At 36.2% G+C, this 72,089-nt stretch overlaps 2 protein-coding genes across 2 annotated transcripts; one reads left to right on the plus strand and one right to left on the minus strand.

Annotated features, from left to right (window-relative positions):
- Positions 1-34,255: 34,255 nt before the first annotated feature.
- Positions 34,256-37,054, plus strand: LOC147644869 (uncharacterized). Its single transcript, XM_086839580.1, has 2 exons — positions 34,256-36,566; positions 36,639-37,054. The coding sequence occupies exons 1-2, from the start codon at positions 34,256-34,258 to the stop codon at positions 37,052-37,054; spliced, it is 2,727 nt and encodes a 908-aa protein (XP_086695706.1).
- Positions 37,055-48,575: 11,521 nt separating this feature from the next.
- Positions 48,576-59,955, minus strand: LOC147644870 (uncharacterized). The gene is made up of 4 exons (XM_086839594.1): positions 59,763-59,955; positions 58,611-58,679; positions 48,641-48,726; positions 48,576-48,587 (listed from the first exon to the last, which is right to left on the minus strand). The coding sequence occupies exons 1-4, from the start codon at positions 59,953-59,955 to the stop codon at positions 48,576-48,578; spliced, it is 360 nt and encodes a 119-aa protein (XP_086695720.1).
- Between the last annotated feature and the right edge of the window lie 12,134 nt (positions 59,956-72,089).

Consider the following 72,089-nt stretch of genomic DNA (forward strand, 5'->3'; position numbering starts at 1 on the left):
TAAAAACAAATCATATAATTATTGTGAATTGAATTTTAACAAGTACTTTTAGTTATATTTTTCTGCCAGTGTATAAGATTAATACATTGTCGATAAGGGAGCCATGGTCGGTGCTTGCAGTCGGCCATTTTGCAAGGCACAGAGGAATGATGAACGTACTGGCAGTGAAAACGGCCCCTGTATATTGTTTTTGTTTACTGTGATCCACTGCACTATGGGGCGAATGACCTTTTTTCAGCCCAATACTATGTATTTTATTTTGTAATTCTAATATTACAATTTTTTTACCAGAATCAAATCAATCAAATAACATCAATTTGTAATGTTACGTTCAAGAAACTTTAACAGCTGTTAAGTCTTCTGTTGCACCCGCGTTACTTCGATCACGGGTTAATCGTTTAAATATATGAAAGCTTACAGTGACAAAAAGTTAAATAAAATATTAATTTGTGGAATTTATTTAACAGTAAATCCATATTCTGAGGTTTTTAAAATATGTTGGTGATCGTGGATTGTAGAAAGTAACTGTGGTGTCCCAAAAAACTGTTTTATTAAAAACAAATCATATAATTATTGTAAATTGAATTCTAACAAGTACTTTTAGTTATATTTTTCTGCCAGTGTATAAGATTAATACATTGTCGATAAGGGAGCCATGGTCGATGCTTGCAGTCGGCCATTTTGCAAGGCACAGAGGAATGATGAACGTACTGGCAGTGAAAACGGCCCCTGTATATTGTTTTTGTTTACTGTGATCCGCTGCACTATGGGGCGAACAACCTTTTTACAGCCCAATACTAATTTATTTTGTAATTCTAAAATTACAATTTTTTTAACCGGAATCAAATCAATCAAATAACAAATATCTATCAAATAACATCAATTTGTAATGTTACGTTCAAGAAACTTTAACAGCTGTTAAGTCTTCTGTTGCGCCCGCGTTACTTCAATCACGGGTTAATCGTTTAAATATATGAAAGCTTACAGTGACAACAAGTTAAATAAAAAATTAATATGTGTAATTTATTTAACAGTCAATCCATATTCTAAGGTTTTTAAAATATGTTGGTGATTGTGAATTGTATAAAGTAACTGTGGTGTCCCAAAAAACTGTTTTATTAAAAACAAATCATATAATTATTGTAAATTGAATTCTAACAAGTACTTTTAGTTTTAGTTTTCTGCCAGTGTATAAGATTAATACATTGTCGATAAGGGGCCCATGGTCGGTGCTTGCAGTCGGCCATTTTGCAAGGCACAGAGGAATGATGAACGTACTGGCAGTGAAAACGGCCCCTGTATATTGGTTTTGTTTACTGTGATCCACTGCACTATGGGGCGAACGACCTTTTTTCAGCCCAATACTAGTTTATTTTGTAATTCTAAAATTACAATTTTTTTAACCGGAATCAAATCAATCAAATAACAAATATCTATCAAATAACATCAATTTGTAATGTTACGTTCAAGAAACTTTAACAGCTGTTAAGTCTTCTGTTGCGCCCGCGTTACTTCAATCACGGGTTAATCGTTTAAATATATGAAAGCTTACAGTGACAAAAAGTTAAATAAAAAATTAATATGTGTAATTCATTTAACAGTCAAACCATTTTCTAAGGTTTTTAAAATATGTTGGTGATCGTGGATTGTAGAAAGTAACTGTGGTGTCCCAAAAAACTGTTTTATTAAAAACAAATCATATAATTATTGTAAATTGAATTCTAACAGTACTTTAAGTTTATTTTCTGCCAGTGTATAAGATTAATACATTGTCGATAAGGGAGCCATGGTCGATGCTTGCAGTCGGCCATTTTGCACGGCACAGAGGAATGATGAACGTACTGGCAGTGAAAATGGCCCCTGTATATTGGTTTTGTTTACTGTGATCCACTGCACTATGGGGCGAATGACCTTTTCACAGCCCAATACTAGTTTATTTTGAAATTCTAAAATTACAATTTTTTTAACCGGAATCAAATCAATCAAATAACAAATATCTATCAAATAACATCAATATGTAATGTTACGTTCAAGAAACTTTAACAGCTGTTAAGTCTTCTGTTTCGCCCGCGTTACTTCAATCACGGGTTAATCGTTTAAATATATGAAAGCTTACAGTGACAAAAAGTTAAATAAAAAATTAATATGTGTAATTTATTTAACAGTAAATCCATATTCTGAGGTTTTTAAAATATGTTGGTGATCGTGGATTGTAGAAAGTAACTGTGGTGTCCCAAAAAACTGTTTTATTAAAAACAAATCATATAATTATTGTAAATTGAATTCTAACAAGTACTTTTAGTTTTATTTTTCTGCCAGTGTATAAGATTAATACATTGTCGATAAGGGAGCCATGGTCGATGCTTGCAGTCGGCCATTTTGCAAGGCACAGAGGAATGATGAACGTACTGGCAGTGAAAACGGCCCCTGTATATTGTTTTTGTTTACTGTGATCCACTGCACTATGGGGCGAATGACCTTTTTTCAGTCCAATACTAATTTATTTTGTAATTCTAAAATTACAATTTTTTTAACCGGAATCAAATCAATCAAATAACAAATATCTATCAAATAACATCAATATGTAATGTTACGTTCAAGAAACTTTAACAGCTGTTAAGTCTTCTGTTTCGCCCGCGTTACTTCGATCACGGGTTAATCGTTTAAATATATGAAAGCTTACAGTGACAAGTTAAATAAAAAATTAATATGTGTAATTTATTTAACAGTCAAATCCATATTCTGAGGTTTTTAAAATATGTTGGTGATCGTGGATTGTAGAAAGTAACTGTGGTGTCCCAAAAAACTGTTTTATTAAAAACAAATCATATAATTATTGTAAATTGAATTCTAACAAGTACTTTTAGTTATATTTTTCTGCCAGTGTATAAGATTAATACATTGTCGATAAGGGAGCCATGGTCGGTGCTTGCAGTCGGCCATTTTGCAAGGCACAGAGGAATGATGAACGTACTGGCAGTGAAAACGGCCCCTGTATATTGGTTTTGTTTACTGTGATCCACTGCACTATGGGGCGAACGACCTTTTTACAGCCCAATACTAGTTTATTTTGAAATTCTAAAATTACAATTTTTTTTACCGGAATCAAATCAATCAAATAACAAATATCTATCAAATAACATCAATACGTAATGTTACGTTCAAGAAACTTTAACAGCTGTTAAGTCTTCTGTTTCGCCCGCGTTACTTCGATCACGGGTTAATCGTTTAAATATATGAAAGCTTACTGTGACAAAAAGTTAAATAAAAAATTAATATGTGTAATTTATTTAACAGTAAATCCATATTCTGAGGTTTTTAAAATATGTTGGTGATCGTGGATTGTAGAAAGTAACTGTGGTGTCCCAAAAAACTGTGTTATTAAAAACAAATCATATAATTATTGTAAATTGAATTCTAACAAGTACTTTTAGTTTTAGTTTTCTGCCAGTGTATAAGATTAATACATTGTCGATAAGGGGGCCATGGTCAATGCTTGCAGTCGACCATTTTGCAAGGCACAGAGGAATGATGAACGTACTGGCAGTGAAAACGGCCCCTGTATATTGTTTTTGTTTACTGTGATCCACTGCACTATGGGGCGAACGACCTTTTTTCAGCCCAATAGTAGTTTATCTTGTAATTCTAAAATTACAATTTTTTTTACCGGAATCAAATCAATCAAATAACAAATATCTATCAAATAACATCAATTTGTAATGTTACGTTCAAGAAACTTTAACAGCTGTTAAGTCTTCTGTTTCGCCCGCGTTACTTCGATCACGGGTTAATCGTTTAAATATATGAAAGCTTACAGTGACAAAAAGTTAAATAAAAAATTAATATGTGTAATTTATTTAACAGTAAATCCATATTCTGAGGTTTTTAAAATATGTTGGTGATCGTGGATTGTAGAAAGTAACTGTGGTGTCCCAAAAAACTGTTTTATTAAAAACAAATCATATAATTATTGTAAATTGAATTCTAACAAGTACTTTTAGTTTTATTTTTCTGCCAGTGTATAAGATTAATACATTGTCGATAAGGGGGCCATGGTCGGTGCTTGCAGTCGGCCATTTTGCAAGGCACAGAGGAATGATGAACGTACTGGCAGTGAAAACGGCCCCTGTATATTGTTTTTGTTTACTGTGATCCACTGCACTATGGGGCGAACGACCTTTTTTCAGCCCAATACTAATTTATTTTGTAATTCTAAAATTACAATTTTTTTAACCGGAATCAAATCAATCAACTAACAAATATCTATCAAATAACATCAATATGTAATGTTACGTTCAAGAAACTTTAACAGCTGTTAAGCCTTCTGTTGCGCCCGCGTTACTTCAATCACGGGTTAATCGTTTAAATATATGAAAGCTTACTGTGACAAAAAGTTAAATAAAAAATTAATATGTGTAATTTATTTAACAGTAAATCCATATTCTGAGGTTTTTAAAATATGTTGGTGATCGTGGATTGTAGAAAGTAACTGTGGTGTCCCAAAAAACTGTTTTATTAAAAACAAATCATATAATTATTGTAAATTGAATTCTAACAAGTACTTTTAGTTATATTTTTCTGCCAGTGTATAAGATTAATACATTGTCGATAAGGGGGCCATGGTCGATGCTTGCAGTCGACCATTTTGCAAGGCACAGAGGAATGATGAACGTACTGGCAGTGAAAACGGCCCCTGTATATTGTTTTTGTTTACTGTGATCCACTGCACTATGGGGCGAACGACCTTTTTTCAGCCCAATAGTAGTTTATCTTGTAATTCTAAAATTACAATTTTTTTAACCAGAATCAAATCAATCAAATAACAAATATCTATCAAATAACATCAATTTGTAATGTTACGTTCAAGAAACTTTAACAGCTGTTAAGTCTTCTGTTTCGCCCGCGTTACTTCAATCACGGGTTATCGTTTAAATATATGAAAGCTTACAGTGACAAAAAGTTAAATAAAAAATTAATATGTGTAATTCATTTAACAGTAAATCCATATTCTGAGGTTTTTAAAATATGTTGGTGATCGTGGATTGTAGAAAGTAACTGTGGTGTCCCAAAAAACTGTTTTATTAAAACAAATCATATAATTATTGTAAATTGAATTCTAACAAGTACTTTTAGTTTTAGTTTTCTGCCAGTGTATAAGATTAATACATTGTCGATAAGGGGGCCATGGTCGTTGCTTGCAGTCGGCCATTTTGCAAGGCACAGAGGAATGATGAACGTACTGGCGGTGAAAACGGCCCCTGTATATTGTTTTTGTTTACTGTGATCCACTGCACTATGGGGCGAACGACCTTTTTACAGCCCAATACCAACTTATTTTGTAATTCTAAAATTACAATTTTTTTAACCGGAATCAAATCAATCAAATAACAAATATCTATCACATAACATCAATTTGTAATGTTACGTTCAAGAAACTTTAACAGCTGTTAAGCCTTCTGTTGCGCCCGCATTACTTCAATCACGGGATAATCGTTTAAATATATGAAAGCTTACAGTGACAAAAAGTTAAATAAAAAATTAATATGTGGAATTTATTTAACAGTCAAACCATTTTCTAAGGTTTTTAAAATATGTTGGTGATCGTGGATTGTAGAAAGTAACTGTGGTGTCCCAAAAAACTGTTTTATTAAAAACAAATCATATAATTATTGTAAATTGAATTCTAACAAGTACTTTTAGTTTTAGTTTTCTGCCAGTGTATAAGATTAATACATTGTCGATAAGGGGCCCATGGTCGATGCTTGCAGTCGGCCATTTTGCAAGGCACAGAGGAATGATGAACGTACTGGCAGTGAAAACTGCCCCTGTATATTGGTTTTGTTTACTGTGATCTACTGCACTATGGGGCGAACGACCTTTTCTCAGTCCAAAACCTGTTTATTTTGTAATTCTAAAATTACAATTTTTTTAACCGGAATCAAATCAATAAGATAACAAATATCTATCACATAACATCAATATGTAATGAACGTTCAAGAAACTTTAACAGCTGTTAAGTCTTCTGTTTCGCCCGCGTTACTTCAATCACGGGATAATCGTTTAAATATATGAAAGCTTACAGTGACAGAAAGTTAAATAAAAAATTAATATGTGTAATTCATTTAACAGTCAAACCATTTTCTAAGGTTTTTAAAATAAGTTGGTGATCGTGGATTGTAGAAGGTAACTGTGGTGTCCCAAAAAACTGTTTTATTAAAAACAAATAATATAATTATTGTAAATTTAGTTTCATTTTCTGCCAGTGTATAAGATTAATACATTGTCGATAAGGGAGCCATGGTCGATGCTTGCAGTCGGCCATTTTGAAAAGCACAGAGGAATGATGAACGTACTGGCAGTGAAAATGGCCCCTGTATATTGGTTTTGTTTACTGTGATCCACTGCACTATGGGGCGAATGACCTTTTCACAGCCCAATACTAGTTTATTTTGAAATTCTAAAATTACAATTTTTTTACCGGAATCAAATCAATCAAATAACAAATATCTATCAAATAACATCAATATGTAATGTTACGTTCAAGAAACTTTAACAGCTGTTAAGTCTTCTGTTTCGCCCGCGTTACTTCAATCACGGGTTAATCGTTTAAATATATGAAAGCTTACAGTGACAAAAAGTTAAATAAAAAATTAATATGTGTAATTTATTTAACAGTAAATCCATATTCTGAGGTTTTTAAAATATGTTGGTGATCGTGGATTGTAGAAAGTAACTGTGGTGTCCCAAAAAACTGTTTTATTAAAAACAAATCATATAATTATTGTAAATTGAATTCTAACAAGTACTTTTAGTTTTAGTTTTCTGCCAGTGTATAAGATTAATACATTGTCGATAAGGGGGCCATGGTCGATGCTTGCAGTCGGCCATTTTGAAAGGCACAGAGGAATGATGAACGTACTGGCAGTGAAAACGGCCCCTGTATATTGTTTTTGTTTACTGTGATCCACTGCACTATGGGGCGAACGACCTTTTTACAGCCCAATACTAGTTTATTTTGAAATTCTAAAATTACAATTTTTTTAACCGGAATCAAATCAATCAAATAACAAATATCTATCAAATAACATCAATTTGTAATGTTACGTTCAAGAAACTTTAACAGCTGTTAAGTCTTCTGTTTCGCCCGCGTTACTTCAATCACGGGTTAATCGTTTAAATATATGAAAGCTTACAGTGACAAAAAGTTAAATAAAAAATTAATATGTGTAATTTATTTAACAGTCAAACCATTTTCTAAGGTTTTTAAAATATGTTGGTGATCGTGGATTGTAGAAAGTAACTGTGGTGTCCCAAAAAACTGTTTTATTAAAAACAAATCATATAATTATTGTAAATTGAATTCTAACAAGTACTTTTAGTTTTAGTTTTCTGCCAGTGTATAAGATTAATACATTGTCGATAAGGGGGCCATGGTCGATGCTTGCAGTCGGCCATTTTGAATGGCACAGAGGAATGATGAACGTACTGGCAGTGAAAACGGCCCCTGTATATTGTTTTTGTTTACTGTGATCCACTGCACTATTGGGCGAACGACCTTTTTACAGCCCAATACTAATTTATTTTGTAATTCTAAAATTACAATTTTTTTAACCGGAATCAAATCAATCAAATAACAAATATCTATCAAATAACATCAATTTGTAATGTTACGTTCAAGAAACTTTAACAGCTGTTAAGTCTTCTGTTTCGCCCGCGTTACTTCAATCACGGGTTAATCGTTTAAATATATGAAAGCTTACAGTGACAAGTTAAATAAAAAATTAATATGTGTAATTTATTTAACAGTCAAACCATTTTCTAAGGTTTTTAAAATATGTTGGTGATCGTGGATTGTAGAAAGTAACTGTGGTGTCCCAAAAAACTGTTTTATTAAAAACAAATCATATAATCATTGTAAATTGAATTTTAACACGTACTTTAAGTTATATTTTTCTGCCAGTGTATAAGATTAATACATTGTCGGTAAGGGGCCCATGGTCGATGCTTGCAGTCGGCCATTTTGAAAGGCACAGAGGAATGATGAACGTACTGGCAGTGAAAATGGCCCCTGTATATTGGTTTTGTTTACTGTGATCCACTGCACTATGGGGCGAATGACCTTTTCACAGCCCAATACTAGTTTATTTTGAAATTCTAAAATTACAATTTTTTTAACCGGAATCAAATCAATCAAATAACAAATATCTATCAAATAACATCAATTTGTAATGTTACGTTCAAGAAACTTTAACAGCTGTTAAGTCTTCTGTTTCGCCCGCGTTACTTCAATCACGGGTTATCGTTTAAATATATGAAAGCTTACAGTGACAAGTTAAATAAAAAATTAATATGTGTAATTTATTTAACAGTCAATCCATTTTCTAAGGTTTTTAAAATATGTTGGTGATCGTGGATTGTAGAAAGTAACTGTGGTGTCCCAAAAAACTGTTTTATTAAAAACAAATCATATAATCATTGTAAATTGAATTTTAACACGTACTTTTAGTTATATTTTTCTGCCAGTGTATAAGATTAATACATTGTCGATAAGGGAGCCATGGTCGATGCTTGCAGTCGGCCATTTTGAATGGCACAGAGGAATGATGAACGTACTGGCAGTGAAAACGGCCCCTGTATATTGGTTTTGTTTACTGTGATCCACTGCACTATGGGGCGAACGACCTTTTCTCAGTCCAACACCTGTTTATTTTGTAATTCTAAAATTACAATTTTTTTAACCGGAATCAAATCAATCAAATAACAAATATCTATCAAATAACATCAATATGTAATGTTACGTTCAAGAAACTTTAACAGCTGTTAAGTCTTCTGTTTCGCCCGCGTTACTTCGATCACGGGTTAATCGTTTAAATATATGAAAGCTTACAGTGACAAAAAGTTAAATAAAAAATTAATATGTGTAATTTATTTAACAGTCAATCCATTTTCTAAGGTTTTTAAAATATGTTGGTGATCGTGGATTGTAGAAAGTAACTGTGGTGTCCCAAAAAACTGTTTTATTAAAAACAAATCATATAATTATAGTAAATTGAATTCTAACAAGTACTTTTAGTTATATTTTTCTGCCAGTGTATAAGATTAATACATTGTCGATAAGGGAGCCATGGTCGATGCTTGCAGTCGGCCATTTTGCAATGGCACAGAGGAATGATGAACGTACTGGCAGTAAGAAAAGGCCCCTGTATATAGTTTTTGTTTACTGTGATCCGCTGCACTATGGGGCGAACGACCTTTTTGCAGCCCAATACCAAGTAATTTATTTTGTAATTCTAAAATTACAATTTTTTTAACCGGAATCAAATCAATCAAATAACAAATATTTATCAAATAACATCAATATGTAATGTTACGTTCAAGAAACTTTAACAGCTGTTAAGCCTTCTGTTGCGCCCGCGTTACTTCGATCACGGGTTAATCGTTTAAATATATGAAAGCTTACTGTGACAAAAAGTTAAATAAAAAATTAATATGTGGAATTTATTTAAAAGTAAATCCATATTCTGAGGTTTTTAAAATATGTTGGTGATCGTGGATTGTAGAAAGTAACTGTGGTGTCCCAAAAAACTGTTTTATTAAAACAAATCATATAATTATAGTAAATTGAATTCTAACAAGTACTTTTAGTTATATTTTTCTGCCAGTGTATAAGATTAATACATTGTCGATAAGGGAGCCATGGTCGTTGCTTGCAGTCGGCCATTTTGCAAGGCACAGAGGAATGATGAACGTACTGGCGGTGAAAACGGCCCCTGTATATAGTTTTTGTTTACTGTGATCCGCTGCACTATGGGGCGAACGACCTTTTTACAGCCCAATACCAATTTATTTTGTAATTCTAAAATTACAATTTTTTTAACCGGAATCAAATCAATCAAATAACAAATATCTATCAAATAACATCAATTTGTAATGTTACGTTCAAGAAACTTTAACAGCTGTTAAGCCTTCTGTTGCGCCCGCGTTACTTCGATCACGGGTTAATCGTTTAAATATATGAAAGCTTACAGTGACAAAAAGTTAAATAAAAAATTAATATGTGGAATTTATTTAACAGTAAATCCATATTCTGAGGTTTTTAAAATATGTTGGTGATCGTGGATTGTAGAAAGTAACTGTGGTGTCCCAAAAAACTGTTTTATTAAAAACAAATCATATAATTATTGTAAATTGAATTCTAACAAGTACTTTTAGTTATATTTTTCTGCCAGTGTATAAGATTAATACATTGTCGATAAGGGAGCCATGGTCGATGCTTGCAGTCGGCCATTTTGAATGGCACAGAGGAATGATGAACGTACTGGCAGTAGAAAACGGCCCCTGTATATTGTTTTTGTTTACTGTGATCCACTGCACTATGGGGCGAACGACCTTTTTGCAGCCCAATACCAAGTAATTTATTTTGTAATTCTAAAATTACAATTTTTTTAACCGGAATCAAATCAATCAAATAACAAATATTTATCAAATAACATCAATATGTAATGTTACGTTCAAGAAACTTTAACAGCTGTTAAGCCTTCTGTTGCGCCCGCGTTACTTCGATCACGGGTTAATCGTTTAAATATATGAAAGCTTACAGTGACAAAAAGTTAAATAAAAAATTAATATGTGTAATTTATTTAACAGTCAAACCATTTTCTAAGGTTTTTAAAATATGTTGGTGATCGTGGATTGTAGAAAGTAACTGTGGTGTCCCAAAAAACTGTTTTATTAAAAACAAATCATATAATTATTGTAAATTGAATTCTAACAAGTACTTTTAGTTATATTTTTCTGCCAGTGTATAAGATTAATACATTGTCGATAAGGGAGCCATGGTCGTTGCTTGCAGTCGGCCATTTTGCAAGGCACAGAGGAATGATGAACGTACTGGCAGTGAAAACGGCCCCTGTATATTGTTTTTGTTTACTGTGATCCACTGCACTATGGGGCGAACGACCTTTTTACAGCCCAATACTAATTTATTTTGTAATTCTAAAATTACAATTTTTTTAACCGGAATCAAATCAATCAAATAACAAATATCTATCACATAACATCAATTTGTAATGTTACGTTCAAGAAACTTTAACAGCTGTTAAGCCTTCTGTTGCACCCGCGTTACTTCGATCACGGGTTAATCGTTTAAATATATGAAAGCTTACAGTGACAAAAAGTTAAATAAAATATTAATTTGTGGAATTTATTTAACAGTAAATCCATATTCTGAGGTTTTTAAAATATGTTGGTGATCGTGGATTGTAGAAAGTAACTGTGGTGTCCCAAAAAACTGTTTTATTAAAACAAATCATATAATTATAGTAAATTGAATTCTAACAAGTACTTTTAGTTATATTTTTCTGCCAGTGTATAAGATTAATACATTGTCGATAAGGGAGCCATGGTCGTTGCTTGCAGTCGGCCATTTTGCAAGGCACAGAGGAATGATGAACGTACTGGCGGTGAAAACGGCCCCTGTATATAGTTTTTGTTTACTGTGATCCGCTGCACTATGGGGCGAACGACCTTTTTACAGCCCAATACCAACTTATTTTGTAATTCTAAAATTACAATTTTTTTAACCGGAATCAAATCAATCAAATAACAAATATCTATCACATAACATCAATATGTAATGTTACGTTCAAGAAACGTTAACAGCTGTTAAGTCTACTGTCGCGCCGGCGTTACTTCAATCACGGGTTAATCGTTTTAATATATGAAAGCTTACTGTGACAAAAAGTTAAATAAAAAATTAATATGTGGAATTTATTTAAAAGTAAATCCATATTCTGAGGTTTTTAAAATATGTTGGTGATCGTGGATTGTAGAAAGTAACTGTGGTGTCCCAAAAAACTGTTTTATTAAAAACAAATCATATAATTATTGTAAATTGAATTCTAACAAGTACTTTTAGTTATATTTTTCTGCCAGTGTATAAGATTAATACATTGTCGATAAGGGAGCCATGGTCGATGCTTGCAGTCGGCCATTTTGAATGGCACAGAGGAATGATGAACGTACTGGCAGTGAAAACGGCCCCTGTATATTGATTTTGTTTACTGTGATCCACTGCACTATGGGGCGAACGACCTTTTTTCAGCCCAATACTAGTTTATTTTGTAATTCTAAAATTACAATTTTTTTACCGGAATCAAATCAATCAAATAACAAATATCTATCACATAACATCAATTTGTAATGTTACGTTCAAGAAACTTTAACAGCTGTTAAGCCTTCTGTTGCGCCCGCATTACTTCAATCACGGGTTAATCGTTTAAATATATGAAAGCTTACAGTGACAAAAAGTTAAATAAAAAATTAATATGTGGAATTTATTTAACAGTCAATCCATTTTCTAAGGTTTTTAAAATATGTTGGTGATCGTGGATTGTAGAAAGTAACTGTGGTGTCCCAAAAAACTGTTTTATTAAAAACAAATCATATAATTATTGTAAATTGAATTCTAACAAGTACTTTTAGTTTTAGTTTTCTGCCAGTGTATAAGATTAATACATTGTTGGTAAGGGGCCCATGGTCGATGCTTGCAGTCGGCCATTTTGCAAGGCACAGAGGAATGATGAACGTACTGGCAGTGAAAACTGCCCCTGTATATTGGTTTTGTTTACTGTGATCTACTGCACTATGGGGCGAACGACCTTTTTACAGCCCAATACCAACTTATTTTGTAATTCTAAAATTACAATTTTTTTAACCGGAATCAAATCAATAAGATAACAAATATCTATCACATAACATCAATATGTAATGAACGTTCAAGAAACTTTAACAGCTGTTAAGTCTTCTGTTGCGCCCGCATTACTTCAATCACGGGATAATCGTTTAAATATATGAAAGCTTACAGTGACAGAAAGTTAAATAAAAAATTAATATGTGTAATTCATTTAACAGTCAAACCATTTTCTAAGGTTTTTAAAATAAGTTGGTGATCGTGGATTGTAGAAGGTAACTGTGGTGTCCCAAAAAACTGTTTTATTAAAAACAAATCATATAATTATTGTAAATTTAGTTTCATTTTCTGCCAGTGTATAAGATTAATACATTGTCGATAAGGGAGCCATGGTCGATGCTTGCAGTCGGCCATTTTGAAAAGCACAGAGGAATGATGAACGTACTGGCAGTGAAAACGGCCCCTGTATATTGGTTTTGTTTACTGTGATCCACTGCACTATGGGGCGAATGACCTTTTCACAGCCCAATACTAGTTTATTTTGAAATTCTAAAATTACAATTTTTTTAACCGGAATCAAATCAATCAAATAACAAATATCTATCACATAACATCAATATGTAATGTTACGTTCAAGAAACTTTAACAGCTGTTAAGTCTTCTGTTTCGCCCGCGTTACTTCAATCACGGGTTAATCGTTTAAATATATGAAAGCTTACAGTGACAAAAAGTTAAATAAAAAATTAATATGTGTAATTTATTTAACAGTAAATCCATATTCTGAGGTTTTTAAAATATGTTGGTGATCGTGGATTGTAGAAAGTAACTGTGGTGTCCCAAAAAACTGTTTTATTAAAAACAAATCATATAATTATTGTAAATTGAATTCTAACAAGTACTTTTAGTTTTATTCTTCTGCCAGTGTATAAGATTAATACATTGTCGATAAGGGGGCCATGGTCGATGCTTGCAGTCGGCCATTTTGAATGGCACAGAGGAATGATGAACGTACTGGCAGTGAAAACGGCCCCTGTATATTGTTTTTGTTTACTGTGATCCACTGCACTATGGGGCGAACGACCTTTTTACAGCCCAATACTAACTTATTTTGTAATTCTAAAATTACAATTTTTTTTAACCGGAATCAAATCAATCAAATAACAAATATCTATCAAATAACATCAATTTGTAATGTTACGTTCAAGAAACTTTAACAGCTGTTAAGTCTTCTGTTTCGCCCGCGTTACTTCGATCACGGGTTAATCGTTTAAATATATGAAAGCTTACTGTGACAAAAAGTTAAATAAAAAATTAATATGTGTAATTTATTTAACAGTAAATCCATATTCTGAGGTTTTTAAAATATGTTGGTGATCGTGGATTGTAGAAAGTAACTGTGGTGTCCCAAAAAACTGTGTTATTAAAAACAAATCATATAATTATTGTAAATTGAATTCTAACAAGTACTTTTAGTTATATTTTTCTGCCAGTGTATAAGATTAATACATTGTCGATAAGGGAGCCATGGTCGTTGCTTGCAGTCGGCCATTTTGCAAGGCACAGAGGAATGATGAACGTACTGGCGGTGAAAACGGCCCCTGTATATAGTTTTTGTTTACTGTGATCCACTGCACTATGGGGCGAACGACCTTTTTTCAGCCCAATAGTAGTTTATCTTGTAATTCTAAAACTACAATTTTTTTTAACCGGAATCAAATCAATCAAATAACAAATATCTATCAAATAACATCAATTTGTAATGTTACGTTCAAGAAACGTTAACAGCTGTTAAGTCTTCTGTTTCGCCCGCGTTACTTCAATCACGGGTTAATCGTTTAAATATATGAAAGCTTACAGTGACAAAAAGTTAAATAAAAAATTAATATGTGTAATTTATTTAACAGTAAATCCATATTCTGAGGTTTTTAAAATATGTTGGTGATCGTGGATTGTAGAAAGTAACTGTGGTGTCCCAAAAAACTGTTTTATTAAAAACAAATCATATAATTATTGTAAATTGAATTCTAACAAGTACTTTTAGTTTTATTCTTCTGCCAGTGTATAAGATTAATACATTGTCGATAAGGGGGCCATGGTCGATGCTTGCAGTCGGCCATTTTGCAAGGCACAGAGGAATGATGAACATACTGGCAGTGAATACGGCCCCTGTATATAGTTTTTGTTTACTGTGATCCACTGCACTATGGGGCGAACGACCTTTTTACAGCCCAATACCAATTTATTTTGTAATTCTAAAATTACAATTTTTTTAACCGGAATCAAATCAATCAAATAACAAATAATCTATCAAATAACATCAATATGTAATGTTACGTTCAAGAAACTTTAACAGCTGTTAAGCCTTCTGTTGCGCCCGCGTTACTTCGATCACGGGTTAATCGTTTAAATATATGAAAGCTTACAGTGACAAAAAGTTAAATAAAAAATTAATATGTGGAATTTATTTAAAAGTAAATCCATATTCTGAGGTTTTTAAAATATGTTGGTGATCGTGGATTGTAGAAAGTAACTGTGGTGTCCCAAAAAACTGTTTTATTAAAACAAATCATATAATTATTGTAAATTGAATTCTAACAAGTACTTTTAGTTTTAGTTTTCTGCCAGTGTATAAGATTAATACATTGTCGATAAGGGGGCCATGGTCGATGCTTGCAGTCGGCCATTTTGAATGGCACAGAGGAATGATGAACGTACTGGCAGTGAAAACGGCCCCTGTATATTGTTTTTGTTTACTGTGATCCACTGCACTATGGGGCGAACGACCTTTTTTCAGCCCAATAGTAGTTTATCTTGTAATTCTAAAATTACAATTTTTTTAACCGGAATCAAATCAATCAAATAACAAATATCTATCAAATAACATCAATTTGTAATGTTACGTTCAAGAAACGTTAACAGCTGTTAAGTCTTCTGTTTCGCCCGCGTTACTTCAATCACGGGTTATCGTTTAAATATATGAAAGCTTACAGTGACAAAAAGTTAAATAAAAAATTAATATGTGTAATTTATTTAACAGTAAATCCATATTCTGAGGTTTTTAAAATATGTTGGTGATCGTGGATTGTAGAAAGTAACTGTGGTGTCCCAAAAAACTGTTTTATTAAAAACAAATCATATAATTATTGTAAATTGAATTCTAACAAGTACTTTTAGTTTTAGTTTTCTGCCAGTGTATAAGATTAATACATTGTCGATAAGGGGCCCATGGTCGATGCTTGCAGTCGGCCATTTTGCAAGGCACAGAGGAATGATGAACGTACTGGCAGTGAAAACTGCCCCTGTATATTGGTTTTGTTTACTGTGATCTACTGCACTATGGGGCGAACGACCTTTTCTCAGTCCAAAACCTGTTTATTTTGTAATTCTAAAATTACAATTTTTTTAACCGGAATCAAATCAATAAGATAACAAATATCTATCACATAACATCAATATGTAATGAACGTTCAAGAAACTTTAACAGCTGTTAAGTCTTCTGTTGCGCCCGCATTACTTCAATCACGGGATAATCGTTTAAATATATGAAAGCTTACAGTGACAGAAAGTTAAATAAAAAATTAATATGTGTAATTCATTTAACAGTCAAACCATTTTCTAAGGTTTTTAAAATAAGTTGGTGATCGTGGATTGTAGAAGGTAACTGTGGTGTCCCAAAAAACTGTTTTATTAAAAACAAATCATATAATTATTGTAAATTTAGTTTCATTTTCTGCCAGTGTATAAGATTAATACATTGTCGATAAGGGGGCCATGGTCGATGCTTGCAGTCGGCCATTTTGAAAGGCACAGAGGAATGATGAACGTACTGGCAGTGAAAATGGCCCCTGTATATTGGTTTTGTTTACTGTGATCCACTGCACTATGGGGCGAATGACCTTTTCACAGCCCAATACTAGTTTATTTTGAAATTCTAAAATTACAATTTTTTTACCAGAATCAAATCAATCAAATAACAAATATCTATCACATAACATCAATATGTAATGTTACGTTCAAGAAACGTTAACAGCTGTTAAGTCTTCTGTTTCGCCCGCGTTACTTCAATCACGGGTTAATCGTTTAAATATATGAAAGCTTACAGTGACAAAAAGTTAAATAAAAAATTAATATGTGTAATTTATTTAACAGTAAATCCATATTCTGAGGTTTTTAAAATATGTTGGTGATCGTGGATTGTAGAAAGTAACTGTGGTGTCCCAAAAAACTGTTTTATTAAAAACAAATCATATAATTATTGTAAATTGAATTCTAACAAGTACTTTTAGTTATATTTTTCTGCCAGTGTATAAGATTAATACATTGTCGATAAGGGGGCCATGGTCGATGCTTGCAGTCGGCCATTTTGAATGGCACAGAGGAATGATGAACGTACTGGCAGTGAAAACGGCCCCTGTATATTGATTTTGTTTACTGTGATCCACTGCACTATGGGGCGAATGACCTTTTCACAGCCCAATACTAGTTTATTTTGAAATTCTAAAATTACAATTTTTTTACCGGAATCAAATCAATCAAATAACAAATATCTATCAAATAACATCAATTTGTAATGTTACGTTCAAGAAACTTTAACAGCTGTTAAGTCTTCTGTTTCGCCCGCGTTACTTCAATCACGGGTTATCGTTTAAATATATGAAAGCTTACAGTGACAAGTTAAATAAAAAATTAATATGTGTAATTTATTTAACAGTCAAACCATTTTCTAAGGTTTTTAAAATATGTTGGTGATCGTGGATTGTAGAAAGTAACTGTGGTGTCCCAAAAAACTGTTTTATTAAAAACAAATCATATAATTATTGTAAATTGAATTCTAACAAGTACTTTTAGTTTTATTCTTCTGCCAGTGTATAAGATTAATACATTGTCGATAAGGGGGCCATGGTCGATGCTTGCAGTCGGCCATTTTGAATGGCACAGAGGAATGATGAACGTACTGGCAGTGAAAACGGCCCCTGTATATTGTTTTTGTTTACTGTGATCCACTGCACTATTGGGCGAACGACCTTTTTACAGCCCAATACCAACTTATTTTGTAATTCTAAAATTACAATTTTTTTAACCGGAATCAAATCAATCAAATAACAAATATCTATCAAATAACATCAATTTGTAATGTTACGTTCAAGAAACTTTAACAGCTGTTAAGTCTTCTGTTTCGCCCGCGTTACTTCGATCACGGGTTAATCGTTTAAATATATGAAAGCTTACAGTGACAAAAAGTTAAATAAAAAATTAATATGTGTAATTTATTTAACAGTCAAACCATTTTCTAAGGTTTTTAAAATATGTTGGTGATCGTGGATTGTAGAAAGTAACTGTGGTGTCCCAAAAAACTGTTTTATTAAAACAAATCATATAATTATTGTAAATTGAATTCTAACAAGTACTTTTAGGTATATTTTTCTGCCAGTGTATAAGATTAATACATTGTCGATAAGGGAGCCATGGTCGATGCTTGCAGTCGGCCATTTTGAATGGCACAGAGGAATGATGAACGTACTGGCAGTAAAAAAAGGCCCCTGTATATAGTTTTTGTTTACTGTGATCCGCTGCACTATGGGGCGAACGACCTTTTTTCAGCCCAATACCAAGTAATTTATTTTGTAATTCTAAAATTACAATTTTTTTAACCGGAATCAAATCAATCAAATAACAAATATTTATCAAATAACATCAATATGTAATGTTACGTTCAAGAAACTTTAACAGCTGTTAAGCCTTCTGTTGCGCCCGCGTTACTTCGATCACGGGTTAATCGTTTAAATATATGAAAGCTTACAGTGACAAAAAGTTAAATAAAAAATTAATATGTGGAATTTATTTAAAAGTAAATCCATATTCTGAGGTTTTTAAAATATGTTGGTGATCGTGGATTGTAGAAAGTAACTGTGGTGTCCCAAAAAACTGTTTTATTAAAACAAATCATATAATTATAGTAAATTGAATTCTAACAAGTACTTTTAGTTATATTTTTCTGCCAGTGTATAAGATTAATACATTGTCGATAAGGGAGCCATGGTCGTTGCTTGCAGTCGGCCATTTTGCAAGGCACAGAGGAATGATGAACGTACTGGCGGTGAAAACGGCCCCTGTATATAGTTTTTGTTTACTGTGATCCGCTGCACTATGGGGCGAACGACCTTTTTACAGCCCAATACCAACTTATTTTGTAATTCTAAAATTACAATTTTTTTAACCGGAATCAAATCAATCAAATAACAAATATCTATCACATAACATCAATTTGTAATGTTACGTTCAAGAAACTTTAACAGCTGTTAAGCCTTCTGTTGCGCCCGCGTTACTTCGATCACGGGTTAATCGTTTAAATATATGAAAGCTTACAGTGACAAAAAGTTAAATAAAAAATTAATATGTGGAATTTATTTAACAGTAAATCCATATTCTGAGGTTTTTAAAATATGTTGGTGATCGTGGATTGTAGAAAGTAACTGTGGTGTCCCAAAAAACTGTTTTATTAAAACAAATCATATAATTATAGTAAATTGAATTCTAACAAGTACTTTTAGTTATATTTTTCTGCCAGTGTATAAGATTAATACATTGTCGATAAGGGAGCCATGGTCGTTGCTTGCAGTCGGCCATTTTGCAAGGCACAGAGGAATGATGAACGTACTGGCAGTGAAAACGGCCCCTGTATATTGTTTTTGTTTACTGTGATCCGCTGCACTATGGGGCGAACGACCTTTTTACAGCCCAATACCAACTTATTTTGTAATTCTAAAATTACAATTTTTTTAACCGGAATCAAATCAATCAAATAACAAATATTTATCAAATAACATCAATATGTAATGTTACGTTCAAGAAACTTTAACAGCTGTTAAGTCTTCTGTTGCGCCCGCGTTACTTCGATCACGGGTTAATCGTTTAAATATATGAAAGCTTACAGTGACAAAAAGTTAAATAAAAAATTAATATGTGTAATTTATTTAACAGTCAAACCATTTTCTAAGGTTTTTAAAATATGTTGGTGATCGTGGATTGTAGAAAGTAACTGTGGTGTCCCAAAAAACTGTTTTATTAAAACAAATCATATAATTATAGTAAATTGAATTCTAACAAGTACTTTTAGTTATATTTTTCTGCCAGTGTATAAGATTAATACATTGTCGATAAGGGAGCCATGGTCGTTGCTTGCAGTCGGCCATTTTGCAAGGCACAGAGGAATGATGAACGTACTGGCGGTGAAAACGGCCCCTGTATATAGTTTTTGTTTACTGTGATCCGCTGCACTATGGGGCGAACGACCTTTTTACAGCCCAATACCAATTTATTTTGTAATTCTAAAATTACAATTTTTTTAACCGGAATCAAATCAATCAAATAACAAATATCTATCACATAACATCAATTTGTAATGTTACGTTCAAGAAACTTTAACAGCTGTTAAGCCTTCTGTTGCGCCCGCGTTACTTCGATCACGGGTTAATCGTTTAAATATATGAAAGCTTACAGTGACAAAAAGTTAAATAAAAAATTAATATGTGGAATTTATTTAACAGTAAATCCATATTCTGAGGTTTTTAAAATATGTTGGTGATCGTGGATTGTAGAAAGTAACTGTGGTGTCCCAAAAAACTGTTTTATTAAAAACAAATCATATAATTATTGTAAATTGAATTCTAACAAGTACTTTTAGTTATAGTTTTCTGCCAGTGTATAAGATTAATACATTGTCGATAAGGGGGCCATGGTCAATGCTTGCAGTCGGCCATTTTGAAGGCACAGAGGAATGATGAACGTACTGGCAGTGAAAACGGCCCCTGTATATTGTTTTTGTTTACTGTGATCCACTGCACTATGGGGCGAACGACCTTTTTTCAGCCCAATACCAGTAATTTATTTTGTAATTCTAAAATTACAATTTTTTTAACCGGAATCAAATCAATCAAATAACAAATATTTATCAAATAACATCAATATGTAATGTTACGTTCAAGAAACTTTAACAGCTGTTAAGCCTTCTGTTGCACCCGCGTTACTTCAATCACGGGTTAATCGTTTAAATATATGAAAGCTTACAGTGACAAAAAGTTAAATAAAAAATTAATATGTGTAATTTATTTAACAGTAAATCCATATTCTGAGGTTTTTAAAATATGTTGGTGATCGTGGATTGTAGAAAGTAACTGTGGTGTCCCAAAAAACTGTTTTATTAAAACAAATCATATAATTATAGTAAATTGAATTCTAACAAGTACTTTTAGTTATATTTTTCTGCCAGTGTATAAGATTGATACATTGTCGATAAGGGAGCCATGGTCGATGCTTGCAGTCGGCCATTTTGAATGGCACAGAGGAATGATGAACGTACTGGCAGTAAAAAAAGGCCCCTGTATATAGTTTTTGTTTACTGTGATCCGCTGCACTATGGGGCGAACGACCTTTTTTCAGCCCAATACCAAGTAATTTATTTTGTAATTCTAAAATTACAATTTTTTTAACCGGAATCAAATCAATCAAATAACAAATATTTATCAAATAACATCAATATGTAATGTTACGTTCAAGAAACTTTAACAGCTGTTAAGCCTTCTGTTGCGCCCGCGTTACTTCGATCACGGGTTAATCGTTTAAATATATGAAAGCTTACAGTGACAAAAAGTTAAATAAAAAATTAATATGTGGAATTTATTTAACAGTAAATCCATATTCTGAGGTTTTTAAAATATGTTGGTGATCGTGGATTGTAGAAAGTAACTGTGGTGTCCCAAAAAACTGTTTTATTAAAACAAATCATATAATTATTGTAAATTGAATTCTAACAAGTACTTTTAGTTATATTTTTCTGCCAGTGTATAAGATTAATACATTGTCGTTGCTTGCAGTCGGCCATTTTGCAAGGCACAGAGGAATGATGAACGTACTGGCGGTGAAAACGGCCCCTGTATATAGTTTTTGTTTACTGTGATCCGCTGCACTATGGGGCGAACGACCTTTTTACAGCCCAATACCAACTTATTTTGTAATTCTAAAATTAAAATTTTTTTAACCGGAATCAAATCAATCAAATAACAAATATCTATCAAATAACATCAATTTGTAATGTTACGTTCAAGAAACTTTAACAGCTGTTAAGTCTTCTGTTGCGCCCGCGTTACTTCGATCACGGGTTAATCGTTTAAATATATGAAAGCTTACAGTGACAAAAAGTTAAATAAAAAATTAATATGTGGAATTTATTTAACAGTAAATCCATATTCTAAGTTTTTAAAATATGTTGGTGATCGTGGATTGTAGAAAGTAACTGTGGTGTCCCAAAAAACTGTTTTATTAAAACAAATCATATAATTATAGTAAATTGAATTCTAACAAGTACTTTTAGTTATATTTTTCTGCCAGTGTATAAGATTAATACATTGTCGATAAGGGAGCCATGGTCGGTGCTTGCAGTCGGCCATTTTGAATGGCACAGAGGAATGATGAACGTACTGGCAGTAAAAAAAGGCCCCTGTATATAGTTTTTGTTTACTGTGATCCGCTGCACTATGGGGCGAACGACCTTTTTTCAGCCCAATACCAAGTAATTTATTTTGTAATTCTAAAATTACAATTTTTTTAACCGGAATCAAATCAATCAAATAACAAATATTTATCAAATAACATCAATATGTAATGTTACGTTCAAGAAACTTTAACAGCTGTTAAGCCTTCTGTTGCGCCCGCGTTACTTCGATCACGGGTTAATCGTTTAAATATATGAAAGCTTACAGTGACAAAAAGTTAAATAAAAAATTAATATGTGGAATTTATTTAAAAGTAAATCCATATTCTGAGGTTTTTAAAATATGTTGGTGATCGTGGATTGTAGAAAGTAACTGTGGTGTCCCAAAAAACTGTTTTATTAAAACAAATCATATAATTATAGTAAATTGAATTCTAACAAGTACTTTTAGTTATATTTTTCTGCCAGTGTATAAGATTAATACATTGTCGATAAGGGAGCCATGGTCGTTGCTTGCAGTCGGCCATTTTGCAAGGCACAGAGGAATGATGAACGTACTGGCGGTGAAAACGGCCCCTGTATATAGTTTTTGTTTACTGTGATCCGCTGCACTATGGGGCGAACGACCTTTTTGCAGCCCAATACCATGTAATTTATTTTGTAATTCTAATATTACAATTTTTTTACCAGAATCAAATCAATCAAATAACAAATATCTATCAAATAACATGTAACGTACACACTCCTTGAGCGTTGTGCACCTCAATACCTCTGTCTACTCTTTGACCGGCAGGCTCAGGGAAAATGGGCGTGGGTTTTGTATTGAGGTGTACAAGAGTATACAGAACTAAATAATGTAGACAGAGATGACATAAAGCGGCAAAAAAGGATAACACATTGGTTAAGGAAGCGGACAGAAAAAAAACATATCTATTGAAGACGAGGTCCGGATGTTATTGGCCTCAGTCTTTACCCACCCTACCTGTGAAGTCCCATCGGGCTTCACCCAAATACAACCGTTGCTTCACATTTTCTCAGGTGCCCACCAAAAAAACATTTAATCCATTTCTATCTCCAAATAATTAGCGATAATGTGATACATTTTCCGAAATCTAACCTTAAACTAGGTAAAGAATTGAATTGTGAAGGTCTGCTTATACGCTAATTTTGTTTTGTTCTTACTTTAGATACGAAAAACTAATTACTAAAGAATGTAAAGATTGGGGAATTTAAATTACATTTGCTTGCCTTTTAACGTTAAATTAAATTTTCAGAGATTAAGCAATATTTTATCTTTTAAATAACTAAGTATTCTTTTGGTAAGTTTTGGTACTTTGTGGACTATCTGGTAAAGATATATATATTTCCTCAGTTGTTTTTAACGGCTATGCCGTACTTACGCAGTATCCCTCGATGTCAGCAGGCCTGATGACGATGAGGTGTTGCTGTAGATAAACTTTATTTGGAGAAGATGTTGTATATATATCTTTTAAGATCGCCGCCGAAAAATAAGCTAAATTAGGAATGTAATGTAAGTAATTATAAGTAGAGTTGCTTAAGGTATGAAAATTAAATCTATTTCAAATATACTAAACGGATGGTTGCTCCATGCAACCGGTGCGGCCAAGTATGCAGCAGTTTGTCAGCGCGATAGGGACCGATGACCAGCTGACCAGGGAATCACGCCCAATAAGTGAAGGCGAGATCGGACGATGCTAAAGCGATGACCACGTGTTATTTCAGTGAGAGTGGCTCCTCGATCGCAGTAATAAATGCAGAAGGGGACACCACTTCATGGGGCCTGGCGATTGCTTTCGATTCGCAACCAGAAATGGAACGTCGGGCTTCCTGATACACGCGGTGACTACTTTGGTTGTGATCGAACAATTGTTATTCTGATCTTGCAGTCCGACACACGTGGCAGGGTTGGCGGCCAAGATTAATGCCCAGCCTTCGCTGTGCACCCAATAGGAAATGCCCTCTTCACTTTCCGGCGAGCAGCGTGCTATTTTTGGAAATACGCTTTGTTACACTTTATCACATTTACGATTGATCGCGCTTGAAAGCTTACCAGCAGTAGGGAATATATACGAAAAAGAAGTGTTTGGCAGTAGTTACTGCAAATAATTCGAAGTATATCCTTACGATGCCTGCGGATTTAAAATTTGGTTGTGCCAAAAATTGACTGCACTCGATCACCCCACGTTGAAAAGAAAGAGACCGGAAACTCGCAGAGTGACCATAGATTTCGAAGTCGAATTTGCCATAAATTAGCGACAATTTATGTGAATGGCATTTTGTTAAACTGGTTCGATATCAAATGAATCGAGGGTGCTCGCATTTAGAACTGCCAACTCGGGCCTGACTCCCACAACCACAGCTTTGATTTTTAGTCCCTGCGACTAACAATAAAAACTGAAAAAGGAGTCAATAGAACTACCAAATGTCCTTAGCATGAAATTTTCCGAGTTCCTTGCCATTCATGTCTTCCAAAAGATAAATTGTTTGACCTATCTTTTCTTTAACTCGAGCTTTGATACCTACAGGAGCTAGTTTCGCGTTGTAGTCCTTTGCTGCGTTACTGAGGGTAAAATTCCTTTTGACAACTTCCTGGCCAACCTCAAAAGAACGTGGTCTTGCTCGGAGATTATAATACTTTTGGTTTGCTTCATAAGCTTTACTCAGATGCTTGCCAATGTTGGATCGAATTCTTTGAAACTCATCTGTCCTTGATAAATTTACGTCACCTTCGGTAAGTAAGCCAAGCTTACGAAGTAGTTTATAGTCATGGCCGTGAGATATCATATGATGACCGAAAACAACATGATAAGGCGATATACCTATGGATTGGTGAATCGAGTTACGGAGAGAGCAATTGATGCTACTGAGGAATACGTCCCATTCGCGTTGGTCTGAACGAATGTTAGCTCTAAGAGCAGCGTTGATCGAACGGTTGACTCTCTCAGCTCCGTTGGATTGTGGAGCATAGGCACCAGTAAATATATGACGAACGCCATACTTTGATAGAAAGTCAGAGAAATCACGGCTTTTAAATTGAGTTCCGTTATCGCTCACGACTGTTTCGGGTACACCAAAGCATGAAAAAATTTCGTCGCGCAATATATTGATGACTACTTTAGCATTAAACTTTTTCACAGCTTTCAGAAAGGTAAATTTGGAAAAATTATCAAGAATAATCAATATTCCTATATTGCCGGATTTAGAGCGCGGAAATGGGCCGATAAAATCGAGATATAATCTTTGGAATATCCTGTCACTTTTTACTTGAGCTCCCATTAGTGGTTTTAACGAATGGTTAGGATGTTTAGTGGTCTGGCACGTTTCACAATTTCGTATGTAATCACGAACGTTGATAACCATGTTTGGCCAATAGAGACGTCGTCTGATACGCTCTAAGCATTTAGCCATCCCACAATGAGCAGATGTTGGTTGATCATGAGCCGAGCTTATTACCTTCTGACGCAACGACTCCGGTACAAACAATTTCCAGCAATCGTCTGGTGAATTGTCATCAGAGTTAGGGAATGTAGCACGATGATAAATGAACTCGTCTACAACTCGAATGTCAGGTAATTTTAAAGACGAAAATTTGTCTCTTAGAGCAGAATATTCTTCTGAATGGAATGCGTTTGATGAGAGATCAATTTCAGGAAGGATTTCGAGGTCTATCGCAGCAATGTCACAAGTCTCCTTAAATGATCGAGACAAGGCGTCTGCAACCAAATTTTCAGTTCCTTTACGATGCTCTATTTCGAAAGTATAACTCTGAAGTTTAATAGCCCACCTTGCTAATCTACCGCTTAGATCGGATTGATTCATTAGCCATTTAAGACTTGAGTGATCGGTAACTACTTTGAAACTATGTCCCTCAATGTACATCCTGAATTTTTTAATTGCCAAGACTACAGCCATGCATTCGAGTTCAGTAACTGTATAGTTACGTTGGGCTTTATTGAGCTTTTTAGACATGAAAGCTATTGGGCGTTCACAACCGGAATCATCACATTGGGCTAGAATTGCACCCACACCATGTAGTGAAGCATCGCACTGCAGGATAAAAGGTTTGTCATAGTTAGGGTGAACGAGACAAGGTGCAGAGCATAACTTGGCTTTAATATTATCGAAGGCCTCTTGAGCCTGGTCATTCCAAATTAGGGATTTGCCACGCAATAATTCTGTCAGATGAAAAATGACTGTGGAATAATTAGATATGAATCGCTGGTACCAACCGGTCATACCTAGGAATCTTCTCAACTGTTTTTGGGTCTTAGGAACAGGAAACTCACTCACAGCATTAACTTTGTTTGGGTTTACTTGAAGTGTGCCCTCTCCAACTAGATAACCTAGATAGTCTACCGTTTTCAGACAAAACTGACTCTTCTGAACATTAATTTGTCAGTCCAGCTTTGCGCAATTGGGTGGCTACCTCGGACAGATGCAAAAGGTGTTCATCGAAATTATTCGACAAAACAAGCAAATCGTCGAGGTACACTAACACGTGAGATTTTAATTGATATGGTATAACAAGGTCCATCAAGCGGCACATTGTTTGTGGAGCGTTTGTCAATCCAAATGGCATTCTTTTAAATTGATAAAGAGGCCGATTTGGAACGGTAAATGCTGTCTTGGCACGGGATTCTTGATCTAAACAGATCTGCCAGAAGGCATCTTTGAGATCAATTTTGGAAATGCAATGCACGGGTGGAAGGCGACTTAGCAGTCCATCCATTATAGGAATGGGATAGGCGTCCTTTACAGTGACTGCATTCAGTTTTCTTGCGTCCAGACAAAATCGTACCTTGCCAGGTTTGACGTGCAAGGTAACTGGAGACGACCATGGCGACGAAAGAGCCTCTTCTATGACATCCAACTCAATCATCCGATCGATTTCCAAGCACAAAAGTTTTTCTTTAGCTGGGGAAAGTGGATAAAATCTTTGTTTAATTGGTTTCGCATTGGAGGTGTCGATATTGTGTTCTATCAATTTGGTCAATCCTAAACCCTCACTCTCAAATGATGGAAAAAAGTCGATTACTTTTTGCAATTTAGACTTCTGTACATCAGACAATCGGAAGTGTCTTCTTCCGATTCAGAATTGATTTCGTTGATTGTTGGTGATTGGTTAATAGAGATTCCAAATGTATGCCAGAAGTCCATTCCGCATATTACACTTTGCTTAATGGAAGGAACTATTAGAAATTCAAAATTGTTATCGATTGAGTTGTAAGTCAGGTGAATTTTAATCACGCCAGTCACAGATTGTATTTGGCCATCAGCAGTTCGTACTACCGATTTAAATTTATCAAATGGCTGCGATGATGCTATTTGTTGCGCTAACTCGCCACCAATAATGCTTTTGTTGGCGCCGCTGTCTAGAAGAGCTAAATACGAATGGCCAAATATGTCAAGATTTGTGAAAGGTCGAATGTCATTCTTTTTGTTAACGAGCGATGACACAGTAAAACGGTTGGAGGATCTTTTTCGAATCCAAAATTGACGAATTCGACGTGAAAGATCGTTTTTTGCGACAAACAATAGAATTGGGCTGGAATATTTGAGATTTACGTTTCGCATAGTCCAGCACTCGCAAATGATATGGTTTAAATGATTCGATTGTTGATATATCCGGTTGAGTGTTGGGCAAGGTTGATTGGGAATCACTTGCCAAAGAATCTGGTTCTACATCTATTTTTGAGGCTAACGGCGGACATCCGCTTTCTTCAGACAACGAATTTCCTGTTTTAGGTTTTTTAAGGCCGGTTTACATTTTGCACAGTTGGGCTTATACACCTCCGGTGTGCCGCAACCATAACAGAAAATACGGCGGGATTTAAGGCAATCATGGTATCTGTGGCCTGTCTCGTCACAGTTCCAGCACTTAATTTCCTCTGAAGTTCTAACAGCATAGATTTCGTCCTCAACGTCAGGTTCTTCCTCAGACTGAACTTCGGAATCTTCCTCCTGAAGAATTGCGTTAACAAAACGTTTGCTAGGGTACGGACGTTGAATTGGCTTTGTCCGAGTGCTACGAAAGAATTCTTCGTGGCGGTGACATTCCCTACGCAAGGTTGCTAAGTTTGGTGTGTCTATGTGCAATAATTCGTGTTTAATTTCTGGTTTGAGGTTATGGCGAACTTCAATCGCAATGTCACTATCCTGCATTGGTTCACGAAGAGAATCTGCAATGGAAAGCATGGCATCGAGAAAGTCGTCAAAACTTTCGGTGCTACCCTGTTTACGGCGACGCACGACGCTTTTTATTTCTCGGTCTGATCTCTGATCTTGATATCTCTCCTTCAAACGATTGCATAATACATTCCAATTCATGTTGTCTACAGATCTGTGAACACGCCAATAAAAGGCTAAGGCAGGACCTGCAAACAGTAAATTTGCAAAATGGGAGAGAAATTCAAAATTGCCGTTCAGGCATTGTGAAGTCAGACAATTTACACGGTAAATGAAATCCTCTATGGCAATGTCGTTGGCTGAACCGCTAAATTTAATACGCCAATTTGATATTATATTGGAGATTCTATCAGGTCTATCCAAAGTAAGATCACTTCGATCACTACTCAAATCTGGGGAATTCCTAACACGTTGAGTATTATTTCGTTCTGAATTGTTCTCGAAACCGTCTCTACTGAAATTAGTTTGCACATCTCGCTGCAGCTCACTCTGTCTGTTATTTGCAAATGTGGATCTATTCAACTGAGTGAACGCCATGGTTATTTGTTCTGTCACTGATTGAAGCATGTTTGCTTGAAAAGCCTGCATTGAATTTTGAATTAATTGTTCAACACGGTCTTCTGTTATGGCCCTAGAATCTGAGTTATTCTCGCTGCGAATCTCTTGCAAAAAGTTTTGATTAGGCCCTCCGCTTTGCTTTGCTGCGTTTCGAGAAGCTGAACGGGTTACTATCTTGCTTCCCTGAAATCTAGTGGGAAGAGCCGAATGAGATCCCAAGTCAGATTGAGAGCATGTTTGGCCACAGATAGGGCATTTGTCATTATTTTTGAGATAATTGTCAAGGCAAAGTTTATGAAAAGAATGTTTGCAACGGGCTTCAACTAAATCCAGATTACTTACTGGTCCGTTGCAGATGTTGCATATTAAAGACTAATCAGTCTGTAAACCAACTAAGTTTTCATTACTACGTGTCATCATTTTCGATGCTTTTCAAAAATAGAAATTTAACGAAATTTTGAAATAAAACGGGAACGATAAGATCAAACGAGAAGTATGCGATATGTGTTAAACGATAAGCGGGAATGTAGGTCTTACCCTGAGTAGTAAAGCAATAGGTTATATAGTTCAATAGGTACATAAACGTGAACGGAATGTGAATGCGGGGTAAAAATATAAATGTATGATGCTGTCTTACCACTTAAAAGAGTAACTAACCGAATCTTTCCAGATAGAAAAAATCTCCATTTTAAATGGTAAGAAGGTAATGTTTGAATAGTGAAATCCTGGTATAGAACCGATTTTGGCTCAGAACTATAATTCCTTGGACTCAATTACTCAAATTTGAATGTATTTTAACTATAATGTTCGATTATTACCGAACTGATAGAAAATAACATGTAAAAGTATGACATTTCTTCCGGTATGGCTCCGAATCTATTCAGAGACCATCAATTCCAGGACGGAAAATGAAATACCTAACTGAAACTAAGAGTGGATGGATTGTATATTATCGGGAAGCTCGGCTGTCAAACGACAGATGCCCAATCAGGCATCGGGCTGGCCTTAATGTTGGGCGCCATTTAGACGACGTCTCTATTGGCCAAACATGGTTATCAACGTTCGTGATTACATACGAAATTGTGAAACGTGCCAGACCACTAAACATCCTAACCATTCGTTAAAACCACTAATGGGAGCTCAAGTACAAAGTGACAGGATATTCCAAAGATTATATCTCGATTTTATCGGCCCATTTCCGCGCTCTAAATCCGGCAATATAGGAATATTGATTATTCTTGATAATTTTTCCAAATTTACCTTTCTGAAAGCTGTGAAAAAGTTTAATGCTAAAGTAGTCATCAATATATTGCGCGACGAAATTTTTTCATGCTTTGGTGTACCCGAAACAGTCGTGAGCGATAACGGAACTCAATTTAAAAGCCGTGATTTTTCTGACTTTCTATCAAAGTATGGCGTTCGTCATATATTTACTGGTGCCTATGCTCCACAATCCAACGGAGCTGAGAGAGTCAACCGTTCGATCAACGCTGCTCTTAGAGCTAACATTCGTTCAGACCAACGCGAATGGGACGTATTCCTCAGTAGCATCAATTGCTCTCTCCGTAACTCGATTCACCAATCCATAGGTATATCGCCTTATCATGTTGTTTTCGGTCATCATATGATATCTCACGGCCATGACTATAAACTACTTCGTAAGCTTGGCTTACTTACCGAAGGTGACGTAAATTTATCAAGGACAGATGAGTTTCAAAGAATTCGATCCAACATTGGCAAGCATCTGAGTAAAGCTTATGAAGCAAACCAAAAGTATTATAATCTTCGAGCAAGACCACGTTCTTTTGAGGTTGGCCAGGAAGTTGTCAAAAGGAATTTTACCCTCAGTAACGCAGCAAAGGACTACAACGCGAAACTAGCTCCTGTAGGTATCAAAGCTCAAGTTAAAGAAAAGATAGGTCAAACAATTTATCTTTTGGAAGACATGAATGGCAAGGAACTCGGAAAATTTCATGCTAAGGACATTTGGTAGTTCTATTGACTCCTTTTTCAGTTTTTATTGTTAGTCGCAGGGACTAAAAATCAAAGCTGTGGTTGTGGGAGTCAGGCCCGAGTTGGCAGTTCTAAATGCGAGCGCCCTCGATTCATTTGATATCGAACCAGTTTAACAAAATGCCATTCACATAAATTGTCGCTAATTTATGGCAAATTCGACTTCGAAATCTATGGTCACTCTGCGAGTTTCCGGTCTCTTTCTTTTCAACGTGGGGTGATCGAGTGCAGTCAATTTTTGGAACAACCAAATTTTAAATCCGCAGGCATCGTAAGGATATACTTCGAATTATTTGCAGTAACTACTGCCAAACACTTATTTTTCGTATATATTCCCTACTGCTGGTAAGCTTTCAAGCGCGAACAATCGTAAATGTGATAAAGTGTAACAAAGCGTATTTCCAAAAATAGCACGCTGCTCGCCGGAAAGTGAAGAGGGCATTTCCTATTGGGTGCACAGCGAAGGCTGGGCATTAATCTTGGCCGCCAACCCTGCCACGTGTGTCGGACTGCAAGATCAGAATAACAATTGTTCGATCACAACCAAAGTAGTCACCGCGTGTATCAGGAAGCCCGACGTTCCATTTCTGGTTGCGAATCGAAAGCAATCGCCAGGCCCCATGAAGTGGTGTCCCCTTCTGCATTTATTACTGCGATCGAGGAGCCACTCTCACTGAAATAACACGTGGTCATCGCTTTAGCATCGTCCGATCTCGCCTTCACTTATTGGGCGTGATTCCCTGGTCAGCTGGTCATCGGTCCCTATCGCGCTGACAAACTGCTGCATACTTGGCCGCACCGGTTGCATGGAGCAACCATCCGTTTAGTATATTTGAAATAGATTTAATTTTCATACCTTAAGCAACTCTACTTATAATTACTTACATTACGTTCCTAATTTAGCTTATTTTTGGGCGGCGATCTTAAAAGATATATATACAACATCTTCTCCAAATAAAGTTTATCTACAGCAACACCTCATCGTCATCAGGCCTGCTGACATCGAGGGATACTCCGTAAGTACGGCATAGCCGTTAAAAACAACTGAGGAAATATATATATCTTTACCAGATAGTCCACAAAGTACCAAAGGTTACCAAAAGAATACTTAGTTATTTAAAAGATAAAATATTGCTTAATCTCTGAAAATTTAATTTAACGTTAAAAGGCAAGCAAATGTAATTTAAATTCCCCAATCTTTACATTCTTTAGTAATTAGTTTTTTTTCGTATCTAAAGTAAGAACAAAACAAAATTAGCGTATAAGCAGACCTTCACAATTCAATTCTTTACCTAGTTTAAGGTTAGATTTCGGAAAATGTATCACATTATCGCTTTTACGATTGATCGCGCTTGAAAGCTTAAAGTTTAAATATATGAAAGCAGTAACTACTGCCAAACACTTATTTTTCGTATATATTCCCTACTATATACGAAAAATAAGTGTTTGGCAGTAGTTACTGCAAATAATTCGAAGTATATCCTTACGATGCCTGCGGATTTAAAATTTGGTTGTGCCAAAAATTAACTGCACTCGATCACCCCACGTTGAAAAGAAAGAGACCGGAAACTCGCAGAGTGACCATAGATTTCGAAGTCGAATTTGCCATAAATTAGCGACAATTTAAGTGAATGGCATTTTGTTAAACTGGTTCGATATCAAATGAATCGAGGGTGCTCGCATTTAGAACTGCCAACTCGGGTCTGACTCCCACAAACATCAATATGTAATGTTACGTTCAAGAAACTTTAACAGTTGTTAAGCCTTCTGTAGCTCCCGCGTTACTTCGATCACGGGTTAATCGTTTAAATATATGAAAGCTTACTGTAACAAAAAGTTAAATAAAAAATTAATATGTGTAATTTATTTAACAGTAAATCCATATTCTGAGGTTTTTAAAATATGTTGGTGTTCGTGGATTGTAGAAAGTAACTGTGGTGTCCCAAAAAACTGTTTTATTAAAAAAAAATAATATAATTATTGTAAATTTAGTTTCACTTTCTGCCAGTGTATAAGATTAATACATTGTCGATAAGGGGGCCATGGTCGGTGCTTCCAGTCGGCCATTTTGCACGGCACAGAGGAATGATGAACGTACTGGCAGTGAAAACGGCCCCTGTATATTGGTTTTGTTTACTGTGATCCACTGCACTATGGGGCGAACGACCTTTTTTCAGCCCAATAGTAGTTTATCTTGAAATTCTAAAATTAAAATTTTTTTACCAGAATCAAATCAATCAAATAACAAATATCTATCAAATAACATCAATTTGTAATGTTACGTTCAAGAAACTTTAACAGCTGTTAAGTCTTCTGTTTCGCCCGCGTTACTTCGATCACGGGTTAATCGTTTAAATATATGAAAGCTTACTGTGACAAAAAGTAAAATAAAAAATTAATATGTGTAATTTATTTAACAGTAAATCCATATTCTGAGGTTTTTAAAATATGTTGGTGATCGTGGATTGTAGAAAGTAACTGTGGTGTCCCAAAAAACTGTTTTATTAAAAACAAATAATATAATTATTGTAAATTTAGTTTCACTTTCTGCCAGTGTATAAGATTAATACATTGTCGATAAGGGGGCCATGGTCGGTGCTTGCAGTCGGCCATTTTGCACGGCACAGAGGAATGATGAAAGTACTGGCAGTGAAAACGGCCCCTGTATATTGGTTTTGTTTACTGTGATCCACTGCACTATGGGGCGAATGACCTTCTTTCAGCCCAATACTATGTAGTTTATTTTGTAATTCCAATATTACAATTGTTTTACCAGAATCAAATCAATCAACTAACAAATATCTATCAAATAACATCAATATGTAATGTTACGTTCAAGAGACTTTAACAGTTGTTAAGCCTTCTGTAGGGGGAGAATGGGGGGGGGGGGTATATAAGGTAAAGTGTCTGATTGCATTCAACTTGGTGAATGCCAGCATGATCCTTATCACTGCTCTCCCCAAGCCGACGCACTACCTCCACGTGGTTCTCCCTGGATTGTCACTCAACACCCGTTGTTTGACAAACTAAAGCGCGCGACGAGAGTCCTAGCTCTTCAAACTAGGTTGTGGCGTAGGACTTGAAATCCACCCACGGAAAACAAATCTTCAGTGAAGGAAGCAGATGAAGCCTCGGAACGGAACCGATCTAAAGTTGACGACCATGGCACACGTAAAAAGGACAATGATTTGAGAGTATGCACTTGGAATGTACGCACATTGTACAGACCAGGTGCTGCTCAACAACTAGCAGATACCCTCAATAAATGTAGGGCTGACATCACTGCTATCCAGGAAATGCGATGGATAGGACAAGGTTGCCTTAAGAAGAAGAACTGCGACATTTACTACAGCTGCCATCCAGAACGGCATGAATTTGGCTGTGGCTTCGTTGTAGGCGCCAGACTGCGGCGCCGGGTCTCTCACTTTCTGCCAATAAACGAGAGACTTGCAACGATCCGAATTACTGCCAAATTCTTCAACATCAGCCTGATATGCGCGCATGCCCCAACCGAAGAAAAGGACGATGTCACCAAGGATGCTTTCTATGCGGAGCTCGACCGGGCTTATGGCCGCTGTCCTTCCCATGACATTAAGATCCTCCTTGGGGATTTTAATGCCAAGGTAGGGCGAGAAGACATCTTTGGTGCCACCGTCGGGCAATTTAGTCTACACGAGACCACCTCGAGCAATGGTCTCAGATTAATAGGCTTTGCTGCAGCGCATAATATGGTAGTTCGTAGTACTGGGTTTCGTCATTTGGACATACACAAGGCATCATGGCTCTCTCCTGATCGACTGACCAGAAATCAGATCGATCATGTTGTGATCGATGCAAGGCATGCATCTAACGTACTCGACGTGCGATCCTGTCGGGGTCCCAACATCGACTCCGACCATTATCTTGTTGCAGCTAAGATTCGCACACGGCTATGTGTTGCGAAGGTTGCACGTCGAGGACTGTTGAGAAAGCTGGACATCGGGAAGCTGCAATCACAACGGACAAGGGATGCATTCTCCACTCAAGTCTCAGGCCTGCTGAGCCGAGCAACTCCAACACCTGAAGACATCAGCAATATGTGGGCACTCATATCCCACTCCCTGCGAACTTCTGCAGAAGAGGTCATCGGATTCCAACGTGCCCCAACGAGGAATCCATGGTACGACCAGGAGTGTCGCGACGCAACAGCTGCAAAAGACGCCGCCTACAGAAGAACACTGCAAGCTGGGGCCACAAGGGCTGTTGTCGAGGTCTACAGGTCAAGGAGGAGAGATGAGAAACGCCTCTTCAGACGCAAGAAGAGAGAACAGGAGAGGCGTGAGTGTGAGAGCATTGAGAGCAGCAGATGCCGGAATGAAGCTCGTAACTTCTACCAGAGGGTTAAGCGTCTGACCCAAGGTTTTAAGACTGGAGGAGTTGCGTGCAAGGACGATGACGGAAACCTAGTCACTGATGCAGAGATTGTGCTGAGGTTATGGAGGGAGCACTTCTCAAGTCTATTAGCTGGCTCTGGCTATGATGACTATGGAGAGTATGATCCACAAACCCCAATCTATGGTACTGATGTGGACGTACCGACCCCAAGCCATGCCGAAGTCAAGGTTGCAATCCAACGACTTAAAAACAATAAATCCGCAGGTGCTGACGGCCTGCCGGCTGAATTGTTTAAGGCTGCTGGTGATATGTTGGTAGGGAGCATGCACCAACTAATCAGCAAGATATGGCTAACGGAGAGCATGCCCGACGATTGGAACCACAGCATGATCTGTCCTATCCTGAAGAAGGGTGATGCCACATTGCGCACCAATTACCGTGGCATTAGTCTTCTTCCAGTCGCATACAAGGTCCTTACGAGCGTACTATGTGAAAACCTGAAACCCCATGCTGAAGCACTGATTGGACCTTATCAGTGCGGGTTCAGGCCTGGCAAATCCACTATGGACCAGATTTTCACCTTGCGCCAAATCCTGGAGAAGTCCTACGAAAATCAGATCGACACATATCACCTCTTCGTCGATTACAAGGCTGCATTCGATAGTCCCCGGCGAGATCGCCTGTATGCCGCCATGTCTGAGCTTGGTATACCAGCAAAGCTAATACGGCTTTGCATGATGACATTGAGCAACACCATCAGCTCTGTCAGGGTAGGAAATGACCAATCCGAAACCTTTTATACCAAGTGTGGTCTCAGACAAGGCGACTCGCTGTCTTGTATGCTCTTCAACATTCTAATGGAGAGTATTATAAGGAAGGCTGGAGTGCATCGGACGGGCACTATTCTAACAAACAGATGTGTCCAACTCCTTGGCTACGCTGATGATATTGATATCATTGGCCGAACCAAGCGTGATGTTACAGCAGCCTTCGGGGCTATTGAAAAAGAGTCAGCTAAAGTAGGACTGGCAGTTAACATGGATAAGACAAAGTTTATGGTGTGCTCTAGCAGGGAATCGCGGCGTCTTGATTCCCAGCTATCTGCAGGAAGCCATAGCTTTGAGTTCGTGAAGGAATTCATTTACCTTGGATCTGCAATAAGTGGCACAAATGATGTCAGCCTGGAGATTAAGCGGAGAATCACACTTGCCAACAGGTGCTACTTTGGGCTCAGTAGGCACTTTAACAGTAGAGCTCTCTCTCGACCGACAAAAATAACACTCTACAGGACGCTCATTCTTCCAGTACTCTTATATGGTGCGGAGTGCTGGACAGTGGTGCAATCCGATGCAGCTGCTCTTGGAGTGTTCGAGAGAAAGATTCTCCGCAAAATCTTTGGTCCAATCTGCGTTGGCGATGCTTATCGCATCAGATGGAACCACGAGCTGTATGAGCTGTACGGGGATGTTGATATAGTAAGCCGAGTCAAAATTCAAAGACTCCGCTGGCTGGGTCACATCGCCCGCATGGAAGAAGACGCTCCGGCTCGTAAGGTATTTGATGCGGTAATCGTCGGAAAACGGAGGAGAGGACGACCCCGGATACGTTGGCAGGACCAGGTGATGGAAGCCCTGTCTACATCTGGTGTTACCAACTGGCGAGCGCGGGCCCAGGACAGGGAAGCGTGGAGGCAGATTGTGCAACAGGCTGTGACCCGATAGGGTTGTGATGGCCATTAATAATAATAACAAAAATTGTTTTATCCATTGCCAATACTTGCAATGTTCCATGGTTTGAAAATGTTATGTTAATTGGAGCTTACGAAGGTTACAGCAAACCGAAACACTGAGACAATATTTTTTGCAGTTTACCAATGAGATGAACCCAGTTATCATTTATAAACTAAAAATCAGGTGCTTCATAATGCATCAGCACGATCATTTGCATTAGAAATTAAAGGACACAACGTGTTTTTATTTCGTGCACGAGATGTACACACAATGGAGAAATGCTTTAAAACCGCCTTGTTTTTCCCAGTGCTGCAAAGAACCGATGAATCATTTAGAAGTCGACATCAGCGTCAGCATCATAATCAAGTCTCAGAAACTTCCATTGAAAAGATTTTTATTAATCTACTCAAAGAAGTGGGATTAGATTATTAGCACATTGTATGCCTTGCTGTTACCAGAACTTTACTGAAGGCCTGGGTAAGAAGTATTTGTGACAATATTGAAAAATATTTTAACGAATTACATATATGTGTTAATTTTATGAAATTGTTTCTGGCTGTTCGAATTTTATTTTACAAACGCCAAAATAATATTTTTGATAACTTTGCAAAATACCTATTTTTTGTACAATAAATGCCTAAATTTTACGATAAGTCGTATCTTACTACCAATTTTCATTACTTATTGCACCTCCAGGAAGACGCATCAATGTACAACAGCTTGAAGACAATGAAGTGCATTTAACAACTAACTTTAAAAATGAAAAAAAAAGAAAACCAAACTTTGTTGCTGCTTAAGTTTTTAAAAGAATATCCACAGAAAAATCCATCAAATCCAAAAAACGAAATAATTTTGTTGAAGATTAAACCGAGCGTTTTAATTCGTACTTTTTTATTTCACTCATCACAACCGAATGTTCACTTCTCCCGTTTCACATGATTTTTAATTCCTTAACATAGGCTTAACATACATAGGCTTAACATACATACGCTTAACATAGATAAGCTTAACATATATGGCTCTCTGCTAGCCTACTACAATTCGGCCATTCTGACCATCTAGATCCCCTGATCCAGGTTTCTTTTGAAATAAACATTTTTTATAACCAATTCTTCATTTTCTTATAGTAAATTTATCGAATAATGGTTTCTTTATGACTTCGTTCGTTTTCCTATCCAAGGTTTTATGTTGTGAGCACTCCAAACACCCCTGTATGGATTCCGAGAAACTTGAAAACCTTCAACATCCTTTAATAAAAACCTGTCATTACGAAGCACTTGAGCTATTACATACGGCACCTTATTCTTTGGGATTAACTTCCTAGGAACTCCCATAGTACTGTCAAAATTTTTAACCATTACATAATCTCCTATAGCATAATCCTTTGGCTTTTTCCTTCTTTTATCATAATATGTTTCGTTATATACCTGTGCTCGATTTTGATTATCCATAGATAGTTTTCTGATTTTCTCTAAGCTTTCTACCTGTGTTGTATCGTTAATTTCTACCAATCCCTGAGCTCATCAATAATTTGACCTTTTTGCTCTACACCGAAGTGCATCTTGCTGGGAACTTGTTTAATATTTCGGTGTATAGTGTTATTGAGTGTAAATTCTACTTGCCCGATTACATTGACCCAGTGTATTCCATTTTCAGGCTCAGTTAATTTTGCTATCATAGGTCCCATGGTCCTGTTTATGCGTTCCACTTGTCCATTTGCTTGTGGGGAACCTGTCGCTATCTTCAAATGTTTAATATTGTTTGCCGTTGTAAATTGTGCGAATTCATTAGATGTGAAACAACTGCCTCTATCAGAAACTATACATTTCGGTTTGCTGTACGACCTGAAATAATCGGCTAAAGCTTTCAGAACTTCAATTGTGCTTGCCGTCTCTGTCGTATATAATCTAACAAATTTCGTGAACCCATCTACTATTAAAAATATGTGTTTATTTGCTCTTCCTGCCGCAACTGGTCCATAATGGTCGATGTGTATCAATTCAAAAGGCTTATCCCCTTTTGGAATGCAATGTAAGAAACCTTCTGATTTTCCAGAGTTTGGAGAAAATGCTACACATTTTAGGCAGTTCTCTACGTGATTTTGGATTTTTTCTTTGATGTTCTTAAACCAATAACCCCTTGTAATCGCTATCATTTTATCCCTGCCAATGTGCCCAAGCTCATTGTGGTATTTGTGTAAAACGTGACTTTCCATTTCTTCAGGGACAAAGAATAATAAACGGTCGTCAATAGTTTTCCTGTAAACAACGCCATTTCTCATTTCGAATAGTTTCTGCTGATTTTCTTTCTAGTTCTTCTTTAATTTGTTGTATTCTTAAATCTTTCGATTGACAGATTAAGAGATTGTCTTCAAAACTAGTGGTTTCTACGACTAAAATGTTACATCTGCTCAAAGCATCTACGTGTTGCATCTTTGTCCTGGATCTATGGATGAGTTCAAAATCATAATTTTGAAGTTCAAGTGCCCATCGTGCGATTCTAGGACTTAGTTCGACTCTGTTCAAAGAAAGCGTTAGAGAATTGCAATCGGTTATTATTTTGAAATGTCTGTCTTGTAAATAGATTCGGAATCTACGCAAGGCGTAGATAATGGCCAGAGTTTCCAGCTCAAAGCTGTGATACTTTGCTTGAGTCTCAGTGCTTCGCTTAGAAAAATAGAACACAGGATGGAGTTTTCCATCTCCCTTTCTTTGCATCAATACCGCACCAAAGCCCATAGAACTTGCATCGCAATGCAATTCAACCTCGTCTGTGAGATTATAAATGGCTAAAACCGGTGCCTCTATAAGTGTTTTCTTAAGGTTTAAAAAACAATTTAGCTCTCTTTCAAAAAAAAAAATCCTTTTCTTTTTTTAAGTATCGTAAAGTGGATTAGCTAACGTAGAGAAATCTTTTATAAATCTTCTAAAGTAGGAACATAAACCTAAGAAACTTTGGACGTTGTGTACTTTTTCAGGAATTGGAAAATTTGTAATAGCATCAATACCCCTGTCATTAGCTCTGATTCTTTTTTTATCAATGAAAAATCCCAGGTACTTTATACTGGATTGCATAAACTCACATTTGTCCATACGAAGTTCTAACTTGTTGTTAAACAATCTTATGAACACTTCTTTTAATACGATTAAATGATCTTTCATGTTTGCGCTGGCTATCAATATGTCATCAATGTATACTATGACTTTATTTACGCGTATTAAATCCGAAAAAATCGTATTTACAAAGCGCTGGAATACTGCTGATGCGTTCTTGATGTCCATGGGCATCCTTAAAAATTCCTTCGAATTGTCCAAGGGGGGTGACAAATGATGTGTATTTGACAGAATCTGCGCCAACGAATACGTGAAAATATCCATCTGGTCTCTTTGCTTTGACATGAAATTCTTCGAACATTTTGACAAATCTACATTTTGTTTCACAGTTTACATCACACCCACAGCTGTAGTCTAAGAATTGATCATCGACTACGTTTATTATCAATATTTCGTTTTCAAAGTTGTCTGTTAAAAGTTATGTTCTTTCAATCTGCGGCATCTCATCAAAGTTTTGAATGTTTCTTACATGTGGTTCACTTCCTACGTTCTTTCCGCAATCAGTTTCTTTTTCCGAAATTTTCCCATAACAGTTGAGTTTATAAACGCTTGTTCCTTGACGGTTCATCTTCTCTTCGCAATCTAACATTTTCTCTTTAACAGTTTCATTTCCTAACAGTTGCTCTTTAACAGTTTCAATTCCTAACAGTTGCTCTTTAACAGTTTAATTTCCCAATAGTTTCTCTCTAACAGTTTTATTTCCATTAATATTTTCGCTGGAATCGCAATTGGGTACTATCACTAAGCAAGAAATACATAGAGGTGTCAAACAGTACCAAAAAGTACTATCACAAAAACAGCTGAGCCTGGAACCCCAGAGCACCCGAACGATATGTCTAGAACCCCAGAGCAGTGCTGCCAACTTTTGACCAACAAAAAAAGCTGTTTTTGACGGGAGAAGTGAAAAAAAAAGCTTAAAAAATTTATAAAAAAAATCCAAAAAAAGGCTGAAACAAATCTATAAAAAATAGAAAAAATGTCAAAAAATATAACAATTTAATAAGTTCATTTTTGTTCAAAAGATTTCCATAATTTGATCAATTTCTTCATGGTCTTCCTTATTTTCGTAAGACCTAATAGTTCCTATAATCTGCAGATATTTGATTGGCACTGCATAGTCGACGCAGCATTTCCCGACCCTTCGCAATCTGTTTCTGTATATTAAAATAAAAATGAATATAAATAGAAATGAATATCTTTTGCTTGCACAAGTATGCTTCTTTGTTGCAGCGTGAGCTCGCAGATCACTAAGTTTAGCTGTAATAGTAGTCTTGCAATAGTTGCAATAAACCCTTTGCAGGTCTGTGTCATCCCTGCGAATCCATGCCTTAAATTCATCACTTTTAAGCCAGACATCGCGGCATTTTTGTTTATACTCCTTCGGCATTTTAGAACTTGCTAACAATTTACGCGCACTTTTTATATAGAGATGGAAACACTAAGCGAGTTATGACATTAGCGTATATCAATTAAACCAAACGATACGTCGCTACATTATCTGGTTTGTTTGTAAAGCTAATTTTTTAGCTGCCACTTTTTCATATTTTGTATTTAAGTTTTAACAACACAAAAAAAATCGGGAAAAAGCCAATTCAATTTCCAAAAAAGCCAGAATTCCCGCTTTTCACAATTCCCGCAATTCACAAATTTTTCCAGCAGTTAGCCTTTAAAAAAAGCCAGTTTTGACGGGAAAAAATCCAAATTGGCAGCACTGCCCCAGAGTGCCTTCGGCTTTTTCGAGTTCGAAGCAGTCGTTCGAAACCGAGCACAAGAATTTACTTTTCAGTGGCAGATCGGCCGTGTAAGGATGAGCAGGGGTGCGTTTCTTTGCGCTGTGCTCTCCTTTCTGTGTATATGTGTACATATATGTGTACAAGCGCTCACACGTTTGTATGCGTGTGCAAATTTCTGTTCGCAGTCTTTTTCATAGGTTTCGGACGGCAACAGCCAGTGGGCCGAAGCGACGGCTTACTTGCTTATGACGTCACAGCAATACTTAGCGGCTAGCGCTTGCATTGGGGGACAAATTATTTAAGTTATCTAACTATAATTACCAATTATTTTAATTTAATTTTTTTCGTCTGACAATATATTTCCCAAAAGACATTTTTTACCGACCAGAAATTATTATTGCCATATTGTATTAAAACATTTTTATTTGTTTCTGTACATTTGCATATTAATAAAATTATAATTAGAAACTAATTGTATAGTTAATTTATTATTTGTAAACTAGAAAATAATAGATTTATGACATTATTTTTCAACTATGAACAGAACATACTCACATACATACTTATGTATGTATGCAACAATACACCCGAAATCGTCTTTTGTTGAGGTAGGTCTCAAAGTTGACGAAATGCGCGTTAGGTGCCTGCATGTATGTTTGTATACATACATATGTGTGTGTGTTCATATGTTGTTGTTGTCTATAAAAGTGATTTGCGAGTGTCACTTTTTGTTTTGTTTTGATTTTCCAAGATTCTTTGATTTGTTTTGATTATGCCTATGTCAATATGTATGTATGTATGTATGTATGCATATTTGGGCGCGCTTTTGTTTTAGCGCACTTCTTTGTTGTTGCTTCTGCATGTGATTTTCTTCTTGCTTTTTGTTTTGTTTTGATATCTATTTGTTTTAGAGCTCATAATTGGGCGCGCTTTTGCTACCGCGCTTTTAGTGCATCTTCAGTGGTCGACTAAATTAGATCTCGCGCGTGTTTGCGAAAGTTTAAAATTCGTGTGTGGATAATTGGTGAAGTAATATTAATTAAGAACAATGCTTAAAGCAAAGTTATGTGATGGCAGGAAAAGTGGGTTGAAGTGCGCTATAGATTCATGCATGCGAAGCTATAGAGACAGCACAGAACATTTCCCCGTCCGCCTTTTTAAGTTCCCCAAAAATGAACTTATGCGTCGCCAGTGGATCTCAAAATGTAAATTGCAAAGCGGCACCAATGTTAATGTTGCACTGATTTGCAATTTGCATTTTGAGTCAAAGTACATTGGCCAAAAATATTTAAAAGCGGGGGCTATACCGACTCTGTGCTTGAGTGATGAGCCAAATTTAAATTTAAATATATTCCAAGAAAAAGAAGACGTGTTTTCGTTTAATGAAGAAAGCGTGACGGACAATGATATGTATATTTTTCAAACTGCTCGTAGGCCCTCGGCAGGAATGATGAGCACTGATATTGTTGAAAGCCCGATAATAGATTGTGAAACCGGCAGCTCCATTTGTGAAATTAATAATAATAATATTGTATATTGCGCGAATTGTTTAAAAAAAGAGAAAACTGAATTATTTTACAGAAATAAATATTGGAAAGTAACAGAAGATTTAAAAAAAGAGAAGCAAAAGTCTAAAGTTTATGCCAAAAAGATAAGGCAGTTAAAAATGTTATTGCGAAGCGATAGAGCCATGAAGCTAAAATATTTAAGAGATAGAAAAAGTAAGGGCAATATAAATAAAACCATTGATAGGATTGGTTTATCTGAAAATACAAATACTGTTTGCAAGATGCTGATAAAGAACAAAAAATATATTCGAAATTAACAACATATGAACACATATGTACATACAATTTGTCACAAAAGTGTTTTCGCATGAACTTTTTCTTATATTTTTCCCAATTTTATTAATATAAATCAACTATGAAATAAGTTTTGAACAAATTTTTTTATTATTTTATATTCTACATTTATTTCTTAATAGTATTCAAAAAACAAAACTTAAATTCTTCAATTAACAAAAAACATATAACAAAAACAAAAAAAGTCTCCCTAAAGCCCACTGTCACAAAAGTGTTTTCGTTTTTACCATCTCTGCTGTTTCTCGTCTTTCGCATATGCTTGTACCGTTATAACGGTAGTTTTTCTGCGAATAGATGAAATTAATGTGCATTTCGAGCATTTCGTGGTCATTTTTTGGTTATATGCAGACCGACAGTAAAATTCGGCAAATTGGTGTGGGGGTGCATCTCCATCAAAGGTGTCGGCGATTTGGTTTTTATTGAAAGTACAATGGATGCTAATCAATATCTAGATATTTTAAAAACCAATTTAGTAAATAGCGCGAAAAAATTTTGATTTGGACAGAGCTTTAAGTTTTACCAAGACAACGACCCAAAGCATAAAGCTCAGAATGTACGACTATGGACACTGTATAATTGCGGTAAAGTGATCGACACTCCTGCTCAGAGCCCGGATATTAACCCCATAGAGAATGTGTGGGCGTTTTTAAAGAAAAAGGTCGCAAAAAGACATCCCACATCCCGACCAATGCTAAAAGCAGTCATTTTGGAAGAGTGGAATCAGATCCCACTGGATTATATAGAAAAATTAATAAATTCGATGAATTCACGACTAACATCTGTTATTAAGGCCAAAGGTCATCATACAAAATATTAATTTCTTCTAATTATAAGTCTAGCTTTAAAATATCACCGATATGTTAAAAACGAAAACACTTTTGTGACAGTGGGCTTTAGGGAGACATTTTTTGTTTTTGTTATATGTTTTTTGTTAATTGAAGAATTTAAGTTTTGTTTTTTGAATACTATTAAGAAATAAATGTAGAATATAAAATAATAAAAAAATTTGTTCAAAACTTATTTCATAGTTGATTTATATTAATAAAATTGGGAAAAATATAAGAAAAAGTTCATGCGAAAACACTTTTGTGACAAATTGTATGTACATATGTGTTCATATGTTGTTAATTTCGAATATATTTTTTGTTCTTTATCAGCATCTTGCAAACAGTATTTGTATTTTCAGATAAACCAATCCTATCAATGGTTTTATTTATATTGCCCTTACTTTTTCTATCTCTTAAATATTTTAGCTTCATGGCTCTATCGCTTCGCAATAACATTTTTAACTGCCTTATCTTTTTGGCATAAACTTTAGACTTTTGCTTCTCTTTTTTTAAATCTTCTGTTACTTTCCAATATTTATTTCTGTAAAATAATTCAGTTTTCTCTTTTTTTAAACAATTCGCGCAATATACAATATTATTATTATTAATTTCACAAATGGAGCTGCCGGTTTCACAATCTATTATCGGGCTTTCAACAATATCAGTGCTCATCATTCCTGCCGAGGGCCTACGAGCAGTTTGAAAAATATACATATCATTGTCCGTCACGCTTTCTTCATTAAACGAAAACACGTCTTCTTTTTCTTGGAATATATTTAAATTTAAATTTGGCTCATCACTCAAGCACAGAGTCGGTATAGCCCCCGCTTTTAAATATTTTTGGCCAATGTACTTTGACTCAAAATGCAAATTGCAAATCAGTGCAACATTAACATTGGTGCCGCTTTGCAATTTACATTTTGAGATCCACTGGCGACGCATAAGTTCATTTTTGGGGAACTTAAAAAGGCGGACGGGGAAATGTTCTGTGCTGTCTCTATAGCTTCGCATGCATGAATCTATAGCGCACTTCAACCCACTTTTCCTGCCATCACATAACTTTGCTTTAAGCATTGTTCTTAATTAATATTACTTCACCAATTATCCACACACGAATTTTAAACTTTCGCAAACACGCGCGAGATCTAATTTAGTCGACCACTGAAGATGCACTAAAAGCGCGGTAGCAAAAGCGCGCCCAATTATGAGCTCTAAAACAAATAGATATCAAAACAAAACAAAAAGCAAGAAGAAAATCACATGCAGAAGCAACAACAAAGAAGTGCGCTAAAACAAAAGCGCGCCCAAATATGCATACATACATACATACATACATATTGACATAGGCATAATCAAAACAAATCAAAGAATCTTGGAAAATCAAAACAAAACAAAAAGTGACACTCGCAAATCACTTTTATAGACAACAACAACATATGAACACACACACATATGTATGTATACAAACATACATGCAGGCACCTAACGCGCATTTCGTCAACTTTGAGACCTACCTCAACAAAAGACGATTTCGGGTGTATTGTTGCATACATACATAAGTATGTATGTGAGTATGTTCTGTTCATAGTTGAAAAATAATGTCATAAATCTATTATTTTCTAGTTTACAAATAATAAATTAACTATACAATTAGTTTCTAATTATAATTTTATTAATATGCAAATGTACAGAAACAAATAAAAATGTTTTAATACAATATGGCAATAATAATTTCTGGTCGGTCAAAAATGCCTTTTGGGAAATATATTGTCAGACGAAAAAAATTAAATTAAAATAATTGGTAATTATAGTTAGATAACTTAAATAATTTGTCCCCCAATGCAAGCGCTAGCCGCTAAGTATTGCTGTGACGTCATAAGCAAGTGAGCCGTCGCTTCGGCCCACTGGCTGTGGCCGTCCGAAACCTATGAAAAAGACTGCGAACAGAAATTTTCACACGCATACAAACGTGTGAGCGCTTGTACACATATACACATATACACAGAAAGGAGAGCACAGCGCAAAGAAACGCACCCCTGCTCATCCTTACACGGCCGATCTGCCACTGAAAAGTAAATTCTTGTTGTGCTCGGTTTCGAACGACTGCTTCGAACTCGAAAAAGCCGAAGGCGCTCTGGGGCATGGTAGAATTATACAAGGTAGTCTCGTCCATGGTAGAATTATACAAGGTAGTCTCGTCGGCAAAAGCACTCCGCTATTCATTACTCACAACAAGTGCGAGTGAGAGGAGTCTGCGTAGTAAGTGCGAGTGAAACGACAAAAGAGCTTTTAGTTTAGCCCTTAGATGGTCCATGGGGGTTAAATTGTTCATACATAGTAAAAAGAGTTGATGTGTTTTATAACTTAATTTTTAATAGAAGATTTAAAATGCGTTTCGCAAAGCTTGGACTTTTCGCCAAGTTTGCAGCCAAGGCTTTCCTCCGACAAAGTCCTTTTTGTTACGCATTTTGGCTTTTATAAATTTCACGCCATGCACGTGTTTCCGACACAAATTGCAGAACGACATCGCACACAAGGGTTAATAGTAAGAAAAAAATCGTCCGCACACAACCTTTCTGCTTGACAAACACGAACGCACTGAAAATAAGCCGAACGGATAGGCAGCCGACGAGACTACCTTGTATAATTGGATCATGTTCTAGACATATCGTTCGGGTGCAGTGCTGCCAATTTAGATTTTTTCCCGTCAGAACTGGCTTTTTTTAAAGGCTAACTGCGGGAAAAATTTGTGAATTGCGGGAATTGTGAAAAGCGGGAATTCTGGCTTTTTTGGAAATTGAATTGGCTTTTTCCCGATTTTTTTTTGTGTTGTTAAAACTTAAGTACAAAATATGAAAAAGTGGCAGCTAAAAAGTTAGCTTTACGAACAAACCAGATAATGTAGCGACGTATCGATTGTTTTAATCGATATACGCTAATGTCATAACTCGCTTAGTATTTCCATATCTATATAAAAAGTGCGCGTAAATTGTTAGCACGTTCTAAAATGCCGAAGGAGTATAAACAAAAATGCCGCGATGTCTGGCTTAAAAGTGATGAATTTAAGGCATGGATTCGCAGGGATGACACAGACCTGCAAAGGGTTTTTTTCAACTTTTACAAGACTACTATTACAGCTAAACTCAGTGCGAGCTCACGCTGCAACAAAGAAGCATACTAGTGCAAGCAAAAGATATTCATTTCTATTTATATTCATTTATATTTTAATATAAAGAAACGGATTGCGAAGGGTCGGGAAATGCTGCGTTGACTATGAAGTGCCAATCAAATATCTGCAGATGAAAGGAACTATTAGGTCTTACGAAAATAAGGAAGACCATGAAGAAATTGATCAAATTATGGAAATCTTTTGAACAAAAATGAACTTATTAAATTGTTATATTTTTTGACATTTTTTCTATTTTTTATACATTTGTTTCAGCTTTTTTTGGGATTTTTTTATAAATTTTTTAAGCTTTATTTTTCACTTCTCCCGTCAAAAACAGCTTTTTTTGTTGGTCAAAAGTTGGCAGCACTGTTCGGGTGCTCTGGGGTTCCAGGCTCAGCTGTTTTTGTGATAGTACTTTTTGGTACTGTTTGACACCTCTATGTATTTCTTGCTTAGTGGTACTATGGCAGTTGCTAGTTGTTGATGATTTTCCTCTGAACGCGAGTTCAAATGATAGGTGCCTTCCTTACTAATATTAATATCTCCGTCAATACCAAGGGTGCCTAGATTTATGCACAAACCATAATGATCCATGAAATCCCTTCCTAGGATTGCATCGTGTTTCATTGACTCATTAGCGACAACAATAATTTCAAATTTAATTTTTATTTTTCCTTTTAAAACGTAACAGATAGTTTTTCCAAAAATTTCAAGTCGGCTCTTGTTTAAACAATGATAAATTTCGTTCACGTTTCCCAATGATACTTCAGATGGAATTTTGGATTGAAAGATATCGCGTTTCCTGAGTCTATGAGGCATTCTGCAATAATGGGTACAGTAAAATCAATAAAAAAAAACTCTTAATCTTCTTACGTAGTTGTTAACGTTGCTGCCGTTACTTTTTCGTTGGCGGCATTCTCCTACGAAATGGCTCATCTCACCGCAAGCATAGCAGGATCAAAGACTTTATAACTTAATATTAAGTTCCTAATAAATATTGGTTTAAATCGTTTCCACACCACCACAGAGGTAGATTTTCTGGCGCGTTTTATTTATTGTGGTACCCCCAATAGACCTAGTCCACATTCATTATCAAATCATAAAAATCATTGCCGTTTATTATTTATTACATAAAATACTGAGCTTAGCATGCTTCTTCTGCTTATCAGCTATCACAGTCCATTTACAATGCTTAAAAAGTAAAACTTTTACAAGTTTATTTAAGAGATCAATCTTATGCACATAACATTCATTATTTTTATCGAACCATAATGAGTAATCAATACTTTCATTTGTGCATTTAATGCATTGTTCCACAATAAATTTTCTAATATTAATTTGTTGTTTATTATTTTTGAAAATATTTTCAAAAACCTTTATATGGATTTTGCAGACATTAAAAAATATATCAGATGGTGCTTTTAATTTTCCAAAGTCCGAGTCGCTCGAGTAGTTTTTTTCATGTATAAAAAGCTCGGATGGAGCTGTTAATTGCTCGTCTTCTTTAATCAGTAACGATCTGCAATTATCACAACTCGATGCCTTTGCAATATATCCACAAAAATATCTACTCGAGGTTAATTCAATGGGTACAGTATTGCTCAAAAAATTATCCATATTTTTGTCAAAGTACCTCTCATTGTCTTGGATAATTTCTGAATATGATACAGAAAACTCTTGCTTCTGTATTTCTTTCTTTTCAATGCCAGGTTGATATATAATTGAATCAAACTCTACTGGCAACATAACATCCTCATCTGATTCGCAATTTGTCTTTTGGGAAAATTTAAAAATATGCAAAGATATTAGTTTGGCTATTATTATATTAAATTCATTAACTGAAGGGTTTCTGCAGTTACCACCTTTTGCACGAACGCACGCAAATATATTTTCTAGCGGATCCTGGTTAACTCGACTAGTCAAGAAGAAAAAATGATCCGAGTGGTCTTTAAAAAGATCTTTAACGAGTCCAAACATAGCCTCAGTAGTTTGGAGCAAGCCATCAAGACAATATATATTATTTCCTTGGTATTTAACGTTCTTTAGGTATTCCTGCATTTCCTTCAGTTTGTTTCAAACCATATTATCAATTCGCAGTGCACATTTCATGGGGTTTTTGTCAGTTAATACTCTGCTATTCAGGCAATCAAAGTAATCATTAACTCTTTATACAAATGCAGCAGTAGAGGCTGCCACTTCTGAACTATTTCGTTGGAGCTGCTTGTTTTGATTACAAGCTTTAATTGCCGCAGAAACAGTGTGACTAAATGTCTGTGTCGCCAAACATACCCGCATAAGCTCAAATCTATTTGGATTAACGTGACTTTTTGTTAATTTAGTCATTCTCGTTACTGATCCCTGCTCTAATTCGTATACCTCTCGTATAACATCGAAATCAACTATTCCATCAGGGGTTTCAAACTTAGCTTTTAGTAAGTTATTTCTTATTGATTTGAAAAGATGCGGAATGTCATAAAACATATAATATTTCTGATTATTGAAGCTAAAGTAAGGTTTCTCATTCGTGACTTCAAGTAACGAGGTACATTTTCTATTGTTACCTCCTTGATCATACACAACACCCCTTACTTTGAACCCAATATTTTCAGCAATATTAATGTTTTTATGAATAAGCCTTTTAAGGCATTCTCCTTTAATGTTTGTTTCTGCCACAAAATAGTTCAATATAAATTTCCATTTTTTTAAAATACCCCTTATAACAAATACGCAAATGTGGCTTCCCATTTTATCTGAGCGTTCAAGTAAATGCTCTAAGCCATCAATTACGTCAACTGAGGAATTGTATGTTAAATTTATTTTTATTGCAACTTCATCACATGTTATTATGCATTCTTTTTCAGATTCTGTCATTTCCTTAATAGTGTCTTTAAGGGCTGAGTACAAACATTCGTTGTCTCCCGGCTGTAATTTTTTTATGCTGTTCCACTTTTGCAGAGACGATGGACTGGGAAGATTTAATTCCAAAGAGTCCCTTAAAAACATATACATATGTTGACGTCGACCTGTAATAAATGCTCTGAGCAACAACTTTTCGGAATCATTCCATCTCATATTTGTTCCCTTTTTTTCTTTTAGAAGCATTTTCGCCAATATCTTTTCGTTTCCAGTTAAATTCATTTTCTCAATTTCAGAAAGTAGGTTTTTTTGCGTCTTTGCTTCTAACCTAATCACCTTTCGTTTTAAATTCGAATTTTCTTTTTGCAGCTTCTTTATTCTTATTTGTCTATCATCAGACAATTTCCTGAAGGCAAAATATTTCTTTTGGAAACATTTTAAAGTTTTTATGCTTTTATGGCACTGACGACAAATTTCAACAGGTGACTGTGAGCGGCGTCTTTTTAGTGGAGGGAAGCTTACAGCATTAAAATCTGTTTCAGCATTATCACAACTGTAATCTATTACTAGATTGCAATCTGGGATTGTTCCTCGCCTCAGATATTTTATCCCAATATCATCTGGGCAGAAATGATCTTGGCATAAAAACAGTGATGAAGTGTTCGCCACAAAATCCTCACTAAAATTGCATTTTTCTGCCCATTTCATTAGAATTTCTGGGTCTTTTTCTGGAAATTTGAACAATTTAAGGGCGGGGAAATCGCGCTTAGATTTTTGGCAGTGGGGCAGGCTGCACTTGTTTCCACTGATTTGTGCTCTCTTTTTATCTGCCATTGTCATAAGGGCTTTTAAATGGCCTTATTTTTAACAACTAAACAACAAATAATGCTAAAACTCAAACCTGTGTCAATAGCAGCAGCACGTAAAATTGGCGCGCAAAGTTCCGAAACAACGAAAAAAGTTGTAATTTGCTATTTATACCACTTATTTGCACAATTTTTACACTCATTTATTATAGTTTATGTCACAAATGCAACGGGTTAGATTTTTTTTTTGATAACAAAGCGTTTGAATAATTAATAATCTTATTAATCGCCACTCTATGCCGATGTAGGCCTTTAGCGATCGCAAGAAGAGAAACAAAAGGGGGAATACAAAGAATTGGCGCGCTTTTCTTGCTCGAGCTTTTCTTGCCCGGGCGCGCAAATCAAATAAATTTGAATTACAGAAAATCATGTAACTAAATTTTATTTTCATATCAAATACTAAAAATGGGTTATTTACATAATATGTACATACAGAATATATAAATATGTATGTATATTATATATTTGAATTATTAAATATATACATATATTAAATATTATTATTATAATAACAAAAAATACCATTTAAATTCATATTTATATATGTATTTATAATTATTTAATTCAATTGACTTAGAAATAATATTTATATATATATATTTATATATATATATATATATATATATATATATATAGTGAAGTGTTTTAATATTGTGAGTCGAACTAATGTCCCGTCAATTGACTAAGGACAACGCTAAGTTGAATTAAAACAACGAATATTCCGCTTCACGTCTTTATTCAATTGATCTCAGCTTAAGACTAAATTATTGTGACAAAAATCTTACTTCTACTGCCCTTTGTTTACAAGAGTTGGGGAGCGAGATCGCCCGCTTGGGATATTGATTGAAGAATTATTTATGTTATTGAGAAGGAGCATTGCTTGCTCCGGATGTGGATTGTTTACATTGGTTCAGCGTGGGATCGCCTACGCTGCAGATTCATATTTCTTGGAACATAGCTGAATTTGTGAATATGTCACTTCCCTCCCCTTACAAGGGTTGCCTATGATTGGGTTGGCATTTCAGGGTACAATGCAGGCAACTGATTTTGTGCCGGTTCTAATTCTTGTTGTGGTTCTTGATTATTTTTTGCTTGTTTTCTAAATTTTGTATATAAAAAGGTAAGTGAATTTTGTGTATACAATTTTGATAGGACAACAAAAATAATAAGAACGATAACTACTAATATTATAATTACGTAAAGTGTGGTATTATTTTCTGAAATTAGTTTTAAAACGTCATTATGTTCTACTATTTTTATCTTAGTTACATTAATCGGTGAATACAATGCTGTTAAATCAAATTCTGGACGTAATGAATTTTCGCTTAAAATAACATTTCCAATTTTAACTCTACATTGTTTTATTCTAATAATTTTGCTTCCATTTATTTTAATATCGCCATTTAATTCTTGACAATTTTGTTCGATTGTAGTTTCAGTTAGATTCCATGTAAGTATAATATTTGGTTCTACATATTGAATCATTTCTTTTGTAGGAGTTGGTATAAAATTACAAATTGGATTTTTACGCTTAATTATATTTTTAATGCATTCATTATTAACTTCTTTATTGTCTTGATTATAAATTTTATTCTTATCTTCAAAATATGATTGTTGATCTGAATAGTCTAACTGATATCCATTATGGTCGGGATAGGGAATTATTTTAATGGTGTTAATGGTTTTGTGGTTAATAGGGATATGTGAAATAAGTAACAATTCGTTATTTTTGTAGTCAATCCACGTAGATGTTTTGATTAAAAGTATATTTTGGCTGTTAATGCGTTCTAGTTTGTCGTAATTGAGTAACTTTGGGTTAAAAAGTGAATAATAGAAATAACATCATCGTACAGAAGATTCCTTTGGAAGTTTAACGGTATTAGTTTTCTTTTGTTTCTTAAATTGTGTTTTGTAGTATTGGGTTTCCCTATTTCGATTAATAATTTTGTAATGGTCTTCGTCTATTTTTTCTACATTATACCCTTGCAGGGTATTTTAATTTCAGTCAGAAGTTTGCAACGCAGTGAAGGAGGCACCTCCGACTATATAAAGTATATATATTCTTGATCAGGATCAACAGCCGAGTCGATCTAGCCATGTCCGTCTGTCCGTCTGTCCGTCTGTCCGTTTCTACGCAAACTAGTCTCTCAGTTTTGAAGCTATCTGAATGAAACTTTGCAGTTAGTCTTCTATATACTCTCACTCGTATATATGTCGGAACGGGCCGGATCGGACGACTATATCATATAGCTGTCATAGGAATGATCGGAAAAGTTTTACAAAAAAAATTATAAAATTTTTAGTTTTCAACAGAATTTGATCAAATTTGAGATATAGCCATTTCATATTATTCTACAATTTTAAGTAAAATTTTATGAAAATCGGACTAATATATCATATAGCTCCCATAGGAACGATCGAGAAAATTGAGAGGAATGAGAATGGCGGTGGCTGTTGTCGGAAGATTGACAATCGCGGTGGCGATAACATTTTTAGTTTTCAACAGAATTTAATCAAATTTGAAATATAGCCATTTCATATTATTCTAAAATTTTGTGTAAAATTTTATGAAAATCGGATTACTATATCATATAGCTCCCATAGGAACGATCGAGAAATTAATACAATTAAATTTATAACTTTTTTCGTTTTCAGCTGATTTTCATCAAATTTGAGGTATAGCCATTCTATATAAGTCTTAAATTTTGTGGCATAAAATTCGGACGACTATATCATATAGGTGCCATACAAACGATCGTTTGATGTAGAGGAAAAATGCAATTCTGTGAATGTAAAACTGCAAATATAATATGTATAGGTGAATGAAATGAAAGCAGGTATTACTTCACTGTTTTTTAACACAAATATATATAATTTATATTATATGGATTCCTAGTCATAGAAGTTCTATCTGCAAGGGTATATAAACTTCGGCGTGCCGAAGTTAGCTTCCATTCTTGTTTTTATTTGCTTTAAATGGATTTTCTAATTTTCCCTTTTGAAGTGGACCTTTTCTGTATCTAGTGTCAATGTCAAATTCCTGTCGATCTTCATTTATTTTATCTATTTTCCTTTCTTTAATATTTTGAGTATTTAATATTGGATGTCCAGCGTATAAGAATATTTGAGCAGGTGTATGTCCAGTGGTGTCATGTTTTATTTTATGATTGTATGTGTAAAGAATTGTCTCTATCTGGCTTAATTTTACTTCTTCATCATCGGATGAGTTGATTATTCGGATTTTTTCATTTATTGTCTTATGTAGTCTTTCGACGTCTGCTACACCGGTTTTTGCCATGTTAAGTTGTAATTCAATTCCTTCTGCTTCAAGCCATCGCTTTAGAGTCAAGCTGGTGAAAGCTCCGTCTCTGTCTGCTTTTAGTAATTTGAGTTTACCTAACTGATTAAAAATGCGCATTAGTGCGTTCCTGCATTCTATCCAATCCTTTGATTTAATAACATATGTTCAAGTGTAGCGAATTTTGAATAAATGTCAATGCAACTGATGTAATGTTTTCCCTCAGATGAATAAATATCTACCACAAATTTGTCTCGACAATGTTCAGGGTTGGGTGTGATTTTAAGAGGCATTTTGGTATTTCTGTGTTCTGTTTTAGCCAAATTGCATATGTTGCATTCATTTATTATATTCTGAATTAATAGTTGGCTATTTGGAAAAAAGTGATTTTCTTTGAATAATTTAGTCATTTTCTGTATACCTGGATGTAAAAGTTTTTCATGTGATTGAAGTATAATTTCTTTGAATTCGGCGTATGAACAAACATTCTTTAATAAGTGGAGGCTGCGAATTACTTTAGTGTAAGTGGTATTAATAATTTCTCTGTGTGCTCTTTGAATGATTTCAAAATCTACATCGCTTTCAATATGAATGGTAATGTTTCTATGAATAAAATGATCAAGTAAAATTTGTTTGGCTTTGTCGAGTGTCATTACATTATATTGGATTGTTGTAATGGAGTTACCGAATATTGTTGAATGCTCTACTTTATCGTTATCGGATTTAATGAAAATTATTTGTTTTTTGAAATAGTTTATTGGTTTTTCTGTTAAATGAATTAGGTTACTATTATCTTCTTCTGCACTATGTTGAGTAACTTCACTATGGTGATTTTCTTCAATTTTAATTCTTGATAATGCATCAGGTTTTTTGGGTACTACCCAGGTAGGACTATTGTATGGTGAATTACTTTCCCTAATTAATCCCTGATTAAGCATTTCCTGTACTTGGTTATCAACTTCAATTTGTGAGCTTGAGCAAGTGGGTACTGTTTTGAATAAATTGGGGAGTTATGTGTTGTATTTAGTACGTGTTTAATGGTATTTGTAAATGTTAGATTGTCTCCTTCTTCATATTGAAGATTTTTGAATTTATTTAAAAAACCTTTCAACCTCGAAGTTTCCTCCTGATTTAGGTGATCTAATCGAAATAATCCGAAATCAATTTTTTTTGTTGATGCCTAAGGTGATTTTTTAATTGGTTCTATTGGCTTTTGGATATAAAAATTTTGGTTCTTTTCTGACTTTGAAGTTATTAATTTATATGTTTTATCAAAAAGGGTAACTGTACTATTTTTGTAATTTATAATTGATTGTGCATTTTTCAACAATTTTCTGCCAATTAGTATATCATAATTATTAGAAAAATTGTGTACATAAAATGGTTCAGTTGTTTTAAAAATACTATTGCTGGGTAAAATAATTAAATTGTTCAATGTAATGGGGCCATTTGATGTCAAAACTTCACATATAGTATTTTGAATAGGAAGGCAAAATATATTTTTATTGATTTTATTGGATCCTGTGTCTATAAGGCAATTGTATGTGCAACCTTTGTATGCTATTTCTATGTATTGGTGTTGTCCGGGGCTGTTAACCGAAAATTTTCGTTTGGTTCTGAGCTATTTAGATTTTGTTCATCTTTATTTTGGGTGTATTGGACCTGTTGTTGCTGTTGTTGTTCATTAATCAACCTATGGTATTGATTGTGGTCATAATACTGTTGTTCATAATAATTAGGTTGTATTTCTTCGTATTCGTGTTCGTGTGCGTCTTGAAATCTTAATTCGTCAATAGATATTTTGGTTTGTTCACTGTCCGATGGTCTTATTCGTTTGGTAACCGGAAAGTTAGTATTTTTAGATGTAGAGGGTTGTTGTTGTTGAGGGTATGTATTTCCTTTAAAATGTGCTGTTTGAGGATTTTGAATTTTATTTGAATATTGTGGAAAAAGATTTTTGTGAGTAAATGGTTGTGTGTTCATGTATTGGTTGGGTCCGAAATGATTTGGCCACATAGTTTGGTTGTTAGGTATCTGTTGTGTATAGGTGGGTCTAAACGATTGTGTGTATTGATTAAAATTAGGTTGGAATGGTTGAGAATATTGTGGGTAACTTGGTCGATATTGGGTTTGTGTATTTGTATTGAATTTGTGTGGCTTAGAATTTTGATTAGGGTTTGAGTTTTTATTACGATTTTCTGGAATTTTATTTAATTCAAAATTAACATGTTCTTCATATATTCCCTCATTTTGTGCGATAGTGATTAATGATCTTAAGTCTTCAATGTTATGATGAGCCAAAATAGTGAATAATTGTATTGGTAATTTTCTGATCAATATTTTAATGGAATCTTTAATCGCCTGAAGATAAATAAGAAAGTCTGGCTGGTTACCTTCTAGATGCAATTTCGAAATTAGTATTTGACGTCGTCTTTCTGCTTCTTCGCAGAATGCTCTCAGATTTCCCTTGTAAGGTGTCTCCCTGAAGTTCTCCAGTAGTTTGTAGTTCGGTGTTTGGGGTTTAAATTCTGCAACTAGTCTCGATCTAAGGGTAGGCCAATCTTCAATGTTCGGAAGGCCCAATGATCGTGTTACGTGTCCGTCCAAGTTTCTTTCGATGGCTCCAAGAAGAATCCTCTGTTGTCGCACATCGTTAGTTTGGTAGAGTGAAATTACATAGTCTACTCTGCTGACGAAAGTGTAGAGAGTTTCTGGATCACCCTTAAAAGGCATGATGTCTTTTAGTTGCCGACGAGCTTCAGCAAGGTTGTTGTCGCTTAGTGCAACGATTTGGGGTGCGGCGATAACTGGTTGTGCCATTGTAACAGTAAATTTGTTGTTATAGTAAAATAAAAATTTATTTTAGTTTATTTTTTATTTCACTTTTTAAAGTTGAAGTGTTTGTTTAAATTAATTTTCTTAAAATTTATTTGTTGTTATTAACTTTTAGGTGCCGTTGGACTTATTGTGTTTTTGTTTTGTTTTGTTCTTCCACTTTTTGTTGGACAACCGAATTGGAATTATAATCCAAGTTGAAGTGTTTTAAAACGTTTTGCGTAATTATTGTTCGAGAACTGAATTATAAAATTTAATTTATTTTTCACTCGAGGTTCTTTTTTTCGGACACTTTTTGTATCCTACCGACTGCGCCAGTGAAGTGTTTCTGTTTTGTGAGTCGAACTAATGTCCCGTCAGTTGACTAAGGACAACGCTAAGTTGAATTAAAACAAACGAATATTCCGCTTCACGTCTTTATTCAATTGATCTCAGCTTAAGACTAAATTATTGTGACAAAAATCTTACTTCTACTGCCCTTTGTTTACAAGAGTTGGGGAGCGAGATCGCCCGCTTGGGATATTGATTGAAGAATTATTTATGTTATTGAGAAGGAGCATTGCTTGCTCCGGATGTGGATTGTTTACATTGGTTCAGCGTGGGATCGCCTACGCTGCAGATTCATATTTCTTGGAACATAGCTGAATTTGTGAATATGTCACTATATAGATATATAGATATATAGATATATAGATATATAGATATAAATAAATATATTCATAAATTATAAAAATAAAATAAAATAAATGTACAAATTTGTAATAAATTCAACCGCGAAATCGGTATTTTGAGGCACGCCATGTTGCTGTATGCGTATGAGAGAGCTGCTGGCACGAGAGAGCGGCTGGCTCTAGAGCGCTCTCTCGCGGGCTTTTGTACGAAGTGCGAGAGAGCCTGGAGCCACTTCAAAAGCCAGCACGAAAAAATCATGTGCAAAAAAAATCGTATGGCGTTACTAATCTTATACTTATACATCTTTGGCAGGATCCTGGTGGCCTTGTTGGTTTGCGATAGTCCTTCGCAAAATGGCTCTTGGAGTTGCAGTTCCTACAGCGCACTATGTGGAATTTGACCCGTTTTCGTGGCCAAAACTCATTTTTCGCAAGTATCCAAATTTGCGTATTTTCAATGATATCATGTTATGAATTGATCAAACTGCTATGTTACATACCCAAAATGTTAACTTAACAGTTCAATGTTAAAATAACAGCTGTTAAAGTCAGCTGTTGCAAGCGAACACCACGGGCTGTCTTATAAGTTGACTTTGCGGTGCAGTTTCAAATTGGCATATCTCTGACATAAAATCATTAAATAACCTAATTCAAACTGAATATTAATTCTTCAGGTTATTACTATGTGTTGATACTAATATGTTGCGTGTTGCTTTCGTATTTTTCTAAAAATTTGTACATTTAGCAAGTGGTGTCCATTTGTCACTTTTGGAAATAAAGTTGAACTTTCCAAAGGGTTTTAAAAAAAGGTTCAAATTGTATCAGCGAGTGTCCATATACATTTTGTAGGTTTGTCAATTCTGAATTCAAAATATATAGGCTCATTGTGCGTTTTTTGCGGTCTTTTGCGTAATTTGAATTATTATGGAGCAACATCTTGGTCAGAAATGCAGAACTGCTATTAGTTTGGCGTAAGCAAGGGAGGTTCAATTTCTCCGGAAATATATTGTGGAATAATCAAACTCCGCAGAATATAAGATTTTCTTAATCGTTAAAACTGATATCGACGTTATGGAAGACGACAATACATATTTTTTTATAATAATAATGAAATTGATGACAATGATGAAGTTAATAATTAATATGTAGAATAATAAAACCAAACATAATGATGTTCTTAAATAACTTCTACATTTATTATCCGATCTGAACCAAATTTACAGGACACATTTAAAATAAGAAAATCAGCCTGTGTTCCAAAATTGGGGTCTCTAACTTGAAAATGGCTTTAAATATTAGATTTGTTCGATTTCTGTGGGCCGAGGGGGGCGTTGACACTCCCACTTTTCTAAAATAGCTTCCTATAGTCATAACCATAACTATATAAGAAACCAGCAGTAAAAAATGTTAATAATTTCAAAAATTTTAATTTTGACCACGAAAACGGGTCATATTCCACATAGTGCAGCGCAAGTTGTTGGCCTCCGACGTCTCCGGTGTCGACTTCTTCGTGGCATAGTTTCCGGCTTGTGGAAGGCGCACGTTGGCAAATGCCAGCAGCATTTGCTCAGGATCAGCGAATCTCTGGATGCGGGCTTGATCACGCAAGCTCGCCGTTGGGATTCCGTCAATAAGATGCTCGAGTAGTTCCTCCGTGTCCATGTTGATGGTTTGGGACATTATTAATTTCTCTTCGAAATACATGGTGAAACGCTCATCCCTGTTCCATTTGCGTTGCTCAAATTTTCTGACGACGCCGTTTCACCAAAAGCCACGATCAGTTGCTCGCACAGCCGTTCAAACGAATCCAGCATTCGTGTAGCGTTGGCATGCAGCCAGCGTTGTGCGTTGCCTCTCAGTTTGTTGACGAGCAACATCCGCAGACTGTCGCTGTCAAGATTGTAAATCTGACCGAGGTTCCTGAGGTGATCCACCCACTTTCGAGCGCAAATGTCGCGCTATCGATAGTTTTTGCTCCAAAGTGAACAGAGCTTAGCATAGTGTTGGAGAAATATCGATAGTGATCACTATCTTTTTTAAATAGATATTGTTTTGGCAGGGTTGTGTGGAGTTGTGTGGGCAGTGGAGGAGTTAAAAATGGATCGTTTTGTAAAAGGTAAGTGCAATTTCATGAGAATTTGCATATATGTATGTATATGCAAATGTGTGTGTGAGTTATTCGCGCGCTTCTGTATGTCGCGGCTTCTGTACGTCGTGTTGTGATGTTGTTGGTTGTGCTGTACACTAAGTTAAAATATATTTTAATATGTGTAATTTTTTTTTATTTTCAGTTCAAAGGAAAAAGAAAAGGAAAATCAGCCGTCACCAGAACCGCTAAAAAGGGGAAGAGGGTCGTCGGAAGTTTGGCAGCACTTCAAAAAATTAAATGACAAGAAGCATGCGAAGTGCAACTATTGCGGTAAGCAATACCAAACTTCTGGCAATACATCGAACCTGTATGATCATTTAAGGGGAATGCATCAGCATTATTAAAAAAATGACGCAGATAACAATGAGCCGGCTATAAAAAAATATTTCCAATCGGAAAACTCGTACCCAAATGGGTCTGCGCGAAAGATGGAGCTGAATGCCAAAGTGATGCGCATGATTGCCACTGATGTTCAGCCATTTAGCGTTGTAAATGATAAAGGATTCAAAGACCTCATATCTGCTTTGGATCCAAAATATGTGTTGCCAAGCAAAAGTTACTTCCGAGACGTTGAGCTCCCAAAAATGTACGAAACACTAAAGTCTTCTCTAAAGTCTGAACTCGAAAAAGTTGAGTTCCTTTCGATTACTACAGATTGGTGGACCTCAAATGCAAATGATGGTTAACTCTCGCTGACTTGTCATTTTGTCGATTCAAACTTTAAGCTAAAGAGCGCTGTATTCTCAACTGAGAAACTACTTACCCCGACAAATCATGCAGCAAAAAATATAGCTGACACGCTAAAATCAATTTTGTCAGAGTGGGGAATATTGAATAAGGTTGTGACGGTAGTGACTGATAATGACAACTCAATGAAGAAAGCGTGCGAGATACTCTAAAAAAAGCATTTGCCTTGCTTCGCACACACCATAAATTTGTTGGTGCAAGATGCCTTAAAGTTTCATTCTATTTCGCACATTTTGGAAAAATGTAAAAAAAATTGTGACTTTTTTTAAAAGTAGCACTGTGGCCACTGCAAAATTTAAAGAAGCACAGAACTGTGAAAAACCATACAGCCTTATCCAAGAAGTGCCCACTCGATGGAATAGTGCTTTATTAATGATAGATCGAATTTTATTGACGAATGACTATAAATGCAGTTCTATTAAGCACTCCCAAAGCGCCGCAGACATTATCCGTCGAAGATACGGATATACTAAAGGATCTGTCGAACCTTTTTCGACCATTTTATGATGTAACAGTGCAAGTTTCTGGAAATAAATATGCCACTTCGTCGCTCATTATCCCATCAATCTGTGAAATGCAGCATCACATTGCTACATTAACATAGAATTAAAATCGGAGGCTGCAATCGAAGTGTGTGAAAATTTGAAAAAAGGTTCCCTGAGCGTCTTTGCCAATATGATCAACAAAAAGGAAGGCTTCGCCACGCATACCAATGCTGAAATTGCAGGGAAGGCTCTGGAACTTGAAGTTTACAGCGAGAAATCCAAAATTCCTCCAGAGACGCCTTCGCTTCCCTAATCACAACCAGCCATGTTTAAATTTATGCAAAGCAAACTCGATGCCAAAATCCAGTCAAATAAAGCCGATGCAATTATATGCCTTAGGCAATATTTTGAAAAGCCGCTCGAAGCGCAAAACTCCGACCCCCTTGATTACTGGAAGGTAAGTGTTTATTACGACATTAAAACATGTGTAATTAATCATTATATTTTTTTTTTAGAGAAATCCAGACAATATGAAGGAGCTCCAAAAATTGTGGGGAGTCTGAGAGGTGCTTCAGCAAAGCTGGGGAACTGATCTCAAAAAAACGAAGCCTTTTGAAGGCTAAAAACGTTAATATGTTGTTATTTATTAACAAAAATATGGACTTAATTGAAAATAAATGATCTCTGTAAACAAAAAAAATTGTATTTAAACTATCGATACTATCGATGTTTTCAACTATCACTATCGAAAACATCGATAGTGATCACTGTCGATGTTTCTCCAACACTGCTTTTGCTTGTTGCAACGCATTTTCTTGCGAAATGAGTGTGGCCCGCAGTTGTGTGATGATTCGTATAAGTTCACGGTGGTCTGAAAAACTTTCGGCATCACTTTCCTGCAATGATTGGGTTGCATTTCCCGTCTCGGAGTCAACCTGTTGGGGTCCGGTGCTGGAGGTACCGGTCTGATCCTCTCCAATTATCTGGCAGACTTCCTCTTCTGGCAATTGACCTTGTTGTTCAGGTGGTATTTGCCCTATATGCGCCATCAATTCGGTTTTAATACCTTGGGTTGGCAGCCCCAACGCTGATAGCCACCTTTCCAGCTGAATGACCGAAAAACCGTTTAAATTAACTTCGTTCATTTCGTAGATTGATCCCACTTCTGAATTTGTGGAAGGTTAAACCGAGCATTTTATTTCGTACTTCTTTATTTCACTTCACTCAACCGAATGTTTCACTTCTCCCGTTTCACATGATCTTTAATCTCTTAACATAGGATTAACATAGATGGCTCTCTGCTAGCCTACTACAATATATTCTTGATCAGCACCAACAGCCGAGTCGATCTAGTCATGTCTCTCTGTCCGTCTGTCTGTTTGTCCGTTTCTACGCAAACTAGTCTCTCAGTCTCTGAATGAAACTTTGTAGTTAGTCTTCTATATACTCTCACTCGTATATATGTCGGAAAGGGGCGGATCAGAAGACTATAATCATATAGCTGCCATAGGAATGATAGAAAAATTTTTCAAAAAAATATTTTCAGTTTTCAACAGAATATGATCAAATTTGAGATATAGCCATTTTATATTACATTACTTTTGTGTGTAACATTTTATGTATGTATGTATTTTATATATCATATAGCTCCATAGGAACGATCGAGAAATTAATACAATTAAAAATTATAACTTCTTCAGTTTTTAATAGAATTAACATAATTTAACAGATGTAGTCGTTTCATATTACTCTACAAATTTGTGTAAAATTTTATGAAAATCGGACCATTATATCTTATATCTCCTATAGGAACGATCGAGAAATTAATACAATTAAAAATTGTAAAAACTTAAGATTTTGCCATTTTATAATATTCTACAGTTTTGTGTAAAACGATCGAGAAATTAATACAATTAAAAATTAAAAGTTTTTTAGTTTTTAACAACTGTTTATCAAACTTAAGCTATAGCCATTTCATATTATTCTACAATTTTATGTAAAGCTACATACATATATGAAAATCGAACTACTATATCATATACATAGCTGCAAAAGAAACGTTCAGGAAATTAATAACATTAATAATTATAACTTTCTCAGTTTTCAACAGATTGTTGTCAAACTCAAGTTATATCCATTTCATCTATATATATAAAAATGCTCTGTTCGTGTCTACATCCTTCATAGACTCGAAAAGTTCTGAACCGTTTAAGCCCAAATTTTTACACAACATGCGTTGAGGTTCCAGCTCGGTTATTGACTACTTTTGATGTTGATAGCTTATCTGCGGTGGCGAATATATCTATTTTTTTTAGCGTTTCCCCGTGCCCCTACTGCTGCGCCCTCTACAAGCAAATCAAAGCATTTCCTGTCAAACATTAAAAACATATTGAAAGAAGAAATTGGAGATACAAATTTTATTTTTTGTTCAGGTTCAGTAAGAAACGAAGTCATGCCACCAAAGAAGTCGAGATTGGGTCGTCGTATTCGCAATACAGAAGCAAAAAGACGTAAGATTACGAATATGACTGACGAAGAACGGGCCTCCATCCGAGAGACGCGGCTGCGCGATGAACTTTTACTCATACAGGTTAATGGTTCGGAGGACCGATTGCAATCATATATTGAAATGTCGTCAGTTGTTTCATCAGTACATTGTCGATATGTATGCAAAAATTGAAACAACGTTTGCTGTTCCTCCGATTGAATCAGAAGAAACTTCGGTCCGAGGAATATATCCATTTGCAGGATGCTGTGATGAATGACCGTAATACAACCAACGTTGGAAAGCTCACGATTTTGCCATCCTCATACATAGGTAGTCCGAGCCACATGCATGAATATGCTCAAGATGCCCAGGCATATGTTCGTTGCTACGGCCGTCCAGACTTATTTATCACCTTCACATGCAATCCAGCTTGGGACGAGATAGTTCAGCTGTTATTTCCTGGACAATCATATAGGGATAGGCATGACATCACAGCCCGTGTTTTTAGACAAAAGCTCAAGTCACTGATGGATTTCATTGTGAAACATGGAGTTTTGGGATCTGAGCGGTGCTGGATGTATTCAGTAGAATGGCAGAAGAGAGGATTGCCGCATGCGCACATACTGATTTGGCTGTATGATAAAATTACTCCAGACGAAATTGACAATGTAATATGCGCTGAGATTCCACGGGCAGAGGTTGATACAGATTTGCATGCAGTTGTCATCAAGAACATGATCCATGGCCCATGTGGTACCCTCAACCGAAGTTCACCATGCATGGTAGACGGGAAGTGTTCCAAGCGATATCCTCGAGCATTTACAGCCAACACCGTAACAGGGGACGATGGATATCCTCTGTATAGGAGACGGTCAACTGAAGATGGAGGGACTTCGGCAACTTTAAACATGAGAATTGGTGATATTGAGGTAGACAATCGTTGGGTGGTTCCATACTCACCACTATTGTCAAAATCATACAAAGCGCACATCAACGTAGAATATTGCAATTCCGTGAAATCGATTAAATATATCTGCAAGTACGTGAATAAAGGCAGCGATATGGCAGTTTTTGGTGTTCAGGCAGAAAATGGGGACAGCAATGCAGTACGAGTTGTCGATGAAATATGTCAATTCCGGGCTGGAAGATACAAAAGCAGCAACGAGGTTGCATGGAGAATTTGTTCGTTCCCCATTCATGAACGCTATCCAGCTTTAGTTCACTTGGCAGTCCATTTGGAGAATGGTCAACGTATCTATTTCACAGAAAGAAATGTGCAAGAAAGAGTCCTGAATCCGCCAGCGACAACTCTGACTGCCTTCTTCACCTTATGCCAGGAAGATGATTTTGCCGGAACATTGATGTATTCAGAAGTGCCCTCTGAACTACAATATGCCACAGAGAAACGTGGCAGGGTACAGCTAGTATTATTATAAAACTTTGTGTAAAATTTTGTGAAAATCGGACTACTATATCATATATCTCGCATAGGAACGATCTAGAAATTAATACAATTAAAAATTATAACGTTTTCAGTTTTCAACAGATTTTCACCAAATTTGAGGTATAACCATTTATAAAATATATCCCCATATATTAGTCTTAAGTTTTGTTTTAAATTTCATGAAAATCGGACGACTATATCACATTGGTGCCATGCAAACGATCGTTTGATGTAGAGGAAAAATGCAAATCTGTGAATGTAAAACTGCATATTATATGTATAGGTGAATGAAATGAAAGCAGGTATTACTTCATTGTTTTTAAACATAAATACATATAATTTAAATTTGTTTGGATTCCTAGTCCTTGAAGCTCTTATGCAACGGTACATAAACTTCGGCGTGCCGAAGTTAGCTTCCTTTCTTGTTTTTTAAGCTCAATATATATAATTTATATTGTCTGGATTCCAAGTCATCAAAGTTCTATCTGCAAGGGTATATAAACTTCGGCGTGCCGAAGTTAGCTTCCTTTCTTGTTCATAATACAACAATATTTTTTTTATTTTTTTTGCAATGAACAGAAAAAAAACTACTTATTTTAATTGTACTTATTAATTGCCCCTTGTTTTTGTATGTGTCAATGTCACCTTCAATGTCAATGTCAATTTTTAATTTACCACTTTTGTCGACCCGGCCATGAATTTTGTATTTGGTTTATTATAAATAAAAAAAAGCGGAGACCAATTTTGGTTCCTACTTCCAACGCTTGTACTTAGAACTTATCTTAACAACGTAATTCGCAAAGAGCGAGAGATCTTTACTGTGCTTCCGCCGTCGTCATAAAATAAATTACGCTAGACTTCAAGATTTTATTTTTTAAGATAATTATCAAAAAAAAAAAAAAAAAATAAACAAACGTATATTCAGTCAACAGTTTTTTCCAGTCCGGCTTCATTCAGGCCGGAATCCAAGGTGACTGGAACTGAAGAGTAAGAATTGGACGTGGAAGAAATTTCGGTACTAAAAGGTGACAGCTTGTAGTCTACTGAGTATTGACCTGTAACGTAGTCTTCTGGCCGGGATAGATCTCATACGCAGCCATATCCTCCTCCTACTTTTGGGGTGCAACGGACACACGTCTCTCTTGACGGCTTCAGTGTCGCCTGGTAGTGTCCGTACTCGTTGTCTGGATCTAAGATGGCGGCAGTTGTGCGGTCCTCCAGCACAGGGTGCATGTGTTCCATCAGGACGTAAGCGGTGCCGAAATTTCGATCTGGTCTCCGCCTCGCTGTGGCTGGACTCTGATTCTCACTGCATCGCCTTGCCGGTGGGAAACTGGAGTTCAGTACGGGGTTCAGTGGCGACGGGGAACCTCGAGCTGGCGGTTGGGTCGTCAGTCACGGGGGGGGGGCCATTTCGACGGCATTGTCATCGCTGACGTGGGGAACTCTTGGCGAGTCCCTTTCCTGCCGGGAAAGACTGGGAGTGCTGGCGAGAACGGATAGGCTGAGGTGGCCTCCTTTACCTCCTTTACCTCAACGCCTCGTCGGGGCCCATAAGGCATAGTCACACGGGGGCGCTGGAAACGTCACGACGGGATCCGGCGTCTGTCGAAACGGGGCCTCGATCAGGGTAAATCGATTTGTGGTGCGGATCAGTTGGACCCACTCAATATCCGAACCGTAGTGTGCCGCTGGCTCTGGGGCATACCCCGCGGCATTCTCGTTGCTTGTCTCTTCAAGAGGCCGGAAATATGGATCCTTTTTGGGATTATACTTCGCGTGAACTTTTTGGTTCCGCAAACCAGTTCATATCCGGTGTAGATCGGCCTCCCTATTGATGCTTCTCTCGCGGGAAGAAGACCTGGGCTTCAGTACCGACATTGCCAAAGCTAAGATCTACGAACCCTATATCCCAAAACTTATGGCCTTTTTCTTTACTATGGTCATAAATAAGTCAAACCTTTGGAACTAGATAATAATTAAAATAAAGAGCCGACTCCCTGTCGGGGACAAGTTTACTCGGTATTTGTGCGCCTCATGGCAGGGGCGTGTGAAACGAACACGCATCTCCTGACGGCTTCAACGTCGCCTTATAGTACCCGTCCTCAGCACTGGGAATTTTGGGTTCATATGTTCCATCAGGATGTCTATGGTGCCGGCCGACAAAGTGATGAAGGTGCTCGTCTGAGGTCTCCTTTCTGGAGCGTCCCCGTCGGGCATGACTGTTCGAAGCTCTCGGGTACGCCGTACATGGCGATTGTTTTCATATTGTCGTCGGAACTGTGGAGAGAAGAAAACTTGCTGAAATTCGACTCTTTAAACTTAGCATTAGTGTCCTATAGGGGAGTAGTAAAAAAGGAATCTCCTAGAGTGGGCTTTGGTTTGAACAGGGCTCTTAGTATACGCGGGAGATACAACGTGGCATTGGAGAACTTAAGATCACCCCTCGCTGATTTTGTTGGTCGGCGGTCGTCGGTTGCAGGTCCCGGGATGGTCGCCGGTGTTGTCCTCCACTGTGTCGTTATCTTCTGCGCCGGTTTTACTTGCGGGGGGAACAATAAACTCTTTAAGGTCAAACAGGCGGATACTGAAGAGGTAGGGTGAGGGAGCGCGACTACTTTGTTGGACCCGTCAAACTGGGGGGGGGGGGGCAGTTTTGCAGCAAATTCTTCGGCGGCCTTCGGGAGATGATGCTGCCGTACGAGGACAACCGATCCCACGGTGGGTTTCCAGGCCCGGCGACGCAAGTCGTGGGGCCATCCTTGGTGACGGCTGACCTCCTGCAGTTTGGTTTCTTCGAATTGGAATATTTCCCTCAATCGTGCAACATGCCGGGAGTGTAATAATTCTAGGAAAATGCTCGCAATTGTTTTCCGGATGCCCAGGTCTCCAGCATTTAGGGTATCGTGGCATTCCTGGAGCCGATGTTCAGCCGCAACGCAGAGCTTCCGCGAAACGTAGTTCTGGTCGTCTGGTAAACAAAGCAATTTAAATAATATTTTCGGACACAATTGGTGGCATTTATGACACCCACGCCCATCCTGTGATATCTCCGGGTTATATCGGGCACCACCCATCTCCAGAGAACCGAACCATATCCAGGCGGTCTGGCGACCGGCTGAAACTGCGATTGTAATACATAAAGCAACAACAATTTAATCTCGGGAGCGAGCTTTTCACTCAGAGCTCTAGAATTAAGTATTTAGGAATTTAGGAACAGAAAAAACGATCGTGTGCTACCGTGGCCGCGATCCTGCAGCTGCGGAGCATATATTAGGGTATTTATTTATTTACTCATTTATAAACGAAAAAGCAATATATCTGCCATTATTAATCTATACCCTGAACTCTACGCAACAAAATTGAGTGTTTTTTAATGATGTGCTCCGACTCACATCAGGTGGGCAGAGACAAGGATAGGTGTCTTAACATATTAAGCACATTTGTTTCGATGGACAGTTCAACATGTAACATAAAATAATAATTATTTTACATGGCACATAGAACACTGATTATGTTCGTCAAGGTTCGTCTTACACATATTAAGAGCTATTACACGAAAATGACGAGATGGCCTGACCGGGACAGAGAGTCTTAATTTTCTTATAAGATATGTGGAGCAAATTTGTCCGTTAATAAGTTAAATCATGAACATCATACCGTGGCAGGTTCGAAGATTCTTTAGGGTGTGGGTCCCAGCTTAATTCTCGTAGAGCAAACAAAAGAAAATGTTTCTGAACAGATTCAATAAGGTCTTGATACTTCGCATATTGAGGTTACCATACACACGAACAATATTCAAGAATAGAACGAACGAGTGAGATGTAAAGAAGTTTTTAAGTAAAAAATAAATTTTAAACTCCGTTGATCATAGCGAAGCAAAAAAGGTGAAAACAGCTCCTACAGCTGGGCCAATGTAAAATTACAATATGGTGGCCATTAAATTTCCAAGGGCATGGCTAAACAGTATAGAGATGTATATATCATATACAGATGCGTTCAGAAGATCACTGGCACCCTCCTAGGGTTGATTGGCGTGGAGGTCCGTTTGTAGAAGCGTATGTAAATGAGAGTCTATCAAAATAGCAAACATTGCATACTGTAGTTTGCCGGTTTGAGCGAGAGCACTTGAAGGGCAACACGTTTAGTACGGTCCGATCGATGCATTTAAAATTGAAACCAGGAAACCCAAAAGTATACGTTTTTAGTAGTAGTAGGTGATTTACAAGTGTCAAAAACTTTGCTGAAATCGGTGAAGATAACGTCCGTTTTGAAATTAAATTTGAAAGCAAAAAAATAGGGATAGTTTGTAGACGTTTATCTGTTTTTTTTTCATAAAGCCGTGCTGAAAGATGGACATAATTGACCAGCATTGGTGCTGCAGCTGCGTAGTAATCAGAAGTTCGTATAACTTGGAAATAGCACTTAGCTTTGCAATCCCTCTAGGAGTATTCGATATCGGATTTACTGCCCTTTTTATGGAGAGGAATGATGAAAGATTTCTTCCAACTTTCTCGAAAGTTCTCTGAAAAAGAATTGACGGAGGTCGGCATAAAGTACCAGCACAGTGTCTCAAAACACAGCTAAAGATCTCGACCAGAAGAAAAGAAAGGCTTTAGTGTCTTAAGATTCTGCAAAACATCGTCTTCGCATATAGTGGGAATGAATATGGAATTAAGAAATATAGAAGGAATAAGGTTACGAAGAGGTTGTATTGTAGTCAATGGATGAATACGTATACACCAGAGTGCGGATCTCCTACGGGATAGCCAAGCGGCTATGGAATCCCTCCCCTCCGTGTTCCAAACTCACGACTAGTCAGGCAGAATACAAGAAGGCCCTTAATAGACTTGCTGACAAAAATGAGGTACAAGTGACCTGGGACCCGGGACACAACGAGATCCCCAGGAAATGCCCAGGATCGGCAGGGCTTGGGTTGCCGGATTTTCGAATTACTGATCTGTAGGCTCAACGCAATCCAAAAAGGGGTTCCATATGACCACTTATTCAAGCAGGTATCTAACAAAAGAATGGCTAAGGAGAAGAGCAAGCTCCCAAGAAGGTGTCAAGGGAATTTTGGCCGAGGTACGACAAAAAACGAACCAGTGAACTGTTATCCAACAGCAAAAGGGATATTAGCAGGATCACGACGGAGATCACAGCGACAGTGGACATTCGGATTGCACGCAATGAAGAGAGATCAGGGGACTGCCATACAATACAATATACTCAGAGGCTGCTAAGCAAGCTACAGAGCAAGAGACACTGGAACATCTGCTCTGTTTCTTCCCAGCGCTAAATCACATAGGACTCCGCCACATTAAGTGCTGCCACTGGAGTCACTGGGAAGTATAGATAAGCTGAAAGTTTGGGCAATGCTGGGTTTCCTTACTGATACTGATAGTGATCAGGATCACCAACAACAAACAGAAGGAGTAAATAAAAGGAGCTTAACTACAATTAAAGGCCAGAGGTCTCAGGCCTTTAAAATTCTAACCTCCCTCCTACATATGAACAAATTTTTGCGAATAGGTTCTTAGATGGAGTCGTGTATACAATCAAAAAATCAGGAATTAGCTAAATTGATAAATGGGAGTTGAAAGCCATATGGATTACTCACTCTCGGAAGCAGCCAAAAGTTGTTGATTCGACTTCTGGACTATGTGAGTAAAGGAGACGACGCATCAAGAATTATATACCATGTAAGGTGATAGCATCACAAACAGATAGACTTAATTCTTGAGACAAGGGCGTTGGCAAACTCAAGATACAAAGATCGCAAGGTCAGAAAGATTTATCACTACAGTTCTTGACATCACATTCAATTAGCCCAAAAACCTTGGACTAAGTCATGAGTTGCAGTGGGAACCAGAAAATTGGTGTCAAATGATGGCATCCAGAATATGGAAGGAAGGTTAAAATCGCCCATAGCTATCAAATGGTCATTAACACCCAGAGTTGAGTGAATTCCCTGGATTAAGGACAGGTGCTGTAGATAAATAGTAGCGTCAAACCGGGGTGGGATAGAAGAGCACATTGATGCATCGAGAGTAGTCGTGAACTTGAACACGAACCCCAACAAACTCCAGAAGATTCTTGTTATCTTGAGTAGGTTATGGGAACCAGTAGGAATAAAAATCTGAATTTCAGCAGGACAATGAGAAACAAGCCCACTGCCAGTACACCAAGTTGACAGTAGCACCCTTATAAACAGAATATAGTTGCCAGCCAATAACAATTCGCAATCTGAAAAGAAGGAGTTGCCACCACGTTTCGATGAAAAAGGAATATTGCATTTAGGGCATCAAAAAGGAGGCACTATTCACATGCAGCTTGCTAAGTTTCCCCCAACAAACTACCAGCATTACTGATGAAGTGCAAAGAAAACGAATTAATTAGTTTTTTGGAAGTATGAGTTAAGGAAATCAGCGGCACTGCAGCCCGAGGGTTGCTCTTGTAAAAAAAAGAATTAATTGGAAGACA

The sequence above is a fragment of the Drosophila serrata genome, unplaced genomic scaffold (genome assembly GCF_035046125.1).
Source record: "Drosophila serrata isolate PLE 108 unplaced genomic scaffold, ASM3504612v1 contig_79, whole genome shotgun sequence".
Lineage (NCBI taxonomy): Eukaryota > Metazoa > Arthropoda > Insecta > Diptera > Drosophilidae > Drosophila > Drosophila serrata.

Bases quoted from the DNA above. Each gene is read 5' to 3' on its own strand.
- LOC147644869 (XM_086839580.1), top strand. From the start codon at position 34,256: ATGCGATGGATAGGACAAGGTTGCCTTAAGAAGAAGAACTGCGACATT. The intron at 36,567-36,638 runs GTAGGCACTTTA...TCATTCTTCCAG, and splicing joins CAGGTGCTACTTTGGGCTCA to TACTCTTATATGGTGCGGAG.
- LOC147644870 (XM_086839594.1), bottom strand. From the start codon at position 59,955: ATGGACACGGAGGAACTACTCGAGCATCTTATTGACGGAATCCCAACG. The intron at 58,680-59,762 runs GCTGCACTATGT...AATTCCACATAG, and splicing joins GTCGGAGGCCAACAACTTGC to TGCGCTGTAGGAACTGCAAC. The intron at 48,727-58,610 runs GATCCTGCCAAA...TATAAAGTCTTT, and splicing joins CAAACCAACAAGGCCACCAG to GATCCTGCTATGCTTGCGGT.